This window comes from Mustelus asterias, chromosome 24, assembly GCF_964213995.1.
Source record: "Mustelus asterias chromosome 24, sMusAst1.hap1.1, whole genome shotgun sequence".
Lineage (NCBI taxonomy): Eukaryota > Metazoa > Chordata > Chondrichthyes > Carcharhiniformes > Triakidae > Mustelus > Mustelus asterias.
The window spans coordinates 47,673,684-47,745,099 of NC_135824.1; the positions used below are offsets into that span (position 1 = coordinate 47,673,684).

The 71,416-nt window shown below is 49.6% G+C and overlaps 1 protein-coding gene and 1 long non-coding RNA gene across 2 annotated transcripts; one reads left to right on the forward strand and one right to left on the reverse strand.

Annotated features, from left to right (window-relative positions):
- Window positions 1-6,395: 6,395 nt before the first annotated feature.
- LOC144511074 (uncharacterized) lies at window positions 6,396-9,374 on the forward strand. Its single transcript, XR_013500748.1, has 2 exons — window positions 6,396-6,464; window positions 8,995-9,374. It is a non-coding gene; the product is annotated as an uncharacterized LOC144511074 (long non-coding RNA).
- An 8,625-nt stretch (window positions 9,375-17,999) lies between these two features.
- On the reverse strand, window positions 18,000-28,299 carry LOC144511075 (basic phospholipase A2-like). The gene is made up of 4 exons (XM_078241049.1): window positions 28,101-28,299; window positions 23,994-24,162; window positions 22,201-22,307; window positions 18,000-18,353 (listed from the first exon to the last, which is right to left on the reverse strand). The coding sequence occupies exons 1-4, from the start codon at window positions 28,183-28,185 to the stop codon at window positions 18,220-18,222; spliced, it is 495 nt and encodes a 164-aa protein (XP_078097175.1). The 5' UTR covers window positions 28,186-28,299; the 3' UTR covers window positions 18,000-18,219.
- Window positions 28,300-71,416: the final 43,117 nt, after the last annotated feature.

Consider the following 71,416-nt stretch of genomic DNA (forward strand, 5'->3'; position numbering starts at 1 on the left):
GTATAGAACGTTGGTTCGGCCGCATTTGGAATACTGCGTCCAGTTCTGGTCGCCACACTACCAGAAGGACGTGGAGGCTTTGGAGAGAGTACAGAGGAGGTTTACCAGGATGTTGCCTGGTATGGAGGGGCTTGGTTATGAGGAGAGATTGGGGAAACTGGGGTTGTTCTCCTTGGAAAGACGGAGGATGAGGGGAGACTTAATAGAGGTGTATAAAATTATGAAAGGCATAGATAGGGTGAACGGTGGGAAGCTTTTCCCCGGGTCGGTGGTGACGTTCACGAGGGGTCATAGGTTCAAGGTGAAGGGGGGGAGGTTTAACACAGATATCAGAAGGACATATTTTACACAGAGGGTCGTGGGGGCCTGGAATGTGTTGCCGGGCAAGGTGGTGGAGGCGGACACACTGGGAACGTTTAAGACTTATCTAGACAGCTATATGAACGGAGTGGGAATGGAGGGATACAAAAGAGTGGTCTAGTTTGGACCAGGGAGTGGCGCGGGCTAATTGTTCCTTGTTTCTCGTTTCAAGGCTTCATTCTATGATCATCTTGCTGGTGCCAGTACAGAGCGAGACTGCGGATAGTTGGGAACCTGTCTCGGGGGCAGGGAATTCATATGGTGTTCGTGTTCGTGGAAGTGAAAATGAATAGGGTTGGGAAGCATTTTCCGATCAGGGCCAGTGTGATCTCCTGGACTCGTTTCGATCGCCTCAGGGGGTCGGAGAGGAATTTCCCAGATTTTTTTTCCCCATATTGGCCCTGGGGTTTTCACTCTGGGTTTTCGCCTCTCCCTGGAGATCACATGGTCTGGAATGGGGGGGTGGGGGTGAGTTAATAGGTTGTGATGAACAAAGCATCGTAGCTGTGAGGGACAGCTCGGTGGATAGGATATTGGTATGTAGATAGGCTGGAAAATTGGGCGGGGATCCTGGATTCAGGATTCAATCCTGGACCGGGGAGCGGCGCGGGCTTGGAGGGCCGAAGGGCCTGTTCCTGTGCTGTATTGTTCTTTGTTCTTTGTTCTTTGTTCTTTGAGTACAGACCCAGAGTCCTCACCCGTTCCTCATGCGACAAGCTCTTCATTCCAGGGATCATTCTTGTGAACTTCCTCTGGAGCCTTTCCAAGGCCAGCACATCCTTCCTTACGATTCATCGATTGCAATTTTCACTTGCCTAGCGTTTTGAGGGTTGTATTTACAATCTGATCAACTGCCTTCTATGTAATCCTTAACACACTGGTGCCAACCCTGCTGGGACAACACTATGTTCACTGTTCTCTTTAGCATAGAATATAATATTTTTAAGACATACGTATTTGGCAATGGAACTGGTGATAGGTAGGTTTAAATTCAATCCTGACCTTATTGTAAATTTTTAGAGGGAGAAAACCTTCTCCTGTGATAATTGTGAACTGTCTCTTCTGAACACTGATTTATATGAATGTTAAACTCATTTACTACTAGTTTGGCATCGCTGTGATCAAATCAGGGATCATCTAAGGTATGAATCTTTCAGGAGGAATCTTAAATTTATGCTTTTCATAGAATCATAGAAACCCTACAGTACAGAAAGAGGCCATTCGGCCCATCGAGTCTGCACCGACCACAATCCCACCCAGGCCCTACCCCCATATCCCTACATATTTTACCCGCTAATCCCTCTAATCTACGCATCCCAGGACACTAAGGGGAAATTTTAGCACGGCCAATCAACCTAACCCGCACATCTTTGGACTGTGGGAGGAAACCAGAGCACCCGGAGAAAACCCACGCAGACACGAGGAGAATGTGCAAACTCCACACAGACAGTGACCCAAGCCGGGAATCGAACCCAGGTTCCTGTGAAGCAGCAGTGCTAACCACTGTGCTACCGCGCCGCCCCTATCTGTATAAAATGTCAAGAAAGTAGTCCCTGCATCATAACAGGAGAAACGCGAGCAATAAAGTCGTTTGAGGCATCCTGAAGCTATAAAAGCTATAATATCAGCCCTTTCTTTTCACTCAATGTCCAAAACCGACGACACATGGCTGGTTGAAAACACAGCCAGAATGGGCAATAATAAGAGGGCGAGGCAAACAATCTTATCCAGTAATTTATTCATTTTGGTGGGAGGGGGTTGATCAGTAATTTGGCTATTCCGATCCCTATGGGAATCATAACTGTATTCCAATCTTAAATATCAAACATAAATACAAAAAATAAATGATCAGAGTAATAAATTAGTTTTGAAAGTATAAAATCAATTAAATGGAAGACACCAAAATTAAAAGAAAATTTGATGTGCATAAATAATAAATACAGTGAACTAACGCGAGGAACTCCATACAAATGTGATAACATGATAAGTACAAATATTTTGGACAGCCATTTTTTTTCCCCTTTTGATGCTCAATGTTGGAAGATTGGGAACAAATTGACTTTTGCCATTTGCTTAAAATGAGCGATTTTGGATTTACTGCTTATCTTACATCGCTCTCAGACAGTCAGGAGAGAGATGTAACTGGTGGTGAACTGTGATCACCCATTTTACACTGTTGCCATAAACTAATTTCATTGAATCTTGGGATTTATTCGGGTATTTTGCAACAGTCTTGTTGCTGTTGAAATTATAGATGGCGCCAAATTGTGTCACATAACAAGTAGATTGAGTTATATCTTTTTTAAGTGTTAAAATAAGCTACTGCAATTAGCATACTAAGGGTTGACCCTGATAGCCAAACCTTCTTGAGATCATCCAGGATCCACAGCAAAAGCTGCATGGTGTTAATTGGAACTAACTTCAGCTACCATAATGCTTATTAGGTTGTGTCAAAAGTTCAGAGTGGCTTCCTACTGCTACACAGATTCTATCAAATACAGATATAGGTATATGCATGTGAAGTGGGAAAAAATATACAGATGAGTACACTTAAAAAATAATAACTGCCTGGCACATAAGCAGTCACCTGGGAAAGAGACATTAAACAGGCACTGACTTTTAGTACAGACAGACACCTGAGATTAAAACATAAAGGACAGACAGCTATTCAAAGTTAAACATGCAGGAATCAAATCCTGCAGGAAGCCAGCCAGGGCTTGAGGCACTCTTTAGGATAAGGACAATAGGGTTGGGTAAAGAGATTAGCTACAGGTGGGATTGGGAATACATAACTGCAGGAAAACCAATTACTGTAAATTATTATATGAATAGACCGAAACTAAAACCATTGATGGTCACTGACGTAGGAAATGTATCCATTCATAGAACAATGCGATGTTAACATGCTTATGTCTGTATTTGTCTATAACGATGTGTTAACGATCGATCACCTACTTGATTACAACAATGTGATAATGGCTACATGTCCGGTCCATCTATTGTGTAAAGGGTATAAAGATGGACCGCTCCTATTGTTTCATTGAGAGAAGGTTTGCTGCTTGTTAGTGCCTTTTCTCCACAAGGCTTCGTTAAAATAAAACTGTATTCTTGAAACCTTCAAGCCTGACTCAGTGGTACATTTCCCACAACACATGGATTCCCAACTATGTTGGAATCAGCCATCCCCTCCAGGACCTTGCCCTCCCCTCGGCCCCTGACAATGTCCTCTGTGACTCAGAGGCCACTGTAGCCTCTGCTACTGTATTAGTGCTACTAGACTATGATAAGCCCTTTAACTTTTTATATCCATGAGTAAAGTGGGTTCTCCCAGGCCATACCCACCCAATCCCATAGGGTGAGATCCTACTATAGCACTCCTGCCCTGGCTTGCCCGCATGTTATATGAGTTTGCCCATGCGGACAAAAGGGGGTATGATCAGGATAGTGCAGCAGTCATGGTTCGCACCAGGATTTTCCACCATGGCAGGAAATGTTGCTGCTCGATGCTTATTCTGCCATTGCCAAAACCCTGGAAAGACATCGCCAGTGGCTGCAGCAGCAGCAAGCCCACAACCGTGGGGCCCTTTTGTGCAGCTACAAATGGACCTTATACAAATTCCCAAATGTATGGGGTTTTGCTCTGTGCTTGTTATTGTATGTTATTTTCGCGGTGGGTAGAAGCATGCCCAACTAGAAAGAATGACGCTGTTACTGTAGCTAAGTTGCAGTTACGTTAATATGTTCCTCGATTCGGGATTCCCGAGACATTATCTAGTGACAATAGCCCTTTATGGGGAAAGTGAAACAGGAATTATTGAAAGTGTTACAATGCCGACAACACCTTTCCTGCCCCTACAATCCCCAGTCTACTGGTGCAGTTGAGAGGCAAAACGGGATACTAAAGAATAAGCTGGTCAAATTGTGTGAGGAAATAGGCTTGAAATGGCCTGGAGCCCTACCCCTGGCCCTCATGGTCATGCGCTCCCATCCCAATCATAGCACCTCTTTGATAACTTATGCGATTGTAATGGGACGTCCCATGCGCTTACCCATCTCCCCACCCCTCACTATTAAACAGATGAATGTCCACTCCATGGATGAAGGAATGATGGACTATTGCATAGCTCTAACCATCTCTCTTAAAGTTTTGCATTCCCAGGTCGTTGAAGCTCAGAAGCAAGTCACCACTGTGGGCTGCCATATCTACCAACCAGGAGACTTAGTCTTCTTAAAGACCTTCCAAAGAAAGCCTGGAACCTCAGTGGGAGGGACCTTACCGTGTCCTGCTGACAACTCACACAACCGTGAAGGTGGAAGGGAAACCTTTGTGGATACACGCGACCCATGTCAAGTGGGCACCCTCAGAAGAAGAAACTTAAACAATGACTTGATACTGTTTGAAATGTGGATTTTTTTTATTGTCCTTGGTTGTACTGCCCTTTGCAGAGGCGTGGATTAGCAATTCCATGATTCGAAGGATGCAGGCCGTCGCTTCACAGGGCAACCAGACCCAACGTTGGATCCGTACTCACCTCCCTGCCACCCCCTGCCTCATTAGGAATGCATTTTTTTGTGCTCTCCCTTCAAACCTTGAGTGGTCTGCAGAAGCCATAGTGATCCTCATCCAATGGGCACCTACCTGGAGGCAACAGCCTACCCCTGTGGCCATTAAAGTGCCGGCATGGCTGTGTGTTAGGAGGAACTATACCCGTGGGGACATTTGGGTGGGTGGTCTTCCATTGAGCTCCTGTATTTACCTTGCTGATTATGACTACCGGGAAGCTCGGTGTCACTTCCACGATCTGTCTAGTCCCATGACATCCTTTTGGGATTGCATGACTAACAACCCCTCATGCATTGCTCTGGCTCCCACCTCCCAGGCCGAACTCCACTACTCCAAGGGTGAGTGTGATTGCCAGCGGTCATACAACCTCACCCTCAATGGTCTCATTACCGTCGAGCCTTCTGACGGCATCTATTCCAAGGGATCAGGGCCTTATAACCGTGGGGATCAATCCTTCAAAAGGAGTCAATCTCTGCTATTTTTTCATAGGCCTCATAGCATTTTCCTTTTTTGGCCTTCACCAGAGGGTGAGCAAGACCAGATCTTTTCCACAATAAATACCAAAGGCGAGATATGGGGATATGCTATGCAAATGAAGGATTAGCAGAAGTCATAGAAACATAGAAACCCTACAGTACAGAAAGAGGCCATTTGGCCCATCGAGTCTGCACCGACCACAATCCCACCCAGGCCCTACCCCCATATCTCTACATATTTACCCACTAATCCCTCTAACCTACTCAGGACACTAACAGGCAATTTTTAGCATGGCCAATCAACCTAACCTGCACATCTTTGCTCTGTGGGAGGAAACCGGAGCACCCAGAGGAAACCCATGCAGACACGAGGAGAACGTGCAAACTCCACACAGACAGTGACCCAAGCCGGGAATCGAACCCAGGTCCCTGGAGCTGTGAAGCAGCAGTGCTAACCACTGTGCTACCGTGCCGCCCCAATTTTCATCGAAAGGGCAAAAAGCTGGGATTTAATTGGCAAATATGTATGTCAATGAAAGATGTGAAAAATCTCTTGTTCCTGATTTGCTGTTATTGACTAACTGCTGAGCTGTTTCTCTGTAACCTCAGAACTGCTCTGGTCATCCTGTGTTGGGCGGAGGGGCGTTCTCCTTGTGCACAAGTAATTAAAGACCTTGCTCTGGATGCATAGTGTCCAGTGCTGTTTGTGTAAAGAGTTGACTGAGTGCCTTTAGATTGCTGTTGTCGAAAGAATTTAGACGTGGTATAAGGTGCAATTGTTGATGCAGACTGGATGGCCTCTTTCTGTACTGTCGGGATTCTATGATTCTATGAATTCTCCAGAGTTGCTAACCCTGCCTGAGGCTGGGCTGGAAACATTAAATACTGACTGAGTTTCAGCTTCTTTATGGACAATTTACATCTGAAATGGTATCTCCTGTTTGTGAACCCGCTCAGATTCTGCCAAGTTCACAACGACTGTTGTGGTGAAGTGGAGAAAGTGGGATGTTTCATTCAAGGGACATGGTACGATGTCAACTGTGAAAATGAGATCCCCAAGTGTGGTAAGTAAAACACCAAACAACACCTATTTTGACCTTAGGAAGTTCCACTGACTCTCAATCTGCTCCCTCCCCTGAACAGGCCAACATCAGCAATGTACAACAACAACTTATGTTTATCTGGTGCCTTTAGAGTAATGAAACATCCAAAGTGGGTTCAGGTGACCAAAAGCTTTGCTCAAAGATGTCTCAAGGAATATCTCAATCGAGGCATAAAGGTGGAGGGAGGGAATTCCAGAGTTTGGGGCCCAGATACCTCCAGACACAGGCACCAATGGTGGAGTGATTAGAATTGATGATGCTCAAGAAACCAGAATTAGAGACCCCTTTAACATAGGCTAACATTCCCTTTTCCGCAGAGTAAATCTTGTTCATTCATGTACAAGGACACTGAGATCCCTCTGGGTACTGCAGCATTGTACGGCCTACAGCGTCCTGCATTCTGTCTTGCTCCATGTTTAAATAGAGACATTACATCGTTCTGAGCCAAGATCATTTCTCACTGCTGTACTGATCTCGTCTGTTATTAACACACCCTTCCCAACAATCACTTCTCAGACTCAGTCACTTTGCAAACAGACCTCTGTAATCGTGAACATCTCATACCCATTTATTTCCATTTGCTCTGTCAATTCAGCCATGTTGTGATGAGGCTGCATGCATTCAGAGATTTGAATATTGTGTTTTTACCATTTGACAGTATTTGCTAGTGCACACTGATGTTTTTTCTATTCTTTCAATGGGATGTGGGTGTCACTGGCAATGCCAGCATTTCTTGCCCAGCCTGGAACTGATTGGCTTACGAGATCATTTCAGAACGGGAAGTGAGAGTCAAACACATTGCTGTACATTTAGATTCACATGTAGGTCAGACAGGGTAAAGAGGCAGATTTTCCTCCCTAACAGACATTACTGAACCAAATGGGGTTTTGCTGCCTGAAATATTGCTTTGTCCTTTCTGATTAACTCTTTAAATCTCCCCTCACATTGAACTTCTCACCCATTCTGTAATTTAACTTCTGCTCTACAGCCATGCGTATGTGAGTCACCAGGACACAGCTCCCAGCAGTGTTCAATGAAACCCATCCCAATGGTCCAGCTCTCTCTTTCCTCAGCACTGATAGCAGTGTTCCATGAATCAAGACCCTTTGCTCCCACAACAAACTTTGAGCCACACACTCAACTCCCTGATCTTATTACCTGATGTCAATTTGCCTGTGGCTCAGATGATCAACCAAAGATTGTTACCTTTGTGGTTCTGCTTTTTAATTGAGCCCCTAGCTTCTCATACCGTCTTCTCAGAACCTCTCAGTCCTTTCTGTATAGTTGGTAGCCACGAATATAACAACTTCTAGGGGAAAAATTCAATTCTTTTTAACCCTGGCCGCGTGCTGACACCACTGCTTTTGGCACTTACATTCTCCTCACTGCTGAGAACACTGTCTATCCCTCTAACAACACTGTCCCCTGCTACAATTACATTACTTTACATGCCATCCACTTGATTGCCCCCTGTACCCATTTGCAGTAGTCAGTTTGCTCATCCTCTCTGCAGTCCCTGCTCTCGTCCACACAGGGGCGCAAGAACCTCCAATCTCTCAGACAAGTGCAAAGGGTGAGCGTCTTCCTTTACTACCGTCTGGATCCTCCTATCTGCCTGATTGTAACATACCCTCTGTCCCTGATCAGCGTCCAAAAGAGGTACCTAATTAAGTACCTTGGCTAAGGGGTGTGACAAAGTGTCCAGGGAACATTATCCGTCCTTGATGCACTGCCCTGTCCACAACCCGGAGTGCAGCTCATTCACTCTGAGTTGTAGACACTTACTGTAGATGTGGTTGCTGTGAATCAGATATCACCTACCTTGCAGTGTCTTCTGTTTAACTAATTCGAGTTTCACGTTTAGAAACATCACTCAGTGATACTTCACAAATCCCCAGATTCCAGGTGGAGAACATTCGTGGTGATACCGAGGCTGAAGAGTGTCTCTCATTATGTTTCCCACAGAAATCACCATGTTCGGAACCCATCACAATGTTAGGGCCTCCGAACGCATTAAAGGAATGGACCCCACATCACTAGAGACTTGACAGCATTGGGGAATTTCACAATATTAGGGAACCCCCGACAATATTAAGGACAGAATACACAGCAGACAACTACGAACCACACCTTCCTCACCCACACAAGAAGACTCCCCATTGCTTCAGAGCACACATACCCCAACCCCCTCCGTCCCAAATATTAGATTAAAAATTAATGACCATCAGGAACTTGAGGACAGCCACTCACACAATATTAGGGATATTCTACGATGTTAGGCGTTCGGAAGCAGCAGGAATATGATTGAGCCCCCAGGCATTGGAAATCACCCGGAACATTAAGGAAATAAGACCAATAAAGATTCTAAAAATGCTGCGTTATCAAATTTTTATCCCCACCCAATACATTAATGTGAACATGGTTGTGTGTCTCTCTGAGTGTAAGTGGGTGTTTTACACTGTGAAGACATGTTTGATCTTTTATTTTTCAGTTCCTTCCATGTCCTTTGGGGATGATTGTGATGAGAAGTTGTGTAACTGTGATGTGGAAGCTGCCCTGTGCCTCAGGAAGCATTCCCACAATTACAACAAAGAGTTTCTGCAATATGACCAAACCCCTGTGTGATACTGTCACATAGATCCAGCTTGCAATGAAGCGGTGGTGATGTGACTGAGAGTCACACTGACAAACGTCTCTCCAATAGAATATTCCGGGTGTGATTGATGGGATTTCTCTCTCGCTGTCTCACTGATTTCTAATTCCACACCAAGTGTCTCTGATATCTAAGCTTGGTTGCTGATTTACCTTTAATTCCTGTAATATGTTCCATATAGTTCTGGTGAAATAAAAGGCACTGATTGAAGCATTCAATGCTGGGAGTGGGAGTGTTTATTCATTATTGATACAGGGGACATGTCCAATTAATTGCTGTGTACACATTGTGATCTTTCACAGCCAGTATGGGATCTTGCTGCTCTCTTTGTACTTTGTGGAGCCACACTGACACCTGCTGGTGTAACAGCAGCAGCAGCCGTCACATCTCTGCGCCCAGAACAAAAACAGGAAATGATGGAAAATCTCAGCAGGTCTGACAGCAGCTGTGGAGAGAGAATAGAGCCAACGTTTCCAGTCTGGATGACCCTTCGTCAGAGCGGACCCATTCCCCATTTCCCTTGTTTCTCCGAGAGCCCAAAAATCTGCCCCTCTCAGCTTCACCATCAATGGATACAGGAGCAATATCCAACAATGTCAGGGTGGTTACCTCCTCCCCTGTTGGGCACCCTGCTGAAGGGCAGCTTGTCAGTTTACCCCCTGTTGAGGGCCATTTCTGGGCCTTTTCCAAACTCTTGCAGAGACGGGGCTGTTTGCAGGTCAGGTGGCTGAGATTCGATTGGAGGACCAAGACATCTTCCACGTGATGTCATCCTCCCAACTCAGGCATGTCAACATGGCAGCCTGATCTGAGAGAGCTTGCTGTTTCCAGGAACTGTTTAGAAGTTGAAGTGTTTAGAAATTGCCCTTTGCTGTTTGTCCATGAGTTCATTGAAGATGAGGTTGCAGTGAAATAAAGCACAGTGAGGAAGCCTCTTTGCTGCTCTCACTGATGGGAGCATGCAATGCTGGCAGTGGGAATGTTTGTAAATTACTGAGCAAGACGTTTAACAACACCAGGTTAGAGTCCAACAGGTTTATTTGGTAGCAAAAGCCACACAAGCTTTCGGAGCCTTAAGCTCCTTCTTCAGGTGAGTGGGAATTCTGTTCACAAACAGGGCATATAAAGACACAAACTCAATTTACAGAATAATGGTTGGACTGCGAATACTTACAACTAATCAAGTCGTAAAGGTACAAACAATGTGAGTGGAGAGAGCATTAAGACAGGTTAAAGAGATGTGTATTGTCTCCAGACAGGACAGCTTCGATACAATACACATCTCTTTAACTTGTTTATATCTTGAAGACTTGATTAGCTGTAAGTATTCGCATTCCAACCATTATTCATGTAAATTGAGTTTGTGTCTTTATATGCCCTGTTTGTGAACAGAATTCCCACTCACCTGAAGAAGGAGCTTAAGGCTCCGAAAGCTTGTGTGGCTTTTGCTACCAAATAAACCTGTTGGACTTTAACCTGGTGTTGTTAAACTTCTTACTGTGATTACCCCAGTCCAACGCCAGCATCTCCACATCCTGAACTGGAACACAGGATAACAGTGACAAGCCGCACAAGTATTAAATCGACTGGGAAGCAGTTACTCCGCCTGGAGGCTGTGATAAGGATTACAGAGAATCAAGTTCTGTCTTTATAAAGAATGTCTTCTCTCTGCTTTGCCCCAGAACAAAACATTGCTGTTTCTCAAACAGAGCAAACATCCACATCTTGGCTTCACGGAGAGTGTTTCTTACACCAAAATGCACTCATTTTACCTGTCAAATTCACCCACTGGCTGGTTATCAGTCCTTCCGCACAAACAGGAACAGACAGAGCCATAGTAGACCAGGTTGGAGACAGTTGGATTGGCGCATTGAATAGCGCGATGGAACCTGTGCCTGGACCAACTGTCACGACTGACTCTCTGTGCAGGGATCCGCATTGCTACAAGGGGACAACGGAATAAATCATTGTATCAGACAGCCCGGAATCAGAGCGAGCAGGAAGACAATTTAACAAAACGCGGATTGGAAAACCTGCAGAATTATTGTGAATTCACTGGAAATTGCGTCCCAGAAACAGGCCATTCGGCCCTGCATTCCATGGCTGCGTCTGTCCCACACCAGGCTCCTCCCATCCCTCTTCATCTAACCCAATCACCAAAACTTTCCATTCCTTTCTCCCTCATGTACTTACCGAGTTTCCCCTTAAAGCCATCAGTAATATTCACACCAACCATTCCCTGCGCCAGACAGTTTCACAATCTCACCACCGCACCCGGGAAAGAGGTTTCTCCTCAAACTCCAATTAGATTTCAGTCACCTGACCATCAAATTGCCCCATCCTTTGGCATCAACAGACACTGGGTCCGAGGGTCAATGTGAACTGTCTATTGAATAGATTCAATGCCTCGGTTATGTGACTGAGTCTGAGGGACACATCAAGAGAAATGTGGAGTCTAAGCTGTGAGAGGCATTAAATCCATCCTATAAAACACTCCCAGGGCAGGTACAGCATGGGGTTAGATACAGAGTAAAGCTCCCTCTATACTGTCCCCATCAAACACTCCCAGGACAGGTACAGCACGGTGTTAGATACAGAGTAAAGCTCCCTCTACACTGTTCCCATCAAACACTCCCAGGACAGGTACAGCACGGGGTTAGATACAGAGTAAAGCTCCCTCTACACTGACCCCATCAAACACTCCCAGGACAGGGACAGCACAGGGTGAGATACAGAGTAAAGCTCCCTCTACACTGACCCCATCAAACACTCCCAGGACAGGTACAGCATGGGGTTAGATACAGAGTCAAGCTCCCTCTACACTGATCCCCATCAAATACTCCCAGGACAGGTACAGCCTGGGGTTAGATACAGAGTCAAGCTCCCTCTACACTGATCCCCATCAAATACTCCCAGGACAGGTACAGCACGGGGTTAGATACAGAGTAAAGCTCCCTCTACACTGTCCCCATCAAACACTCCCAGGACAGGTACAGCACGGGGTTAGATACAGAGTCAAGCTCCCTCTACACTGTCCCCCATCAAACACTCCCAGGACAGGTACAGCCTGGGGTTAGATACAGAGTCAAGCTCCCTCTACACTGATCCCCATCAAATACTCCCAGGACAGGTACAGCACAGGGTTAGATACAGAGTAAAGCTCCCTCTACACCGTCCCAACAAACACTCCCAGGACAGGTACAGCACGGGGTTAGATACAAAGTAAATCTCCCGCTACACTGTCCCCATCAAACACTTCCAGGTCAGGGACAGCACGGGGTTAGATACAGAGTAAAGCTCCCTCTACACTGTCTCCATCAAACACTCCCAGGAAAAGTACAGCACAGGCTTAGGTACAGTGTAAATCTCCCTCTATGCTGTTCCCATCAAACACTCCCAGGTCAGGTACAGCACAGGGTTAGATAAAGGGTAAAGCTCCCTCTACACTGTCCCAATCAAACACTCCCAGAACAGGTACAACACAGGGTTAGATAGAGTTGAAACCTCCCTCTACACTGTCTCCATCAAACTCCCCTTGGACAGGGACAGCACGGGGTTAGATACAGAGTAAAGCTCCCTCTACACTGTCCCCATCAAACACTCCCAGGACAGGTACAGCACGGGGTTAGATACAGAGTAAAGCTCCCTCTACACTGTCCCCATCAAACGCTCACAGGACAGGTACTGCATGGGGCTTGACATTGGGTAAAGCTCTCTCTACATTGTCCCTATAAAACACTCCCAGGACAGATACTGCACAGGGTTAGATACAGCATAAACCTCCCTCTACAATTTCCCCATCAAACATTCCCAAGGACAGGTACAGCACGGGGTTAGATACAGAGTAAGGTTCCCTCCACACTGCCACCATCAAACACTCCCAAGAAAGTTACAGCACGGGGTTAGATACAGAGTAAAGCTCTCTCTACACTGTCCCCATCAAACACTCCCAGGACAGGTACAGCACGGGGTTAGATACAGAGTAAAGCTCCCTCTACACTGGCCGCATTAAACGTTCCCAGGCAGGTACAGCATGGGGTTAGATACAGAGTAAATCTCCCTCTACACTGTCTCCATCAAACACTCCCAGGACAGGGACAGCACGGGGTTAGATACAGAGTAAAGCTCCCTCTACACTGTCCCCATCAAACACTCCCAGGCCAAGTATTCACATTTCCCTCTAACTACTATGTCATTGGCAACTAACCTGCTCTGAATTGTGCCCAGTTTGTGGGTGTTGCTTCGTTTGCTATTACCCCCACTCCACCAGCACATCCCTGAAGTCTCCAGTTGATCACTTACCTCCGAGCAAGATGAGGATCACACTCAGTTGCTGGAAATACATGACTTCTTGTTTCGTTCGAGCGATCGATGTTTGTCTCATCATGGCTCTGTCTCTTTTATTCTGCTCCCAGTGTGATTACAGTGCATATTCGCTCAGAAAATGCAAATAGTCCGAAGAACCATAGCGCAATGATTCAAATATCTTGCTGTTGCCCAACTGTGAGATAGTTGAAGAGCCAGTTGATCTGGTGTGGGGTTCGTAGGCTTGGATTCTCCGACCACAATACTGAGAGGTGAGGACATCTGGAAAGTGTCGCTGTACAGACTGCACCGGAGCCAGAGGCACTCAGCTGTCAGTCCACCATGATTCCCAGCCCAATTTATTTAATCTGTCATAGGAACAGAGGGACTAGGATCAGGAATAGGCAAATTCAGCCCTTTGAGTCTGCTCTGCGGTTCAATCAGATCACGGCTGATCTCTCCCTGGTCTCAAATCCACCTCCCCACCTGTTCCCCATATCCCCTTATCCCTTTTTAAAATCAGAAATATGTCCATCTCCTTCTTGAAACCATTCAATGATGCAGATTTCACGGCACTATGGGGCAGCGAGTTCCACAAATTCACCACCCTCTGCGAGAAGTAGTTCCTCCTCATCTCAGTTTTAAATCTAGTGCCTCTGAATTTATACCTGTGACCTCTTGTTCCAGATTGCCCCACAAGAGGAAACGTTTGGTCTACATTTACTTCATCAATTCCTTTTAAAGTTTCATATCCCTCGATCAGATCCACTCTCATCCTTCTAAACCCCAGCGAGTACAAGTCCAAACTGTTCAATCTCTCCTCAAACGCCAACCCTTTCATCCCCGGAATCAATCTGGTGAACTTCATGAGAACTGCCTCCAATGCCCCCACATCCTTCCTCAAATAAGGAGATGATACTGTGTCATTAAGAAATGCATTTTTATCATGTTTCTTGTAAAGAGCATGTTTAAAATTCAGCTTTGATTTACATGGCGCTGATTTGTCGGCACCAGGCGGTTCACATGCAGAGAATGAACATAGAACATAGAACAGTACAGCACAGAACAGGCCCTTCGGACCACGATGTTGTGCCGAGCTTTATCTAAGATCAAGCTATCCCACTCCCTATCATCCTGGTGTGCTCTATGTGCCTATCCAATAACCGCTTAAATATTCCTAAAGTGTCTGTCTCCACTATCACTGCAGGCAGTCCATTCCACACCCCAACCACTCTCTGAGTAAAGAACCTACCTCGTACATCTTTCCTATATCTCCCACCATGAACCCTATAGTTATGCCCCCTTGTAATAGCTCCATCCTCCCGAGGAAATGGTCTTTGAACGTTCACTCTATCTATCCCCTTCATCATTTTATAAACCTCCATTAAGTCTCCCCTCAACCTCCTCCACTCCAGAGAGAACAGCCCTAGCTCCCTCAACCTTTCCTCATAAGACCTACCCTCCAAACCAGGCAGCATCCTGGTAAATCTCCTTTGCACTCTTTCCAGTGCTTCCACATCCTTCTTATACTGAGGTGACCAGAACTGCACACAATATTCCAAATGTGGTCTCACCAAGGCCCTGTACAGTTGCAGCATAACCCTACAGCTCTTAAACTCCAACCCCCTGTTAATAAAAGCTAACACACTACAGGCCTTCTTCACAGCTCTATCCACTTGAGTGGCAACCTTCAGAGATCTGCGGATATGGACCCCAAGATCTCTCTGTTCCTCCACAGTCTTCAGAACCCTACCTTTGACCCTGTAATCCACGTTTAAATTTGTCCTACCAAAATGAATCACCTCACATTTATCAGGGTTAAACTCCATCTGCCATTTTTCAGCCCAGCTTTGCATCCTATCTGTGTCTCTTTGCAGGCTAATGCTTGATTTTCAACAGGGATGTGTTTGTTTTAATCAGAGTCTGTGCATTTTTGTTCATTTTGGCTTTTGCCCTGTGGTTTCAGAGTAGGGTTTTGATGAGGCTGATTGACAGAGACAATCATGTGTTAACGAGTGGAGCTGAGCTTCCAGGGAAAATCAGTCAGTTTCTGCACGGTCCTGAAAGGAGCAAGAGGTGACTTTCTGTCCCTCTCTCTCTCTCCCTGGAACCCGCTGTTTCAGGTTGTCAGAACACAGCTGTCTCTCTCTGTCTCTCTCTGTCTCTCTCTCCAGAGGTCTTGAAAAGCTCTAGGACTGTTGAAGTCTACAAGCACGTAATACTGGGCATTTGCTAACTGATTTTCAAGAGGTGTCTGGTCGGGTTTAACATAATTTGGGGTTTCTGCTCTCGTACCCTAACTCATCCCAACTCGCAGATTAATGGTGTCCCTCATCTATAAGTGTGTAAATTTTCTGAACGAGTTTATGGCTCTGCATCCCTGTAAATGTGTATCTGGAAAACATCCTATTTTACTGTGATAGGATCTGGTTAACAAGGATAGGTAGTGATGCACATGGTTAAATATTCTGCTAAAATTGCAGTGCAGGATCACACTTAAACAACAGGGATTCAGATGAGTGCACCAGGGATTGCCCACACTTTAAGGAACTGAACCCCAGTGAGAGTCAGCACCTTCAGGAACTGTACCCCAGTGAGAGTCAGCACCTTCAGGAACTGTACCCCAGTGAGAGTCAGCACCTTCAGGAACTGTATCCCAGTGAGAGTCAGCACCTTCAGGAACTGTATCCCAGTGAGAGTCAGCACCGTCAGGAACTTTATCCCAGTGAGAGTCAGTACCTTCAGGAACATCCCCCAGTGAGAGTCAACACCTTCAGGAACTGTATCCCAGTGAGAGTCAGCACCTTCAGGAACTGTATCCCAGTGAGAGTCAGCACCTTCAGGAACTGTATCCCAGTGAGAATCAGCCCGTTGACGATGCGGATTTGAGACAATATCGCCATCTGTAGGAACACAGGTTCATGGACAACCTGAAGCTGTAGCGCACGGGAACAAGATGCGCTGATATTGGGAATGTTGTGATGTGTGGAGCTGAACTGAGAAACTGTCAGCAGTTTGAGGAGATGCTGATTCTCACTGGCCCACAGATACAGATGTCTGTTTGGGTGCGCATCTGAGTGCCTGTCTGTGTCCCTGTGTGTGTGCACTGAATGTAAGTGTGCGAGTGTGTTTGCCTACGTGTGTGCACTGCCTGTCAGCACTGTGTGTAAGTGGGTGTGTGTGTGTGCGTGTATGTCTCTTTGTGTGTGTATGTCTGGTTGGGTGTGTGTCTGTGTGTGTGTGTGTGTGTATGTCTGGTTGGGTGTGTGTCTGTGTGTGTGTGTGTGTATGTCTGGTTGGGTGTGTGTATGTCTGTGTGTGTGTGTATGTCTGGTTGGGTGTGTGTGTCTGTGTGTGTATGTCTGGTTGGGTGTGTGTATGTCTGTGTGTGTGTGTGTGTGTGTGTATGTCTGGTTGGGTGTGTGTGTCTGTGTGTGTATGTCTGGTTGGGTGTGTGTGTCTGTGTGTGTATGTCTGGTTGGGTGTGTGTGTCTGGACATGGGTGCCTGCGAGAATTGAAGGTATGTGCTGTGGAATTAGCCATGTCATTTCAGGGTAACAAATTGAGATTGAAGACTTCACCGGCTCTGCCTGTTCCCAGTTTGTGTCAATAATGATTTTAAACGGTGTAAATAACAACCGCTTTGTTTTTTACTTGTTTAGTGAATCGAAATGGCCACAGTGTTGTTCACCTCCCCCGGGCTCCTGATAATCGGAGCCCAGGCCGATTTATCAGTAATTCACAAACATTCCCACTGCCAGCATTGCATGTTCCCATCCGTGAGAGCAGCAAAGAGGCTTCCTCACTGTGCTTTATTTCACTGCAACCTCATCTTCAATGAACTCATGGACAAACAGCAAAGGGCAATTTCTAAACACTTCAACTTCTAAACAGTTCCTGGAAACAGCAAGCTCTCTCAGATCAGGCTGCCATGTTGACATGCCTGAGTTGGGAGGATGACATCACGTGGAAGATGTCTTGGTCCTCCAATCGAATCTCAGCCACCTGACCCGCAAACAGTCCTGTCTCTGCAAGAGTTTGGAAAGGGCCCAGAAATGGCCCTCAACAGGGGGTAAACCGACACGCTGCCCTTCAGCAGGGTGCCCAACAGGGGAGGAGGTAACCACCCTGACATTGTTGGATATCACTCCTGTAGCCATTGATGGTGAGGCTGAGATGGTCAAATTTTTGGTCTCTCGGGGAAACAAAGGGAAATGGGGAATGGGTCCGCTCTGACGAAGGGTCACCAAGACTGGAAACGTTGGCTCTATTCTCTCTCCACAGCTGCTGTCAGACCTGCTGAGATTTTCCAGTATTTCCTGTTTTTGGTCTGGGCGCAGAGATGTGACGGCTGCTGCTGCTGTTACACCAGCAGGTGTCAGTGTGGCTCCACAAAGTACAAAGAGAGCAGCAAGATCCCATACTGGCTGTGAAAGATCACAATGTGTACACAGCAATTAATTGGACATGTCCCCTGTATCAATAATGAATAAACACTCCCACTCCCAGCATTGAATGCTTCAATCAGTGTCTTTTATTTCACCAGAACTATATGGAACATATTACAGGAATTAAAGGTAAATCAGCAACCAAGCTTAGATATCAGAGACACTTGGTGTGGAATTAGAAATCAGTGAGACAGCGAGAGAGAAATCCCATCAATCACACCCGGAATATTCTATTGGAGAGACGTTTGTCAGTGTGACTCTCAGTCACATCACCACCGCTTCATTGCAAGCTGGATCTATGTGACAGTATCACACAGGGGTTTGGTCATATTGCAGAAACTCTTTGTTGTAATTGTGGGAATGCTTCCTGAGGCACAGGGCAGCTTCCACATCACAGTTACACAACTTCTCATCACAATCATCCCCAAAGGACATGGAAGGAACTGAAAAATAAAAGATCAAACATGTCTTCACAGTGTAAAACACCCACTTACACTCAGAGAGACACACAACCATGTTCACATTAATGTATTGGGTGGGGATAAAAATTTGATAACGCAGCGTTTTATAAATCTGTATTGGTCTTATTTCCTTAATGTTCCGGGTGATTCACAATGCCTGGGGGCTCAATAATATTCTTGCTGCTTCCGAATAAACGGGGCACCTAACATTGTAGAATGTCCTTACTATTGTGTGAGTGGCTGTCCTCAAGTTCCTGATGGCCATTAATTTTTAATCTAATATTTGGGACGGAGGGGGTTGGGGTATGTGTGCTCTGAAGCAATGGGGAGTCTTCTTGTGTGGGTGAGGAAGGTGTGGTTCGTAGTTGTCTGCTGTGTATTCTGTCCTTAATATTGTCAGGGGCTCCCTAATATTGTGAAATTCCCCAATGCTGTCAAGTCTCTAGTGATGTGGGGTCCATTCCTTTAATGCGTTCGGAGGCCCTAACATTGTGATGGGTTCCGAACATGGTGATTTCTGTGGGAAACATAATGAGAGACACTCTTCAGCCTCGGTATCACCACGAATGTTCTCCACCTGGAATCTGGGGATTTGTGAAGTATCACTGAGTGATGTTTCTAAACGTGAAACTCGAATTAGTTAAACAGAAGACACTGCAAGGCAGGTGATGTCTGATCCACAGCAACCACGTCGACAGTAAGTGTCTACAGCTCAGAGTGAATGAGCTGCACTCCGGGTTGTGGACAGGGCAGTGCATCAAGGACGGATAATGTTCCCTGGACACTTTGTCACACCCCTTAGCCAAGGTACTTAATTAGGTACCTCTTTTGGACGCTGATCAGGGACAGAGGGTATGTGACAATGAGGCAGATAGGAGGATCCAGATGATAGTAATGGAAGGCTCTCATCACCTTGCACTTGTCTGAGAGATTGGAGGTTCTTGTGCCCCTGTGTGGACGAGAGGAGGGGTTGCAGAGAAAATGAGCAAACTGACCACTGCACTTGAGTGCAGGGGGAATTCAAGTGGATGGCATGTAAAGTAATGGAATTGTAGCAGGGGACAGTGTTGTTAGAGGGATAGATAGTGTTCTCAGCAGTCAGGAGAATGTAAGTGCCAAAAGCAGTGGTGTCAGCACGCAGCCAGGGTTAAAAAGAATTGAATTTTCCCCTAGAAGTTGTTATAAACGTGGCTACCACGAAAGGACTAAGAGGTTCCGAGAAGACGGTATGAGAAGCTAGGGGCTCAATTAAAAAGCAGAACCACAAAGGTAACAATCTTTGGTTGACCATCTGAGCCACAGGCAAATTGACATCAGGTAATAAGATCAGGGAGTTGAGTGCGTGGCTCAAAGTTTGTTGTGGGAGCAAAGGGTCTTGATTCATGGAACACTGCTATCAGTGCTGAGGAAAGAGAGAGCTGGACCATTGGGATGGGTTTCATTGAACACTGCTGGGAGCTGTGTCCTGGTGACTCACATACGCATGGCTGTAGAGCAGACGTTAAATTACAGAGTGGGTGAGAAGTTCAATGTGAGGGGAGATTTAAAGAGTTAATCAGAAAGGACAAAGCAATATTTCAGGCAGCAAAATCCCATTAGGTTCAGTAATGTCTGTTAGGGAGGGAAATCTGCCTCTTTACCCTGTCTGACCTACACGTTAATCCTAACCTGCAGCAATGTGTTTGACTCTCACTTCCCGTTCTGAAATGATCTCATAAGCCACTCAGTTCCAGGCTGGGCAAGAAATGCTGGCATTGCCAGTGACACCCACATAGAATCATAGAAGAAGAATCATAGAAGCCCTACAGTGCAGAAGGAGGCCATTCGGCCCATCGAGTCTGCACCGACCACAATCCCACCCAGGCCCTACCCCCACCCCCACATATTTATCCGCTAATCCCACTAACCTACACATCCCAGGACTCTCAGGGGCAATTTTTTTAACCTGGCCAATCAACCTAACCCGCACATCTTTGGACTGTGGGAGGAAACCGGAGCACCCGGAGGAAACCCACGCAGACACGAGGAGAATGTGCAAACTCCACACAGACAGTGACCCGAGCCGGGAATCGAACCCGGGACCCTGGAGCTGTGAAGCAGCAGTACTAACCACTGTGCTACCGTGCCGCCCTTTGAAATAATAGAAAAAGAATTAGTATGCACTAGCAAATACTGTCAAATGGTAAAAACACAATATTCAAATCTCTGAATGCATGCAGCCTCATCACAACATGGCTGAATTGACAGAGCAAATGGAATTAAATGGGTATGAGATGTTCACTATTACAGAGGTCTGTTTGCAAAGTGACTGAGTCTGGGAACTGATTGTTCAAAGGCATTTGACATTCCAGAAGCGTAGGGATGAAGTATTGGATACAAAATTGTCTTGATGCTAGAAGATGATAGAAGGTGGTTGTAGAGGGCTGTTTTTCATACTGGAGGCCTGTGACCAGTGGTGTGCCTCAGGAATCGGTGCTGCGTCCCCTGTCATTTGTTATTTATAGTAATGATTTGGATGAGAATTTATGGGGCATGGTTAGTAAGTTTGCAGATGACACCAAGACTGGTGGCATAGTGGACAGTGAGGAAGATTATCTCGGATTTCAATGAGATCTTGATCAATTGGGCCAGTGGGCTGACGAATGGCAGATGGAGTTTAATTTAGATAAATATGTGCTGCTGCATTTTGGAAGATCGAATCGGGGCAGGACTGACTCAGTTAATGTTAGGGCGTTGGGAGAGTTATGGAGCAAAGAGATCTAGGAACACAAGTTCATAGTTCCTTAAAAGTGGAGTACAGATTGACAGAGTGGTGAAGACGCCTTTCGGCATGCTTGGTTTCATTGATCCAAACATTGAATAGAGAAGTTGGGACGTCTTGTTGAAGTTGTACAAGATATTGGTTCGGCCACACTTGGAATACTGTGTACAGTTCTGCTCACCCTATTATAGACAGGATATTATTAAACTAGAAAAAGTGCAGAGAAGTTTTATTAGGATGCAACAGGGACTTGATGGTTTGTGTTATATGCAGAGGTGGATAGACTTTTTCCCTGGAGTGTAGGAGAGTGTAGGGGTGATCTTATAGAGAGCTCTATTAAATAATGAGGAGCGTAGATGAGGTAGAGAGTAAAGATCTTTTTCAAATTTAGGGGAATCTAAAACTAGAGGGCATAGGATTAAGGTGAAAGGGTAGAGATACAAAAGGGTCCAGAGGGGCAATTCGTTTCACTCAGATGGTGGAGAGTGTCTGGAAAGAGCTGCCAGAGGTCGTAGTTGAGGCAGGTACAATTTTGTCCTTTAAAAAGCATTTTGACAGTTACACGGGTAAGATGAGTATAGAGGGATATGGGCCAAATAAGGGCAATTGGGACGAGCTTAGTGGTAAAAACTAGGCAGCATGGACAAATTGGGCCGCAGTTTCTGTTTCCATGCTGTAAACCGCTCTTACTTCTAAGTGGGGTGGATCTATTCATAACAGACGAGATCAGTACAGCAGTGAGAAATGATCTTGGCTCAGAATGATGTATTGCCTCCATTTAAACATGGGGAAGACAGAATGCTGGACGCTGTAGGCTGTACAATGCTGCATTACAGAGGGATCTGGGTGTCTTTGTATATGAATGAACATGATTTAGCCTGTGGAAAAGGGAATCTTAGCCTATGTTAATTCTGGTCTCTCAAGCATTCACAATTTCAACCGGTTCACCATTGGTGGCCGTGTCTTCAGATGTCTGGGCTGATGTTGGCCTGTTCAGGGAAGGGAGTGGGCAGAGAGTCAGTGGAACTTCCTAAGGTCAAAATAGATTTTGTTTGGTATTTTGCTTACCACACTTGGGGATTTCATTTTCACACTGTATATAGTACTGTATCATTGGACTGTAACATCCCATTTTCTTCACTTCTCCGTAACAGTCAGTGCGCACTTGGCAGCACCTGAGTGGGTTCACAAACAGGAGATACCATTTCAGATGTAAATTTTTCATGAGGAGGTTGAAACTCAGTCAGGGCTTTAATGATTCCAACTCAGCCTCAGACAGGGTTGGAAACTCTGAAGAATTGTCCTGGAGCTTTCAGGAATGAAAGATTAATCCCCAGGGAACACATTCCAAGTAAATGAGGGAATAAGATCATTGCTGTGGTTTAAGAATATGTGACAGAATTTTACTTTAAAGGATCATATCTTTCACGGAATGGCGATCACCAAGCACCAGATCGCCGCTCCCCTCATATTTACTGACCTTGAAGCGGAGGTCAATATTTCTCACCGGGAATTGCCAACAGGGTTCCGGGGAAACCCGGAATCAAACTGCTCCTGGAGTCAGTACCTCATGATGGAGCAGCTTCGGAGAAAAATAGCCCGAGTAACCCGCTATAAATTGCCCTCAGTAACTCCTATAAATTATCCCCAGTAACCCACATAAGTTGCAACAAAAACCCCTATAAATTAGTCACAGTAATTCCTGTAATCTACTCTCGGTAACGCATATAAGTTATAACCAGTAACCCCTATACTTTACCCCGGTAACCCCTATAAATGCCCCGAGTAACTCCTATATATTACACCCAATAACTCCTATAACTCCTATAACACCCAATAACTCCTGCACGGTAGCACAGTGGTTAGCACTGCTGCTTCACAGCTCCAGGGTCCCGGGTTCGATTCCCGGCTCGGGTCACTGTCTGTGTGGAGTTTGCACATTCTCCTCGTGTTTGCGTGGGTTTCCTCCGGGTGCTCCGGTTTCCTCCCACAGTCCAAAGATGTGCGGGTTAGGTTGATTGGCCAGGTTAAAATTGCCCCTGAGATGCGTAGGTTAGAGGGATTAGCGGGTAAATATGTGGGGGTAGGGCCTGGGTGGGATTGTGGTCGGTGCAGACTCGATGGGCCGAATGGCCTCCTTCTGCACTGTAGGGTTTCTATGATTTCTATAAATTACCCCCAGGAACTCTAATAAATGACTGAACAGTTGACGGCCCATTTATACAAAATGACTGATGCACCATCAATCGAGCAAACACTAGTTTGTATGCAAGAACAAATAGGCTTTTATTCGCAAAAGACTTGGAGCACACCCATGCCGATGAACTGGTCCAGACTGAGGAAGGGGGGTGGGGAGCAGTTGCCTTTATACCTGGACCAGTGGGGTCGGGGGGGGGGGGAGGAGTCTCCGGCAGGGACGTGTCCAGACATGTCACATGTACAGGTAATAAGCTAACAGTGTTTTATCACAATGACTGAGGGATTTTGCTTCTGGCCTTGAACTGGAACACAGGATAACAGTGACAAGCCGCACAAGTTATATTTATCCCTCCATCCACACCACTAAAGCAGATAAAACTGGTCACAATATTACAGCTGTTGTGGGATCTTGCTGTGTACAAATTGACTTTATTCGACCTTACCACAGTGATCACACTTTAAAAGTATTAAATCGACTGGGAAGCAGTTACTCCGCCTGGAGGCTGTGATAAGGATTACAGAGAAGCAAGTTCTGTCTTTATAAAGAATGTCTTCTCTCTGCTTTGCCGCAGAGCAAAACATTGCTGTTTCTCAATCAGCGCAAACATCCACATCTTGGCTTCACGGGGAGTGTTTTTTACACCGAAATGCACTCATTTTACCTGTCAAATTCACCCACTGGCTGGTTATCAGTCCTTCCGCAAACACAGGAACAGCCAGAGCCATAGTAGACCAGGTTGGAGACAGTTGGATTGGCGCATTGAACAACGCGATGGAACCTGTGCTTGGACCACCTGCCACGACTGATACTCTGTGCAGGGATCCGCATTGCTACAAGAGGACAACAGAATAAATCATTGTATCAGACAGCCCGGAATCAGAGCGAGCAGGAAGACAATTTAACAAAACGCGGATTGGAAAACCTGCAGAATTATTGTGAATTCACTGGAAATTGCGTCCCAGAAACAGGCCATTCGGCCCTGCATTCCATGGCTGTCTCTGTCCCACCACCAGGCTCCTCCCATCCCTCTTCATCTAACCCAATCACCAAAGCTTTCCATTCCTTTCTCCCTCATGTACTTACCGAGTTTCCCCTTAAAGCCATCAATACTGTTCACACCAACCATTCCCTGCGCCAGACAGTTTCACAATCTCACCACCGCACCCGGGAAAGAGGTTTCTCCTCAAACTCCAATTAGATTTCAGTCACCTGACCATCAAATTGCCCCATCCTTTGACATCAACAGACACTGTGTCCGAGAGTCAATGTGAACTGTCTATTGAATAGATTCAATGCCTCGGTGATGTGACTGAGTCTGAGGGACACATCAAGAGAAATGTGGAGTCTAAGCTGTGAGAGGCATTAAATCCATCCTATAAAACACACCAGGGGCAGGTAGAGCACGGGGTTAGATACAGAGTAAAGCTCCCTCTACACTGTCCCCCATCAAACACTCCCAGGACAGGTACAGCACGGGGTTAGATACAGAGTAAAGCTCCCTCTACACTGTCCCCATCAAACACTCCCAGGACAGGTACAGCACGGGGTTAGATACAGAGTAAAACTCCCTCTACACTGTCCCCCATCAAACACTCCCAGGACAGGTACAGCACGGGGTTAGATAGACTTTAAACCTCCCTCTCCACTGTCCCCATCAAACACTCCCAGGACAGGTGCAGCACGGGGTTAGAGACAGAGTAAAGCTCTCTCTACACTGTCCCCATCAAACACTCCGAGGACACGTACAGCACGGGGTTAGATACAGAGTAAACCTCCCTCTACACTGTCTCCATCAAACTCCCCTTGGACAGGTGCAGCATGGGGTTAGATACAGAGTAAGACTCCCTCTACACTGTCCCATCAAACACTCCCAGGAAAGGTACTGCATGGGGTTAGATACAGAGTAAAGCTCCCTCTACACTGTCTCCATCAAGTACTCCCAGGACAGGTACAGCACAGGGTTGGATACAGACTAAAGCTCTCTCTACACTGCCCCCCCATCAAACAATTCCAGGACAAGTACAGCACGGGGTTAGATACAGGGTAAAGGTCCCTCTACACTGTCCCCATCAAACACTCCCAGGACAGGTACAGCACGGGGTTAGATACAGAGTAAAGCTCCCTCTACACTGTCCCCAACAAACACTCCCAGGACAGGTACAGCACGGGGTTAGATCCAGAGTAAAGCTCCCTCTACACTGTCTCCATCAAACACTCCCAGGACAGGTACAGCACGGGGTTAGATACAGAGTAAAGCTCCCTCTACACTGTCTCCATCAAACACTCCCAGGACAGGTACAGCACGGGGTTAGATACAGAGTAAAGCTCTCTCAACACTGTCCCCATCAAACACTCCCAGGGCAGGTACTGCACGGGGTTAGATACAGAGTAAAGCTCCCTCTACGCTGTCTCCATCAAACACTCCCAGGACAGGTACAGCACGGGGTTAGATACAGAGTAAAGCTCCCTCTACACTGTCTCCATCAAACACTCCCAGGACAGGTACAGCACGGGGTTAGATACAGAGTAAAGCTCTCTCAACACTGTCCCCATGAAACACTCCCAGGGCAGGTACAGCACGGGGTTAGATACAGAGTAAAGCTCCCTCTACGCTGTCTCCATCAAACACTCCCAGGACAGGTACAGCACGGGGTTAGATACAGAGTAAAGCTCCCTCTACACTGTCCCCATCAAACACTCCCAGGACAGGTACAGCACGGGGTTAGATACAGAGTAAAGCTCTCTCTACACTGTCCCCATCAAACACTCCCAGGGCAGGTACAGCACGGGGTTAGATACAGAGTAAAGCTCTCTCTACACTGTCCCCATCAAACACTCCCAGGACAGGTACAGCACGGGGTTAGATACAGAGTAAAGCTCTCTCTACACTGTCTCCATCAAACACTCCCAGGACAGGTACAGCACGGGGTTAGATACAGAGTAAAGCTCCCTCTACACTGTCCCCATCAAACACTCGCAGGACAGGTACAGCACGGGGTTAGATACAGAGTAAAGCTCCCTCTACACTGTCCCCATCAAACACTCCCAGGACAGGTACAGCACGGCGTTAGATGCTCTCTCCACTCCCATTGTTTTGTTTCTTAAAGACTGGATTAGTTGTAAGTATTCGCATTCCAACCATTATTCATGTAAATTGAGTCTGTGTCTTTATAAATTCTGTTTGTGAACAGAATTCCCACTCACCTGAAGAAGGGGCTTAGAGCCTCGAAAGCTTGTGTGGCTTTTGCTACCAAATAAACCTGTTGGACTTTAACCTGGTGTTGTTAAACTTCTTACTCCATCAAACACTCCCAGGACAGGTACAGCACGGGGTTAGATACAGAGTAAAGCTCCCTCTACACTGTCCCCATCAAACACTCCCAGGACAGGTACAGCACGGGGTTAGATACAGGGTAAAGCTCCCTCTACACTGTCCCCATCAAACACTCCCAGGACAGGTACAGCACGGGGTTAGATACAGAGTAAAGCTCCCTCTACACTGTCCCCATCAAACACTCCCAGGACAGGTACAGCACGGGGTTAGATACAGAGTAAAGCTCCCTCTACACTGTCTCCATCAAACACTCCCAGGACAGGTACAGCACGGGGTTAGATACAGAGTAAAGCTCCCTCTACACTGTCCCCATCAAACACTCCCAGGACAGGTACAGCACGGGGTTAGATACAGGGTAAAGCTCCCTCTACACTGTCCCCATCAAACACTCCCAGGACAGGTACAGCACGGGGTTAGATACAGAGTAAAGCTCCCTCTACACTGTCCCATCAAACACTCCCAGGACAGGTACAGCACGGGGTTAGATACAGAGTAAAGCTTCCTCTACACTGTCCCCATCAAACACTCCCAGGACAGGTACAGCACGGGGTTAGATACAGGGTAAAGCTCCCTCTACACTGTCCCCATCAAACACTCCCAGGACAGGTACAGCACGGGGTTAGATACAGAATAAAGCTCCCTCTACACTGTCCCCATCAAACACTCCCAGGACAGGTACAGCACGGGGTTAGATAGAGAGTAAAGCTCCCTCTACACTGTCCCCATCAAACACTCCCAGGACAGGTACAGCACGGGGTTAGATACAGAGTAAAGCTCCCTCTACACTGTCTCCATCAAACACTCCCAGGACAGGTACAGCACGGGGTTAGATACAGAGTAAAGCTCTCTCTACACAGTTCCCATCAAACTCTCCCAGGACAGGTACAGCACGGGGTTAGATACAGAGTAAAGCTCCCTCTACACTGTCCCCATCAAACACTCCCAGGACAGGTACAGCACGGGGTTAGATACAGAGTAAAGCTCCCTCTACACTGTCTCCATCAAACACTCCCAGGACAGGTACAGCACGGGGTTAGATACAGAGTAAAGCTCTCTCTACACAGTTCCCATCAAACTCTCCCAGGACAGGTATAGCACGGGGTTAGATAGAGAGTAAAGCTCCCTCTACACTGTCTCCATCAAACACTCCCAGGACAGGTACAGCACGGGGTTAGATACAGAGTAAAGCTCTCTCTACACAGTTCCCATCAAACTCTCCCAGGACAGGTATAGCACGGGGTTAGAAACAGAGTAAAGCTCCTTCTACACTGTCCCCATCAAACACTCCCAGGCCAAGTATTCACATTTCCCTCTAACTACTATGTCATTGGCAACTAATCTGCTCTGAATTGTGCCCAGTTTGTGGGTGTTGCTTGGTTTGCTATTACCCCCACTCCACCAGCACATCCCTGAAGTCTCCAGTTGATCACTTACCTCCGAGCAAGACGAGGATCACACTCAGTTGCTGGAAATACATGACTTCTTGTTTCGTTCGAGCGATCGATGTTTGTCTCATCATGGCTCTGTCTCTTTTATTCTGCTCCCAGTGTGATTACAGTGCATATTCGCTCAGAAAATGCAAATAGTCCGAAGAACCATAGCGTAATGATTCAAATATTTTGCTGTTGCCCAACTGTGAGATAGTTGAAGAGCCAGTTGATCTGGTGTGGGGTTCGTAGGCTTGGATTCTCCGACCACAATACTGAGAGGTGAGGACATCTGGAAAGTGTCGCTGTACAGACTGCACCGGAGCCAGAGGCACTCAGCTGTCAGTCCACCATGATTCCCAGCCCAATTTATTTAATCTGTCATAGGAACAGAGGGACTAGGATCAGGAATAGGCAAATTCAGCCCTTTGAGTCTGCTCTGCGGTTCAATCAGATCACGACTGATCTCTCCCTGGTCTCAAATCCACTTCCCCACCTGTTCCCCATATCCCCTTATCCCTTTTTTTAATCAGAAATATATCCATCTCCTTCTTGAAACCATTCAATGATGCAGATTTCACGGCTCTATGAGGCAGCGAGTTCCACAAATTCACCACCCTCTGCGAGAAGTAGTTCCTCCTCATCTCAGTTTTAAATCTACTGCCTCTGAATTTATACCTGTGACCTCTTGTTCCAGATTGCCCCACAAGAGGAAACGTTTGGTCTACATTTACTTCATCAATTCCTTTTAAAGTTTCATATCCCTCGATCAGATCCCCTCTCATCCTTCTAAACCCCAGCGAGTACAAGTCCAAACTGTTCAATCTCTCCTCAAACGCCAACCCTTTCATCCCCGGAATCAATCTGGTGAACATCATGAGAACTGCCTCCAATGCCCCCACATCCTTCCTCAAATAAGGAGATGATACTGTGTCATTAAGAAATGCATTTTTATCATGTTTCTTGTAAAGAGCATGTTTAAAATTCAGCTTTGATTTACATGGCGCTGATTTGTCGGCACCAGGCGGTTCACATGCAGAGAATGAACATAGAACATAGAACAGTACAGCACAGAACAGGCCCTTCGGACCACGATGTTGTGCCGAGCTTTATCTAAGATCAAGCTATCCCACTCCCTATCATCCTGGTGTGCTCCATGTGCCTATCCAATAACCGCTTAAATATTCCTAAAGTGTCTGACTCCACAATCACTGCAGGCAGTCCATTCCACACCCCAACCACTCTCTGAGTAAAGAACCTACCTCGGACATCTTTCCTATATCTCCCACCATGAACCCTATAGTTATGCCCCCTTGTAATAGCTCCATCCACCCGAGGAAATGGTCTTTGAACGTTCACTCTATCTATCCCCTTCATCATTTTATAAACCTCCATTAAGTCTCCCCGCAACCTCCTCCGCTCCAGAGAGAACAGCCCGAGCTCCCTCAACCTTTCCTCATTAGACCTACCCTCCCAACCAGGCAGCATCCTGGTAAATCTCCTTTGCACTCTTTCCAGTGCTTCCACATCCTTCTTATACTGAGGTGACCAGAACTGCACACAATATTCCAAATGTGGTCTCACCAAGGTCCTGTTGCAGCATAACCCTACAGCTCTTAAACTCCAACCCCCTGTTAATAAAAGCTAACACACTACAGGCCTTCTTCACAGCTCTATCCACTTGAGTGGCAACCTTTAGAGATCTGTGGATATGGACCCCAAGATCTCTCTGTTCCTCCACAGTCTTCAGAACCCTACCTTTGACCCTGTAATCCACATTTAAATTTGTCCTGCCAAAATGAATCACCTCATATTTATCAGGGTTAAACTCCATCTGCCATTTTTCAGCCCAGCTTTGCATCCTATCTGTGTCTCTTTGCAGGCTAATGCTTGATTTTCAACAGGGATGTGTTTGTTTTAATCAGAGTCTATGTGTTTTTGTTCATTTTGGCTTTTGCCCTGTGGTTTCAGAGTAGGGTTTTGATGAGGCTGATTGACAGAGACAGTTGTGTGTTAATGAGTGGAGCTGAGCTTCCAGGGAAGGTCAGTCAGTTTCTGCATGGTCCTGAAAGGAGCAAGAGGTGACTTTCTGTCCTTCTCTCTCTCTCCCTGGAGCCCGCTGTTTCAGGTTGTCAGAGAACAGTTGTCTCTCTGTCTCTCTCTCCAGAGGTCTTGAAAAGCTCTAGGACTGTTGAAGTCTACAAGCACGTAATACTGGGCATTTGCTAACTGATTTTCAAGAGGTGTCTGGTCGGGGTTAACATAATTTGGGGTTTCTGCTCTCGTACTCTAACTCATCCCAACTCTCAGATTAATCGTGTCCCTCATCTATAAGTGTGTAAATTTTCTGAACGAGTTTATGGCTCTGCATCCCTGTAAATGTGTATCTGGAAAACATCCTATTTTACTGTGATAGGATCTGGTTAACAAGGATAGGCAGTGATGCACATGGTTAAATATTCTGCTAAAATTGCAGTGCAGGATCAGACTTAAACAACAGGGACTCGGATCAGTGCACCAGGGATTGCCCACACTTTAAGGAACTGAACCCCAGTGAGAGTCAGCACCGTCAGGAACTGGACCCCAGTGAGAGTCAGCATCTTCAGGAAGTGCACCCCAGTGAGCGTCAGCACCTTCAGGAACTGAATCTCAGTGAGAGTCAGCACCTTCAGGAACTGTATCCCAGTGAAGGTCAGCATCTTCAGGAACTGTACCCCAGTGAGAGTCAGCACCTTCAGGAACTGTACCCCAGTGAGAGTCAGCACCTTCATGAATTGTATCCCAGTGAGAGTCACCACCTTCAGGATCTGTATCCCAGTGAGAGTCAGCACCTTCAGGAACTGTACCCCAGTGAGAGTCAGCACCTTTAGGAACTGTCCCCCAGTGAGAGTCAGCACCTTCAGGAACTGTATCCCAGTGAGAGTCAGCACCTTCAGGAACTGTACCCCAGTGAGAGTCAGCACCTTCAGGAACTGTACCCCAGTGAGAGTCAGCACCTTCTGGAACTGTATCCCAGTGAGAGTCAGCACCTTCAGGAACAGTATCCAGTGAGAGTCAGCACCTTCAGGATCTGTATCCCAGTGAGAGTCAGCACCTTCAGGAACTGTACCCCAGTGAGAGTCAGCACCTTCAGGAACTGTACCCCAGTGAGAGTCAGCACCTTCAGGATCTGTATCCCACTGAGAGTCAGCACCTTCAGGAACTGTACCCCAGTGAGAGTCAGCACCTTTAGGAACTGTCCCCCAGTGAGAGTCAGCACCTTGAGGAACTGTCCCCCAGTGAGAGTCAGCACCTTCAGGAACTGTATCCCAGTGAGAGTGAGCACCTTCAGGAACTGTATCCCAGTGAGAGTCAGCGCCTTCAGGAACTGTATCCCAGCAGAGTCAGCACCTTCAGGAACTGTATCCCAGTGAGAGTCAGCACCTTTAGGAACTGTCCCCCAGTGAGAGTCAGCACCTACAGGAACTGTATCCCAGTGAGAGTGAGCACCTTCAGGAACTGTCTCCCAGTGAGAGTCAGCGCCTTCAGGAACTGTATCCCAGCAGAGTCAGCACTTTCAGGAACTGTATCCCAGTGAGAGTCAGCGCCTTCAGGAGCTGAATCGCAGCAGAGTCAGCACCTTCAGGAACTGTATCCCAGTGAGAGTCAGCACCTTCCGGAACTCAATCCCAGTGAGAATCAGCACCTTCAGGAACTGTATCCCAGTGAGAGTCAGCACCTTCAGGAACTGTATCCCAGTGAGAGTGAGCACCTTCAGGAACTGTATCCCAGTGAGAGTCAGCACCTTCAGGAACTGTATCCCAGTGAGAGTCAGCACCTTCAGGAACTGTATCCCAGTGAGAGTCAGCATCGTCCGGAACTGTATCCCAGTGAGAATCAGCACCTTCAGGAATTGTATCCCAGTGAGAGTCAGCACCTTCAGGAACTGTATCCCAGTGAGAATCAGCACCTTCAGGAACTGTATCCCAGTGAGAGTCAGCACCTTCAGGAACCGTATCCCAGTGAGAGTCAGCGCCTTCAGGAACTGTATCCCAGTGAGAGTCAGCGCATTCAGGAACTGTATCCCAGTGAGAATCAGCACCTTCAGGAACTGCATCCCAGTGAGAGTCAGCACCTTCAGGAACTGTATCGCAGTGAGAGTCAGCACCTTCAGGAACTGTACCCCAGTGTGAGTCAGCACCTTCAGGAACTGTACCCCAGTGAGAGTCAGCACCTTCAGGATCTGTATCCCAGTGAGTGTCAGCACCTTCAGGAACTGTATCCCAGTGAGAGTCAGCACCTTCAGGAACTGTACCCCAGTGAGAGTCAGCACCTTCAGGATCTGTATCCCACTGAGAGTCAGCACCTTCAGGAACTGTACCCCAGTGAGAGTCAGCACCTTTAGGAACTGTCCCCCAGTGAGAGTCAGCACCTTGAGGAACTGTCCCCCAGTGAGAGTCAGCACCTTCAGGAACTGTATCCCAGTGAGAGTGAGCACCTTCAGGAACTGTATCCCAGTGAGAGTCAGCGCCTTCAGGAACTGTATCCCAGCAGAGTCAGCACCTTCAGGAACTGTATCCCAGTGAGAGTCAGCACCTTTAGGAACTGTCCCCCAGTGAGAGTCAGCACCTACAGGAACTGTATCCCAGTGAGAGTGAGCACCTTCAGGAACTGTCTCCCAGTGAGAGTCATCGCCTTCAGGAACTGTATCCCAGCAGAGTCAGCACTTTCAGGAACTGTATCCCAGTGAGAGTCAGCGCCTTCAGGAGCTGTATCCCAGCAGTGTCAGCACCTTCAGGAACTGTATCCCAGTGAGAGTCAGCACCTTCCGGAACTGTATCCCAGTGAGAATCAGCACCTTCAGGAACTGTATCCCAGTGAGAGTCAGCACCTTCAGGAACTGTATCCCAGTGAGAGTGAGCACCTTCAGGAACTGTATCCCAGTGAGAGTCAGCGCCTTCAGGAACTGTATCCCAGTGAGAGTCAGCACCGTCAGGAACTGTATCCCAGTGAGAGTCAGCATCGTCCGGAACTGTATCCCAGTGAGAATCAGCACCTTCAGGAATTGTATCCCAGTGAGAGTCAGCACCTTCAGGAACTGGATCCCAGTGAGAATCAGCACCTTCAGGAACTGTATCCCAGTGAGAGTCAGCACCTTCAGGAACCGTATCCCAGTGAGAGTCAGCGCCTTCAGGAACTGTATCCCAGTGAGAGTCAGCGCATTCAGGAACTGTATCCCAGTGAGAGTCAGCACCTTCCGGAACTGTATCCCAGTGAGAATCAGCACCTTCAGGAACTGTATCCCAGTGAGAGTCAGCACCTTCAGGAACTGTATCGCAGTGAGAGTCAGCACCTTCAGGAACTGTACCCCTGTGTGAGTCAGCACCTTCAGGAACTGTACCCCAGTGAGAGTCAGCACCTTCAGGATCTGTATCCCAGTGAGTGTCAGCACCTTCAGGAACTGTATCCCAGTGAGAGTCAGCACCTTCAGGATCTGTATCCCAGTGAGAGTCAGCACCTTCAGGAACTGTACCCCAGTGAGAGTCAGCACCTTCAGGAACTGTACCCCAGTGAGAGTGAGCACCTTCAGGATCTGTATCCCACTGAGAGTCAGCACCTTCAGGAACTGTACCCCAGTGAGAGTCAGCACCTTTAGGAACTGTCCCCCAGTGAGAGTCAGCACATTCAGGAACTGTCCCCCAGTGAGAGTCAGCACCTTCAGGAACTGTATCCCAGTGAGAGTGAGCACCTTCAGGAACTGTATCCCAGTGAGAGTCAGCGCCTTCAGGAACTGTATCCCAGCAGAGTCAGCACCTTCAGGAACTGTACCCCAGTGAGAGTCAGCACCTTCAGGATCTGTATCCGACTGAGAGTCAGCACCTTCAGGAACTGTACCCCAGTGAGTGTCAGCACCTTTAGGAACTGTCCCCCAGTGAGAGTCAGCACCTTCAGGAACTGTCCCCCAGTGAGAGTCAGCACCTTCAGGAACTGTATCTCAGTGAGAGTGAGCACCTTCAGGAACTGTATCCCAGTGTGAGTCAGCGCCTTCAGGAACTGTATCCCAGCAGAGTCAGCACCTTCAGGAACTGTATCCCAGTGAGAGTCAGCACCTTCCGGAACTGTCCCCCAGTGAGAGTCAGCACCTTCAGGAACTGTATCCCAGTGAGAGTGAGCACCTTCAGGAACTGTATCCCAGCAGAGTCAGCACTTTCAGGAACTGTATCCCAGTGAGTGTTAGCGCCTTCAGGAGCTGTATCCCAGCAGAGTCAGCACCTTCAGGAACAGTATCCCAGTGAGAGTCAGCACCTTCCGGAACTGTATGCCAGTGAGAATCAGCACCATCAGGAACTGTATCCCAGTGAGAGTCAGCACCTTCAGGAGCTGTATCCCAGTGAGAGTCAGCACCTTCAGGAGCTGTATCCCAGTGAGAGTCAGCGCCTTCACGAACTGTATCCCAGTGAGAGTCAGCACTTTCAGGAACTGTATCCCAGTGAGAGTCAGCACCTTCAGGAACTGTATCCCAGTGAGAATCAGCAAATTCAGGAACTGTATCCCAGTGAGAGTCAGCACCTTCAGGAACTGTATCGCAGTGAGAGTCAGCACCTTCAGGAACTGTATCCCAGTGAGAGTCAGCACCTTCAGGAACTGTATACCAGTGAGAATCAGCACATTCAGGAACTGTATCCCAGTGAGAGTCAGCACCTTCAGTAACTGTATCCCAGTGAGAGTCAGCACCTTCAGGATCTGTATCCCAGTGAGAGTCAGCGCCTTCCGGAGCTGTATCCCAGCAGAGTCAGCACCTTCAGGAACTGTATCCCAGTGAGGGTCAGCACCTTCCGGAACTGTATGCCAGTGAGAATCAGCACCTTCAGGAACTGTATCCCAGTGAGAGTCAGCACCTTCAGGAGCTGTATCCCAGTGAGAGTCAGCACCTTCAGGAACTGTATCCCAGTGAGAGTCAGCGCCTTCACGAACTGTATCCCAGTGAGAGTCAGCACCTTCAGGAACAGTATCCCAGTGAGAGTGAGCACCTTCCGGAACTGTATCCCAGTGAGAATCAGCACCTTCAGGAATTGTATCCCAGTGAGAGTCAGCACCTTCAGGAACTGTATCCCAGTGAGAATCAGCACCTTCAGGAACTGTATCCCAGTGAGAGTGAGCACCTTCAGGAACTGTATCCCAGTGAGAGTCAGCGCCTTCAGGAACTGTATCCCAGTGAGAGTCAGCGCCTTCAGGAAATATATCCCAGTGAGAGTCAGCACCTTCAGGAACTGTATCCCAGTGAGAATCAGCACCTTCAGGAACTGTATCCCAGTGAGAGTCAGCACCTTCAGGAACTGTACCGCAGTGAGAGTCAGCACCTTCAGGAACTGTATCCCAGTGAGAGTCAGCACCTTCAGGAACTGTATACGAGTGAGAATCAGCACATTCAGGAACTGTATCCCAGTGAGAGTCAGCACCTTCAGGAACTGTATCCCAGTGAGAGCACCTTCAGGAACTGTATCCCAGTGAGAGTCAGCACCTTCAGGATCTGTATCCCAGTGAGAGTCAGCACCTTCAGGAACTGTACCCCAGTGAGAGTCAGCACCTTCAGGAACTGTACCCCAGTGAGAGTCCGCACCTTCAGGATCTGTATCCCACTGAGAGTCAGCACCTTCAAGATCTGAATCCCACTGAGAGTCAGCACCTTCAGGAACTGTACCCCAGTGAGCGTCAGCACCTTCAGGAACTGTATCCCAGTGAGAGTGTGCACCTTCAGGAACTGTATCCCAGTGAGAGTCAGCGCCTTCAGGAACTGTATCCCAGCAGAGTCAGCACCTTCAGGAACTGTATCCCAGTGAGAGTCAGCACCTTTAGGAACTGTCCCCCAGTGAGAGTTAGCACCTTCAGGAACTGTATCCCAGTGAGAGTGAGCACCTTCAGGAACTGTATCCCAGCAGAGTCAGCACTTTCAGGAACTGTTTCCCAGTATGTGTCAGCGCCTTCAGGAGCTGTATCCCAGCAGAGTCAGCACCTTCAGGAACTGTATCCCAGTGAGAGTCAGCACCTTCCGGAACTGTATGCCAGTGAGAATCAGCACCTTCAGGAACTGTATCCCAGTGAGAGTCAGCACCTTCAGGAACTGTATCCCAGTGAGAGTCAGCACCTTCAGGAACTGTATCCCAGTGAGAGTCAGCGCCTTCAGGAACTGTATCCCAGTGAGAGTCAGCATCTTCAGGAACTGTATCCCAGTGAGAGTCAGCACCTTCCGGAACTGTATCCCAGTGAGAATCAGCAAATTCAGGAATTGTATCCCAGTGAGAGTCAGCACCTTCAGGAACTGTATCCCAGTGAGAATCTGCACCTTCAGGAACTGTATCCCAGTGAGAGTCAGCACCTTCAGGAACTGTATCCCAGTGAGAGTCAGCGCCTTCAGGAAGTGTATCCCAGTGAGAGTCAGCGCCTTCAGGAACTGTATCCCAGTGAGAGTCAGCACCTTCAGGAACTGTATCCCAGTGAGAATCAGCAAATTCAGGAACTGTATCCCAGTGAGAGTCAGCACCTTCAGGAACTGTATCGCAGTGAGAGTCAGCACCTTCAGGAACTGTATCCCAGTCAGAGTCAGCACCTTCAGGAACTGGATACCAGTGAGAATCAGCACATTCAGGAACTGTATCCCAGTGAGAGTCAGCAAATTCAGTAACTGTATCCCAGTGAGAGTCAGCACCTTCAGGATCTGTATCCCAGTGAGAGTCAGCACCTTCAGAAACTGTACCCCAGTGAGAGTCAGCACCTTCAGGAAATATATCCCAGTGAGAGTGAGCACCTTCAGGATCTGTATCCCAGTGAGAGTCAGCACCTTCAGGAACTGAACCCCAGTGAGAGTCAGCACCTTCAGGAACTGTACCCCAGTGAGAGTCAGCACCTTCAGGATCTGTATCCCACTGAGAGTCAGCACCTTCAGGAACTGTATCCCAGTGAGAGTGAGCACCTTCAGGAACTGTATCCCAGTGAGAGTCAGCGCCTTCAGGAGCTGTATCCCAGCAGAGTCAGCACCTTCAGGAACTGTATCCCAGTGAGAGTCAGCACCTTCCGGAACTGTATGCCAGTGAGAATCAGCACCATCAGGAACTGTATCCCAGTGAGAGCCAGCACCTTCAGGAACTGTATCCCAGTGAGAGTGAGCACCTTCAGGAACTGTATCCCAGTGAGAGTCAGCGCCTTCAGGAACTGTATCCCAGTGAGAGTCAGCACCTTCAGGAACTGTATCCCAGTGAGAGTCAGCAACTTCCGGAACTGTATCCCAGTGAGAATCAGAACTTTCAGGAATTGTATCCCAGTGAGAGTCAGCACCTTCAGGAACTGTATCCCAGTGAGAATCAGCACCTTCAGGAACTGTATCCCAGCAGAGTCAGCACTTTCAGGAACTGTTTCCCAGTGAGTGTCAGCGCCTTCAGCAGCTGTATCCCAGCAGAGTCAGCACCTTCAGGAACTGTATCCCAGTGAGAGTCAGCACCTTCAGGAACTGTATCCCAGTGAGAGTCAGCACCTTCAGGAACTGTATCCCAGTGAGAGTCAGCGCCATCAGGAACTGCATCCCAGTGAGAGTCAGCATCTTCAGGAACTGTATCCCAGTGAGAGTCAGCACCTTCCCGAACTGTATCCCAGTGAGAATCAGCAAATTCAGGAATTGTATCCCAGTGAGAGTCAGCACCTTCTGGAACTGTATCCCAGTGAGAATCAGCACCGTCAGGAACTGTATCCCAGTGAGAGTCAGCACCATCAGGAACTGTATCCCAGTGAGAGTCAGCGCCTTCAGGAACTGTATCCCAGTGAGAGTCAGCGCCTTCAGGAACTGTATCCCAGTGAGAGTCAGCACCTTCAGGAACTGTATCCCAGTGAGAGTCAGCACCTTCAGGAACCGTATCCCAGTGAGAGTCAGCGCCTTCAGGAACTGTATCCCAGTGAGAGTCAGCGCATTCAGGAACTGTATCCCAGTGAGAGTCAGCACCTTCAGGAACTGTATCCCAGTGAGAATCAGCACCTTCAGGAACTGCATCCCAGTGAGAGTCAGCACCTTCAGGAACTGTATCGCAGTGAGAGTCAGCACCTTCAGGAACTGTACCCCAGTGTGAGTCAGCACCTTCAGGAACTGTACCCCAGTGAGAGTCAGCACCTTCAGGATCTGTATCCCAGTGAGTGTCAGCACCTTCAGGAACTGTATCCCAGTGAGAGTCAGCACCTTCAGGAACTGTACCCCAGTGAGAGTCAGCACCTTCAGGATCTGTATCCCACTGAGAGTCAGCACCTTCAGGAACTGTACCCCAGTGAGAGTCAGCACCTTTAGGAACTGTCCCCCAGTGAGAGTCAGCACCTTGAGGAACTTTCCCCCAGTGAGAGTCAGCACCTTCAGGAACTGTATCCCAGTGAGAGTGAGCACCTTCAGGAACTGTATCCCAGTGAGAGTCAGCGCCTTCAGGAACTGTATCCCAGCAGAGTCAGCACCTTCAGGAACTGTATCCCAGTGAGAGTCAGCACCTTGAGGAACTGTCCCCCAGTGAGAGTCAGCACCTACAGGAACTGTATCCCAGTGAGAGTGAGCACCTTCAGGAACTGTCTCCCAGTGAGAGTCATCGCCTTCAGGAACTGTATCCCAGCAGAGTCAGCACTTTCAGGAACTGTATCCCAGTGAGAGTCAGCGCCTTCAGGAGCTGTATCCCAGCAGAGTCAGCACCTTCAGGAACTGTATCCCAGTGAGAGTCAGCACCTTCCGGAACTGTATCCCAGTGAGAATCAGCACCTTCAGGAACTGTATCCCAGTGAGAGTCAGCACCTTCAGGAACTGTATCCCAGTGAGAGTGAGCACCTTCAGGAACTGTATCCCAGTGAGAGTCAGCGCCTTCAGGAACTGTATCCCAGTGAGAGTCAGCACCGTCAGGAACTGTATCCCAGTGAGAGTCAGCATCGTCCGGAACTGTATCCCAGTGAGAATCAGCACCTTCAGGAATTGTATCCCAGTGAGAGTCAGCACCTTCAGGAACTGGATCCCAGTGAGAATCAGCACCTTCAGGAACTGTATCCCAGTGAGAGTCAGCACCTTCAGGAACCGTATCCCAGTGAGAGTCAGCGCCTTCAGGAACTGTATCCCAGTGAGAGTCAGCGCATTCAGGAACTGTATCCCAGTGAGAGTCAGCACCTTCAGGAACTGTATCCCAGTGAGAATCAGCAACTTCAGGAACTGTATCCCAGTGAGAGTCAGCACCTTCAGGAACTGTATCGCAGTGAGAGTCAGCACCTTCAGGAACTGTACCCCAGTGTGAGTCAGCACCTTCAGGAACTGTACCCCAGTGAGAGTCAGCACCTTCAGGATCTGTATCCCAGTGAGTGTCAGCACCTTCAGGAACTGTATCCCAGTGAGAGTCAGCACCTTCAGGATCTGTATCCCAGTGAGAGTGAGCACCTTCAGGATCTGTATCCGACTGAGAGTCAGCACCTTCAGGAACTGTACCCCAGTGAGTGTCAGCACCTTTAGGAACTGTCCCCCAGTGAGAGTCAGCACCTTCAGGAACTGTCCCCCAGTGAGAGTCAGCACCTTCAGGAACTGTATCTCAGTGAGAGTGAGCACCTTCAGGAACTGTATCCCAGTGTGAGTCAGCGCCTTCAGGAACTGTATCCCAGCAGAGTCAGCACCTTCAGGAACTGTATCCCAGTGAGAGTCAGCACCTTCCGGAACTGTCCCCCAGTGAGAGTCAGCACCTTCAGGAACTGTATCCCAGTGAGAGTGAGCACCTTCAGGAACTGTATCCCAGCAGAGTCAGCACTTTCAGGAACTGTATCCCAGTGAGTGTTAGCGCCTTCAGGAGCTGTATCCCAGCAGAGTCAGCACCTTCAGGAACAGTATCCCAGTGAGAGTCAGCACCTTCCGGAACTGTATGCCAGTGAGAATCAGCACCATCAGGAACTGTATCCCAGTGAGAGTCAGCACCTTCAGGAGCTGTATCCCAGTGAGAGTCAGCCCCTTCAGGAGCTGTATCCCAGTGAGAGTCAGCGCCTTCACGAACTGTATCCCAGTGAGAGTCAGCACCTTCAGGAACTGTATCCCAGTGAGAGTCAGCACCTTCAGGAACTGTATCCCAGTGAGAATCAGCAAATTCAGGAACTGTATCCCAGTGAGAGTCAGCACCTTCAGGAACTGTATCGCAGTGAGAGTCAGCACCTTCAGGAACTGTATCCCAGTGAGAGTCAGCACCTTCAGGAACTGTATACCAGTGAGAATCAGCACATTCAGGAACTGTATCCCAGTGAGAGTCAGCACCTTCAGTAACTGTATCCCAGTGAGAGTCAGCACCTTCAGGATCTGTATCCCAGTGAGAGTCAGCGCCTTCAGGAGCTGTATCCCAGCAGAGTCAGCACCTTCAGGAACTGTATCCCAGTGAGGGTCAGCACCTTCCGGAACTGTATGCCAGTGAGAATCAGCACCTTCAGGAACTGTATCCCAGTGAGAGTCAGCACCTTCAGGAGCTGTATCCCAGTGAGAGTCAGCACCTTCAGGAACTGTATCCCAGTGAGAGTCAGCGCCTTCACGAACTGTATCCCAGTGAGAGTCAGCACCTTCAGGAACAGTATCCCAGTGAGAGTGAGCACCTTCCGGAACTGTATCCCAGTGAGAATCAGCACCTTCAGGAATTGTATCCCAGTGAGAGTCAGCACCTTCAGGAACTGTATCCCAGTGAGAATCAGCACCTTCAGGAACTGTATCCCAGTGAGAGTGAGCACCTTCAGGAACTGTATCCCAGTGAGAGTCAGCGCCTTCAGGAACTGTATCCCAGTGAGAGTCAGCGCCTTCAGGAAATATATCCCAGTGAGAGTCAGCACCTTCAGGAACTGTATCCCAGTGAGAATCAGCACCTTCAGGAACTGTATCCCAGTGAGAGTCAGCACCTTCAGGAACTGTACCGCAGTGAGAGTCAGCACCTTCAGGAACTGTATCCCAGTGAGAGTCAGCACCTTCAGGAACTGTATACGAGTGAGAATCAGCACATTCAGGAACTGTATCCCAGTGAGAGTCAGCACCTTCAGTAACTGTATCCCAGTGAGAGTCAGCACCTTCAGGATCTGTATCCCAGTGAGAGTCAGCACCTTCAGGAACTGTACCCCAGTGAGAGTCAGCACCTTCAGGAACTGTACCCCAGTGAGAGTCAGCACCTTCGGGATCTGTATCCCACTGAGAGTCAGCACCTTCAGGAACTGTACCCCAGTGAGAGTCAGCACCTTTAGGAACTGTCCCCCAGTGAGAGTCAGCACCTTGAGGAACTGTCCCCCAGTGAGAGTCAGCACCTTCAGGAACTGTATCCCAGTGAGAGTGAGCACCTTCAGGAACTGTATCCCAGTGAGAGTCAGCGCCTTCAGGAACTGTATCCCAGCAGAGTCAGCACCTTCAGGAACTGTATCCCAGTGAGAGTCAGCACCTTGAGGAACTGTCCCCCAGTGAGAGTCAGCACCTACAGGAACTGTATCCCAGTGAGAGTGAGCACCTTCAGGAAATGTCTCCCAGTGAGAGTCATCGCCTTCAGGAACTGTATCCCAGCAGAGTCAGCACTTTCAGGAACTGTATCCCAGTGAGAGTCAGCGCCTTCAGGAGCTGTATCCCAGCAGAGTCAGCACCTTCAGGAACTGTATCCCAGTGAGAGTCAGCACCTTCCGGAACTGTATCCCAGTGAGAATCAGCACCTTCAGGAACTGTATCCCAGTGAGAGTCAGCACCTTCAGGAACTGTATCCCAGTGAGAGTGAGCACCTTCAGGAACTGTATCCCAGTGAGAGTCAGCGCCTTCAGGAACAGTATCCCAGTGAGAGTCAGCACCGTCAGGAACTGTATCCCAGTGAGAGTCAGCATCGTCCGGAACTGTATCCCAGTGAGAATCAGCACCTTCAGGAATTGTATCCCAGTGAGAGTCAGCACCTTCAGGAACTGGATCCCAGTGAGAATCAGCACCTTCAGGAACTGTATCCCAGTGAGAGTCAGCACCTTCAGGAACCGTATCCCAGTGAGAGTCAGCGCCTTCAGGAACTGTATCCCAGTGAGAGTCAGCGCATTCAGGAACTGTATCCCAGTGAGAGTCAGCACCTTCAGGAACTGTATCCCAGTGAGAATCAGCAACTTCAGGAACTGTATCCCAGTGAGAGTCAGCACCTTCAGGAGCTGTATCCCAGTGAGAGTCAGCACCTTCAGGAACTGTACCCCAGTGTGAGTCAGCACCTTCAGGAACTGTACCCCAGTGAGAGTCAGCACCTTCAGGATCTGTATCCCAGTGAGTGTCAGCACCTTCAGGAACTGTATCCCAGTGAGAGTCAGCACCTTCAGGATCTGTATCCCAGTGAGAGTGAGCACCTTCAGGATCTGTATCCGACTGAGAGTCAGCACCTTCAGGAACTGTACCCCAGTGAGTGTCAGCACCTTTAGGAACTGTCCCCCAGTGAGAGTCAGCACCTTCAGGAACTGTCCCCCAGTGAGAGTCAGCACCTTCAGGAACTGTATCTCAGTGAGAGTGAGCACCTTCAGGAACTGTATCCCAGTGTGAGTCAGCGCCTTCAGGAACTGTATCCCAGCAGAGTCAGCACCTTCAGGAACTGTATCCCAGTGAGAGTCAGCACCTTCCGGAACTGTCCCCCAGTGAGAGTCAGCACCTTCAGGAACTGTATCCCAGTGAGAGTGAGCACCTTCAGGAACTGTATCCCAGCAGAGTCAGCACTTTCAGGAACTGTATCCCAGTGAGTGTTAGCGCCTTCAGGAGCTGTATCCCAGCAGAGTCAGCACCTTCAGGAACAGTATCCCAGTGAGAGTCAGCACCTTCCGGAACTGTATGCCAGTGAGAATCAGCACCATCAGGAACTGTATCCCAGTGAGAGTCAGCACCTTCAGGAGCTGTATCCCAGTGAGAGTCAGCACCTTCAGGAGCTGTATCCCAGTGAGAGTCAGCGCCTTCACGAACTGTATCCCAGTGAGAGTCAGCACCTTCAGGAACTGTATCCCAGTGAGAGTCAGCACCTTCAGGAACTGTATCCCAGTGAGAATCAGCAAATTCAGGAACTGTATCCCAGTGAGAGTCAGCACCTTCAGGAACTGTATCGCAGTGAGAGTCAGCACCTTCAGGAACTGTATCCCAGTGAGAGTCAGCACCTTCAGGAACTGTATACCAGTGAGAATCAGCACATTCAGGAACTGTATCCCAGTGAGAGTCAGCACCTTCAGTAACTGTATCCCAGTGAGAGTCAGCACCTTCAGGATCTGTATCCCAGTGAGAGTCAGCGCCTTCAGGAGCTGTATCCCAGCAGAGTCAGCACCTTCAGGAACTGTATCCCAGTGAGGGTCAGCACCTTCCGGAACAGTATGCCAGTGAGAATCAGCACCTTCAGGAACTGTATCCCAGTGAGAGTCAGCACCTTCAGGAGCTGTATCCCAGTGAGAGTCAGCACCTTCAGGAACTGTATCCCAGTGAGAGTCAGCGCCTTCACGAACTGTATCCCAGTGAGAGTCAGCACCTTCAGGAACAGTATCCCAGTGAGAGTGAGCACCTTCCGGAACTGTATCCCAGTGAGAATCAGCACCTTCAGGAATTGTATCCCAGTGAGAGTCAGCACCTTCAGGAACTGTATCCCAGTGAGAATCAGCACCTTCAGGAACTGTATCCCAGTGAGAGTGAGCACCTTCAGGAACTGTATCCCAGTGAGAGTCAGCGCCTTCAGGAACTGTATCCCAGTGAGAGTCAGCGCCTTCAGGAAATATATCCCAGTGAGAGTCAGCACCTTCAGGAACTGTATCCCAGTGAGAATCAGCACCTTCAGGAACTGTATCCCAGTGAGAGTCAGCACCTTCAGGAACTGTACCGCAGTGAGAGTCAGCACCTTCAGGAACTGTATCCCAGTGAGAGTCAGCACCTTCAGGAACTGTATACGAGTGAGAATCAGCACATTCAGGAACTGTATCCCAGTGAGAGTCAGCACCTTCAGTAACTGTATCCCAGTGAGAGTCAGCACCTTCAGGATCTGTATCCCAGTGAGAGTCAGCACCTTCAGGAACTGTACCCCAGTGAGAGTCAGCACCTTTAGGAACTGTCCCCCAGTGAGAGTCAGCACCTTCAGGAACTGTATCCCAGTGAGAGCACCTTCAGGAACTGTATCCCAGTGAGAGTCAGCACCTTCAGGATCTGTATCCCAGTGAGAGTCAGCACCTTCAGGAACTGTACCCCAGTGAGAGTCAGCACCTTCAGGAACTGTACCCCAGTGAGAGTCCGCACCTTCAGGATCTGTATCCCACTGAGAGTCAGCACCTTCAAGATCTGAATCCCACTGAGAGTCAGCACCTTCAGGAACTGTACCCCAGTGAGCGTCAGCACCTTCAGGAACTGTATCCCAGTGAGAGTGTGCACCTTCAGGAACTGTATCCCAGTGAGAGTCAGCGCCTTCAGGAACTGTATCCCAGCAGAGTCAGCACCTTCAGGAACTGTATCCCAGTGAGAGTCAGCACCTTTAGGAACTGTCCCCCAGTGAGAGTTAGCACCTTCAGGAACTGTATCCCAGTGAGAGTCAGCACCTTCAGGAACTGTATCCCAGCAGAGTCAGCACTTTCAGGAACTGTTTCCCAGTATGTGTCAGCGCCTTCAGGAGCTGTATCCCAGCAGAGTCAGCACCTTCAGGAACTGTATCCCAGTGAGAGTCAGCACCTTCCGGAACTGTATGCCAGTGAGAATCAGCACCTTCAGGAACTGTATCCCAGTGAGAGTCAGCACCTTCAGGAACTGTATCCCAGTGAGAGTCAGCACCTTCAGGAACTGTATCCCAGTGAGAGTCAGCGCCTTCAGGAACTGTATCCCAGTGAGAGTCAGCATCTTCAGGAATTGTATCCCAGTGAGAGTCAGCACCTTCCGGAACTGTATCCCAGTGAGAATCAGCAAATTCAGGAATTGTATCCCAGTGAGAGTCAGCACCTTCAGGAACTGTATCCCAGTGAGAATCTGCACCTTCAGGAACTGTATCCCAGTGAGAGTCAGCACCTTCAGGAACTGTATCCCAGTGAGAGTCAGCGCCTTCAGGAACTGTATCCCAGTGAGAGTCAGCGCCTTCAGGAACTGTATCCCAGTGAGAGTCAGCACCTTCAGGAACTGTATCCCAGTGAGAATCAGCAAATTCAGGAACTGTATCCCAGTGAGAGTCAGCACCTTCAGGAACTGTATCGCAGTGAGAGTCAGCACCTTCAGGAACTGTATCCCAGTGAGAGTCAGCACCTTCAGGAACTGGATACCAGTGAGAATCAGCACATTCAGGAACTGTATCCCAGTGAGAGTCAGCAAATTCAGTAACTGTATCCCAGTGAGAGTCAGCACCTTCAGGATCTGTATCCCAGTGAGAGTCAGCACCTTCAGAAACTGTACCCCAGTGAGAGTCAGCACCTTCAGGAAATATATCCCAGTGAGAGTGAGCACCTTCAGGATCTGTATCCCAGTGAGAGTCAGCACCATCAGGAACTGAACCCCAGTGAGAGTCAGCACCTTCAGGAACTGTACCCCAGTGAGAGTCAGCACCTTCAGGATCTGTATCCCACTGAGAGTCAGCACCTTCAGGAACTGTATCCCAGTGAGAGTGAGCACCTTCAGGAACTGTATCCCAGTGAGAGTCAGCGCCTTCAGGAACTGTATCCCAGCAGAGTCAGCACTTTCAGGAACTGTATCCCAGTGAGAGTCAGCGCCTTCAGGAGCTGTATCCCAGCAGAGTCAGCACCTTCAGGAACTGTATCCCAGTGAGAGTCAGCACCTTCCGGAACTGTATGCCAGTGAGAATCAGCACCATCAGGAACTGTATCCCAGTGAGAGCCAGCACCTTCAGGAACTGTATCCCAGTGAGAGTGAGCACCTTCAGGAACTGTATCCCAGTGAGAGTCAGCGCCTTCAGGAACTGTATCCCAGTGAGAGTCAGCACCTTCAGGAACTGTATCCCAGTGAGAGTCAGCAACTTCCGGAACTGTATCCCAGTGAGAATCAGAACTTTCAGGAATTGTATCCCAGTGAGAGTCAGCACCTTCAGGAACTGTATCCCAGTGAGAATCAGCACCTTCAGGAACTGTATCCCAGCAGAGTCAGCACTTTCAGGAACTGTTTCCCAGTGAGTGTCAGCGCCTTCAGCAGCTGTATCCCAGCAGAGTCAGCACCTTCAGGAACTGTATCCCAGTGAGAGTCAGCACCTTCCGGAACTGTATGCCAGTGAGAATCAGCACATTCAGGAACTGTATACCAGTGAGAGTCAGCACCTTCAGGAACTGTATCCCAGTGAGAGTCAGCACCTTCAGGAACTGTATCCCAGTGAGAGTCAGCGCCATCAGGAACTGTATCCCAGTGAGAGTCAGCATCTTCAGGAACTGTATCCCAGTGAGAGTCAGCACCTTCCGGAACTGTATCCCAGTGAGAATCAGCAAATTCAGGAATTGTATCCCTGTGAGAGTCAGCACCTTCTGGAACTGTATCCCAGTGAGAATCTGCACCGTCAGGAACTGTATCCCAGTGAGAGTCAGCACCATCAGGAACTGTATCCCAGTGAGAGTCAGCGCCTTCAGGAACTGTATCCCAGTGAGAGTCAGCGCCTTCAGGAACTGTATCCCAGTGAGAGTCAGCACCTTCAGGAACAGTATCCCAGTGAGAATCAGCAAATTCAGGAACTGTATCCCAGTGAGAGTCAGCACCTTCAGGAACTGTATCGCAGTGAGAGTCAGCACCTTCAGGAACTGTATCCCAGTGAGAGTCAGCACCTTCAGGAACTGTATACCAGTGAGAATCAGCACATTCAGGAACTGTATCCCAGTGAGAGTCAGCACCTTCAGTAACTGTATCCCAGTGAGAGTCAGCACCTTCAGGATCTGTATCCCAGTGAGAGTCAGCACCTTCAGAAACTGTACCCCAGTGAGAGTCAGCACCTTCAGGAACTGTATCCCAGTGAGAGTCAGCACCTTCAGGATCTGTATCCCAGTGAGAGTCAGCACCTTCAGGAACTGAACCCCAGTGAGAGTCAGCACCTTCAGGAACTGTACCCCAGTGAGAGTCAGCACCTTCAGGATCTGTATCCCACTGAGAGTCAGCACCTTCAGGAACTGTATCCCAGTGAGAGTGAGCACCTTCAGGAACTGTATCCCAGTGAGAGTCAGCGCCTTCAGGAACTGTATCCCAGCAGAGTCAGCACTTTCAGGAACTGTATCCCAGTGAGAGTCAGCGCCTTCAGGAGCTGTATCCCAGCAGAGTCAGCACCTTCAGGAACTGTATCCCAGTGAGAGTCAGCACCTTCCGGAACTGTATGCCAGTGAGAATCAGCACCTTCAGGAACTGTATCCCAGTGAGAGCCAGCACCTTCAGGAACTGAATCCCAGTGAGAGTCAGCACCTTCAGGAACTGTACCCCAGTGAGAGTCAGCGCCTTCAGGAACTGTATCCCAGTGAGAGTCAGCAACTTCAGGAACTGTATCCCAGTGAGAGTCAGCACCTTCCGGAACTGTCTCCCAGTGAGAATCAGCAAATTCAGGAATTGTATCCCAGTGAGAGTCAGCACCTTCAGGAACTGTATCCCAGTGAGAATCAGCACCTTCAGGAACTGTATCCCAGTGAGAGTCAGCACCTTCAGGAACTGTATCCCAGTGAGAGTCAGCGCCTTCAGGAACTGTATCCCAGTGAGAGTCAGCGCCTTCAGGAACTGTATCCCAGTGAGAGTCAGCACCTTCAGGAACTGTATCCCAGTGAGAATCAGCAAATTCAGGAACTGTATCCCAGTGAGAGTCAGCACCTTCAGGAACTGTATCGCAGTGAGAGTCAGCACCTAAAGGAACTGTATCCCAGTGAGAGTCAGCACCTTCAGGAACTGTATCCCAGCAGAGTCAGCACCTTCAGGAACTGTATCCCAGTGAGAGTCAGCACCTTTAGGAACCGTCCCCCAGTGAGAGTGAGCACCTTCAGGAACTGTATCCCAGTGAGAGTCAGCGCCTTCAGGAACTGTATCCCTGCAGAGTCAGCACTTTCAGGAACTGTATCCCAGGGAGAGTCAGCGCCTTCAGGAGCTGTATCCCAGCAGAGTCAGCACCTTCAGGAACTGTATCCCAGTGAGAGTCAGCCCCTTCCGGAACTGTATCCCAGTGAGAATCAGCACCTTCAGGAACTGTATCCCAGTGAGAGTCTGCACCTTCAGGAACTGTATCCCAGTGAGAGTGAACACCTTCAGGAACTGTATCCCAGTGAGAGTCAGCGCCTTCAGGAACTGTATCCCAGTGAGAGTCAGCACCTTCAGGAACTGTATCCCAGTGAGAGTCAGCACCTTCCGGAACTGTATCCCAGTGAGAATCAGCACCTTCAGGAATTGTATCCCAGTGAGAGTCAGCACCTTCAGGAACTGTATCCCAGTGAGAATCAGCACCTTCAGGAACTGTATCCCAGTGAGAGTCAGCATCTTCAGGAACTGTATCCCAGTGAGAGTCAGCGTCTTCAGGAACTGTATCCCAGTGAGAGTCATCACCTTCAGGAACTGTACCCCAGTGAGAGTCAGCACCTTCAGGAACTGTACCCCAGTGAGAGTCAGCACCTTCAGGAACTGTATCCCAGTGAGAGTCAGCACCTTCAGGAACTGTATCCCAGTGAGAATCAGCACCTTCAGGATCTGTATCCCAGTGAGAGTCTGCACCTTCAGGAACTGTACCCCAGTGAGAGTCAGCACCTTCAGGAACTGTACCCCAGTGAGAGTCAGCGCCTTCAGGAACTGTATCCCAGCAGAGTCAGCACCTTCAGGAACTGTATCCCAGTGGGAGTCAGCACCTTTAGGAACTGTCCCCCAGTGAGAGTCAGCACCTTCAGGAACTGTATCCCAGTGAGAGTGAGCACCTTCAGGAACTGTCTCCCATTGAGAGTCAGCACCTTCAGGAACTGTATCCCAGTGAGAGTCAGCGCCTTCAGGAACTGTATCCCAGCAGAGTCAGCACCTTCAGGAACTGTATCCCAGTGAGAGTCAGCACCTTTAGGAATTGTCCCCCAGTGAGAGTCAGCACCTTCAGGAACTGAATCCCAGTGAGAGTGAGCACCTTCAGGATCTGTATCCCAGTGAGAGTCAGCGCCTTCAGGAACTGTATCCCAGCAGAGTCAGCACTTTCAGGAACTGTATCCCAGTGAGAGTCAGCGCCTTCAGGAGCTGTATCCCAGTGAGAATCAGCACCTTCAGGAATTGTATCCCAGTGAGAGTCAGCACCTTCAGGAACTGTATCCCAGTGAGAATCAGCACCTTCAGGAACTGTATCCCAGTGAGAGTCAGCACCTTCAGGAACTGTATCCCAGTGAGAGTCAGCGCCTTCAGGAACTGTATCCCAGTGAGAGTCAGCACCTTCAGGAACTGTATCCCAGTGAGAGTCAGCACCTTCAGGAACTGTATCCCAGTGAGATTCAGCGCCTTCAGGAACTGTATCCCAGTGAGAGTCAGCACCTTCAGGAACTGTATCCCAGTGAGAATCAGCACCTTCAGGAACTGTACCCGAGTGAGAGTCTGCACCTTTAGGAACTGTCCCCCAGTGAGAGTCAGCACCTTCAGGAACTGTACCCCAGTGAGAGTCAGCACCTTTCGGAACTGTCCCCCAGTGAGAGTCAGCACCTTCAGGAACTGTCCCCCAGTGAGAGTCAACACCTTCAGGAACTGTATCCCAGTGAGAGTCAGCACCTTCAGGAACTGTATCCCAGTGAGAGTCAGCGCCTTCAGGAACTGTATCCCAGCAGAGTCAGCACCTTCAGGAACTGTATCCCAGTGAGAGTCAGCACCTTTAGGAACTGTCCCCCAGTGAGAGTCAGCACCTTCAGGAACTGAATCCCAGTGAGAGTGAGCACCTTCAGGAACTGTATCCCAGTGAGTGTCAGCGCCTTCAGGAACTGTATCCCAGCAGAGTCAGCACTTTCAGGAACTGTATCCCAGTGAGAGTCAGCGCCTTCAGGAGCTGGATCCCAGCAGAGTCAGCACCTTCAGGAACTGTATCCCAGTGAGAGTGAGCACCTTCAGGGACTGTATCCCAGTGAGAGTCAGCGCCTTCAGGAACTGTATCGCAGTGAGAGTCAGCACCTTCAGGAACTGTATCCCAGTGAGAGTCAGCACCTTCAGGAACTGTATCCAAGTGAGAATCAGCACCTTCAGGAATTGTATCACAGTGAGAGTCAGCACCTTCAGGAACTGTATCCCAGTGAGAATCAGCACCTTCAGGAACTGTATCCCAGTGAGAATCAGCACCTTCAGGAACTGTATCCCAGTGAGATTCAGCGCCTTCAGGAACTGTATCCCAGTGAGAGTCAGCACCTTCAGGAACTGTATCCCAGTGAGAGTCAGCAACTTCTGGAACTGTATCCCAGTGAGAGTCAGCGCCTTCAGGAACTGTATCCCAGTGAGAGTCAGCGCCTTCAGGAACTGTATCCCAGTGAGAGTCAGCACCTTCAGGAACTGTATCCCAGTGAGAATCAGCACCTTCAGGAACTGTATCCCAGTGAGAGTCAGCACCTTCAGGAACTGTATCGCAGTGAGAGTCAGCACCTTCAGGAACTGTATCCCAGTGAGAGACCGCACCTTCAGGAACTGTACACCAGTGAGAATCAGCACATTCAGGAACTGTATCCCAGTGAGAGTCAGCACCTTCAGTAACTGTATCCCAGTGAGAGTCAGCACCTTCAGGATCTGTATCCCAGTGAGAGTCAGCACCTTCAGGAACTGTATCCCAGTGAGAGTCAGCGCCTTCAGGAACTGTATCCCAGTGAGATTCAGCGCCTTCTGGAACTGTATCCCAGTGAGAGTCAGCACCTTCAGGAACTGTATCCCAGTGAGAATCAGCACCTTCAGGAACTGTATCCCAGTGAGAGTCAGCACCTTCAGGAACTGTATCGCAGTGAGAGTCAGCACCTTCAGGAACTGTATCCCAGTGAGAGTCAGCACCTTCAGGAACTGTATACCAGTGAGAATCAGCACATTCAGGAACTGTATCCCATTGAGAGTCAGCACCTTCAGTAACTGTATCCCAGTGAGAGTCAGCACCTTCAGGAACTGTGTCCCAGTGAGAGTCAGCACCTTCAGGACCTGTATCCCAGTGAGAGTCAGCACCTTCAGGAACTGTATCCCAGTGAGAGTCTGCACCTTCAGGAACTGTATCCCAGTGAGAGTCAGCACCTTCAGGAACTGTATCCCAGTGAGAGTCAGCACCTTCAGGAACTGTATCCCAGTGAGAGTCAGCACCTTCAGGAACTGTATCCCAGTGAGAGTCAGCGCCTTCAGGAACTGTTTCCCAGTGAGAGTCAGCGCCTTCAGGAACTGTATCCCAGTGAGAGTCAGCACCTTCAGGAACTGTATCCCAGTGACAGTCAGCACCTTCAGGAACTGTATCCCAGTGAGAGTCAGCGCCTTCAGGAACTGTATCCCAGTGAGAGTCAGCACCTTCAGGATCTGTATCCCAGTGAGAGTCAGCACCTTCAGGAACTGTACCCCAGTGAGAGTCAGCACCTTTAGGAACTGTCCCCCAGTGAGAGTCAGCACCTTCAGGAACTGTATCCCAGTGAGAGTCAGCACCTTCAGGAACTGTACCCCAGTGTGAGTCAGCACCTTCAGGAACTGTACCCCAGTGAGAGTCAGCACCTTCAGGATCTGTATCCCAGTGAGAGTCAGCACCTTCAGGAACTGTATCCCAGTGAGAGTCAGCACCTTCAGGATCTGTATCCCACTGAGAGTCAGCACCTTCAGGAACTGTACCCCAGTGAGAGTCAGCACCTTTCGGAACTGTCCCCCAGTGAGAGTCAGCACCTTCAGGAACTGTCCCCCAGTGAGAGTCAGCACCATCAGGAACTGTCTCCCATTGAGAGTCAGCACCTTCAGGAACTGTATCCCAGTGAGAGTCAGCGCCTTCAGGAACTGTATCCCAGCAGAGTCAGCACCTTCAGGAACTGTATCCCAGTGAGAGTCAGCACCTTTAGGAACTGTCCCCCAGTGAGAGTCAGCACCTTCAGGAACTGAATCCCAGTGAGAGTGAGCACCTTCAGGATCTGTATCCCAGTGAGAGTCAGCGCCTTCAGGAACTGTATCCCAGCAGAGTCAGCACTTTCAGGAACTGTATCCCAGTGAGAGTCAGCGCCTTCAGGAGCTGTATCCCAGTGAGAATCAGCACCTTCAGGAATTGTATCCCAGTGAGAGTCAGCACCTTCAGGAACTGTATCCCAGTGAGAATCAGCACCTTCAGGAACTGTATCCCAGTGAGAGTCAGCACCTTCAGGAACTGTATCCCAGTGAGAGTCAGCGCCTTCAGGAACTGTATCCCAGTGAGAGTCAGCACCTTCAGGAACTGTATCCCAGTGAGAGTCAGCACCTTCAGGAACTGTATCCCAGTGAGAGTCAGCGTCTTCAGGAACTGTATCCCAGTGAGAGTCAGCACCTTCAGGAACTGTATCCCAGTGAGAATCAGCACCTTCAGGAACTGTACCCCAGTGAGAGTCTGCACCTTTAGGAACTGTCCCCCAGTGAGAGTCAGCACCTTCAGGATCTGTACCCCAGTGAGAGTCAGCACCTTTCGGAACTGTCCCCCAGTGAGAGTCAGCACCTTCAGGAACTGCCCCCCAGTGAGAGTCAACACCTTCAGGAACTGTATCCCAGTGAGAGTCAGCACCTTCAGGAACTGTATCCCAGTGAGAGTCAGCGCCTTCAGGAACTGTATCCCAGCAGAGTCAGCACCTTCAGGAACTGTATCCCAGTGAGAGTCAGCACCTTTAGGAACTGTCCCCCAGTGAGAGTCAGCACCTTCAGGAACTGAATCCCAGTGAGAGTGAGCACCTTCAGGAACTGTATCCCAGTGAGTGTCAGCGCCTTCAGGAACTGTATCCCAGCAGAGTCAGCACTTTCAGGAACTGTATCCCAGTGAGAGTCAGCGCCTTCAGGAACTGTATCGCAGTGAGAGTCAGCACCTTCAGGAACTGTATCCCAGTGAGAGTCAGCACCTTCAGGAACTGTATCCAAGTGAGAATCAGCACCTTCAGGAATTGTATCACAGTGAGAGTCAGCACCTTCAGGAACTGTATCCCAGTGAGAATCAGCACCTTCAGGAACTGTATCCCAGTGAGAATCAGCACCTTCAGGAACTGCATCCCAGTGAGAGTCAGCAACTTCTGGAACTGTATCCCAGTGAGAGTCAGCGCCTTCAGGAACTGTATCCCAGTGAGAGTCAGCGCCTTCAGGAACTGTATCCCAGTGAGAGTCAGCACCTTCAGGAACTGTATCCCAGTGAGAATCAGCACCTTCAGGAACTGTATCCCAGTGAGAGTCAGCACCTTCAGGAACTGTATCGCAGTGAGAGTCAGCACCTTCAGGAACTGTATCCCAGTGAGAGACCGCACCTTCAGGAACTGTACACCAGTGAGAATCAGCACATTCAGGAACTGTATCCCAGTGAGAGTCAGCACCTTCAGTAACTGTATCCCAGTGAGAGTCAGCACCTTCAGGATCTGTATCCCAGTGAGAGTCAGCACCTTCAGGAACTGTATCCCAGTGAGAGTCAGCGCCTTCAGGAACTGTATCCCAGTGAGAGTCAGCGCCTTCTGGAACTGTATCCCAGTGAGAGTCAGCACCTTCAGGAACTGTATCCCAGTGAGAATCAGCACCTTCAGGAACTGTATCCCAGTGAGAGTCAGCACCTTCAGGAACTGTATCGCAGTGAGAGTCAGCACCTTCAGGAACTGTATCCCAGTGAGAGTCAGCACCTTCAGGAACTGTATACCAGTGAGATTCAGCACATTCAGGAACTGTATCCCATTGAGAGTCAGCACCTTCAGTAACTGTATCCCAGTGAGAGTCAGCACCTTCAGGAACTGTGTCCCAGTGAGAGTCAGCACCTTCAGGACCTGTATCCCAGTGAGAGTCAGCACCTTCAGGAACTGTATCCCAGTGAGAGTCAGCACCTTCAGGAACTGTATCCCAGTGAGAGTCAGCACCTTCAGGAACTGTATCCCAGTGAGAGTCAGCACCTTCAGGAACTGTATCCCAGTGAGAGTCAGCACCTTCAGGAACTGTATCCCAGTGAGAGTCAGCGCCTTCAGGAACTGTTTCCCAGTGAGAGTCAGCGCCTTCAGGAACTGTATCCCAGTGAGAGTCAGCACCTTCAGGAACTGTATCCCAGTGACAGTCAGCACCTTCAGGAACTGTATCCCAGTGAGAGTCAGCGCCTTCAGGAACTGTATCCCAGTGAGAGTCAGCACCTTCAGGATCTGTATCCCAGTGAGAGTCAGCACCTTCAGGAACTGTACCCCAGTGAGAGTCAGCACCTTTAGGAACTGTCCCCCAGTGAGAGTCAGCATCTTCAGGAACTGTATCCCAGTGAGAGTCAGCACCTTCAGGAACTGTACCCCAGTGTGAGTCAGCACCTTCAGGAACTGTACCCCAGTGAGAGTCAGCACCTTCAGGATCTGTATCCCAGTGAGAGTCAGCACCTTCAGGAACTGTATCCCAGTGAGAGTCAGCACCTTCAGGATCTGTATCCCACTGAGAGTCAGCACCTTCAGGAACTGTACCCCAGTGAGAGTCAGCACCTTTCGGAACTGTCCCCCAGTGAGAGTCAGCACCTTCAGGAACTGTCCCCCAGTGAGAGTCAGCACCATCAGGAACTGTCTCCCATTGAGAGTCAGCACCTTCAGGAACTGTATCCCAGTGAGAGTCAGCGCCTTCAGGAACTGTATCCCAGCAGAGTCAGCACCTTCAGGAACTGTATCCCAGTGAGAGTCAGCACCTTTAGGAACTGTCCCCCAGTGAGAGTCAGCACCTTCAGGAACTGAATCCCAGTGAGAGTGAGCACCTTCAGGATCTGTATCCCAGTGAGAGTCAGCGCCTTCAGGAACTGTATCCCAGCAGAGTCAGCACTTTCAGGAACTGTATCCCAGTGAGAGTCAGCGCCTTCAGGAGCTGTATCCCAGCAGAGTCAGCACCTTCAGGAACTGTATCCCAGTGAGAGTCAGCACCTTCCGGAACTGTATCCCAGTGAGAATCAGCACCTTCAGGAACTGTATCCCATTGAGAGTCAGCACCTTCAGGAACTGTATCCCAGTGAGAGTGAGCACCGTCAGGAACTGTATCCCAGTGAGAGTCAGCGCCTTCAGGAACTGTATCCCAGTGAGAGTCAGCACCTTCAGGAACTGTATCCCAGTGAGAGTCAGCACCTTCCGGAACTGTATCCAAGTGAGAATCAGCACCTACAGGAACTATCCCCCAGTGAGAGTCAGCACCTTCAGGAACTGTATCCCAGTGAGAGTGAGCACCTTCAGGAACTGTATCCCAGTGGGAGTCAGCGCCTTCAGGAACTGTATCCCAGTGAGAGTCAGCACCTTTAGGAACTGTCCCCTAGTGAGAGTCAGCAACTTCAGGAACTGTATCCCAGTGAGAGTGAGCACCTTCAGGAACTGTCTCCCAGTGAGAGTCAGCGCCTTCAGGTACTGTATCCCAGCAGAGTCAGCACTTTCAGGAACTGTATCCCAGTGAGAGTCAGCGCCTTCAGGAGCTGTATCCCAGCAGAGTCAGCACCTTCAGGAACTGTATCCCAGTGAGAGTCAGCACCTTCAGGAACTGTATCCCAGTGAGAGTCAGCACCTTCAGGATCTGTATCCCAGTGAGAGTCAGCACCTTCAGGAACTGTATCCCAGTGAGAGTCAGCGCCTTCAGGAACTGTATCCCAGTGAGAGTCAGCGCCTTCAGGAACTGTATCCCAGTGAGAGTCAGCACCTTCAGGAACTGTATCCCAGTGAGAATCAGCACCTTCAGGAACTGTATCCCAGTGAGAGTCAGCACCTTCAGGAACTGTATCGCAGTGAGAGTCAGCACCTTCAGGAACTGTATCCCAGTGAGAGACAGCACCTTCAGGAACTGTATACCAGTGAGAATCAGCACATTCAGGAACTGTATCCCAGTGAGAGTCAGCACTTTCAGTAACTGTATCCCAGTGAGAGTCAGCACCTTCAGGAACTGTGTCCCAGTGAGAGTCAGCACCTTCCGGAACTGTATCCCAGTGAGAGTCAGCACCTTCAGGAACTGTATCCCAGTGAGAGTCAGCACCTTCAGGAACTGTATCCCAGTGAGAGTCAGCACCTTCAGGAACTGTCCCCCAGTGAGAGTCAGCACCTTCAGGAACTGTATCCCAGTGAGAGCCAGCACCTTCAGGAACTGTACCCCAGTGTGAGTCAGCACCTTCAGGAACTGTACCCCAGTGAGAGTCAGCACCTTCAGGATCTGTATCCCAGTGAGAGTCAGCACCTTCAGGAACTGTACCCCAGTGAGAGTCAGCACCTTCAGGATCTGTATCCCACTGAGAGTCAGCACCTTCAGGAACTGTACCCCAGTGAGAGTCAGCACCTTTAGGAACTGTCCCCCAGTGAGAGTCAGCACATTCAGGAACTGTCCCCCAGTGAGAGTCAGCACCTTCAGGAACTGTACCCCAGTGAGAGTGAGCACCTTCAGGAACTGTATCCCAGTGAGAGTCCGCGCCTTCAGAAACTGTATCCCAGCAGAGTCAGCACCTTCAGGAACTGTACCCCAGTGAGAGTCAGCACCTTCAGGATCTGTATCCCACTGAGAGTCAGCACCTTCAGGAACTGTACCCCAGTGAGTGTCAGCACATTTAGGAACTGTCCCCCAGTGAGAGTCAGCACCTTCAGGAACTGTCCCCCAGTGAGAGTCAGCACCTTCAGGAACTGTATCCCAGTGAGAGTGAGCACCTTCAGGAACTTTATCCCAGTGAGAGTCAGCGCCTTCAGGAACTGTATCCCAGCAGAGTCAGCACGTTCAGGAACTGTATCCCAGTGAGAGTCAGCACCTTCCGGAACTGTCCCCCAGTGAGAGTCAGCACCTTCAGGAACTGTATCCCAGTGAGAGTGAGCACCTTCAGGAACTGTATCCCAGCAGAGTCAGCACTTTCAGGAACTGTATCCCAGTGAGTGTCAGCGCCTTCAGGAGCTGTATCCCAGCAGAGTCAGCACCTTCAGGAACTGTATCCCAGTGAGAGTCAGCACCTTCCGGAACTGTATCCCAGTGAGAATCAGCACCTTCAGGAACTGTATCCCAGTGAGAGTCAGCACCTTCAGGAACTGTATCCCAGTGAGAGTCAGCACCTTCAGGAACTGTATCCCAGTGAGAGTCAGCACCTTCAGGAGCTGTATCCCAGTGAGAGTCAGCACCTTCAGGAACTGTACCCAGTGAGAGTCAGCGCCTTCAGGAACTGTATCCCAGTGAGAATCAGCAAATTCAGGAACTGTATCCCAGTGAGAGGCAGCGCCTTCACGAACTGTATCCCAGTGAGAATCAGCAAATTCAGGAACTGTATCCCAGTGAGAGTCAGCACCTTCAGGAACTGTATCGCAGTGAGAGTCAGCACCTTCAGGAACTGTATCCCAGTGAGAGACAGCACCTTCAGGATCTGTATACCAGTGAGAATCAGCAAATTCAGGAACTGTATCCCAGTGAGAGTCAGCACCTTCAGGAACTGTATACCAGTGAGAATCAGCACATTCAGGAACGGTATCCCAGTGAGAGTCAGCACCTTCAGTAACTGTATCCCAGTGAGAGTCAGCACCTTCAGGAACTGTATCCCAGTGAGAGTCAGCACCTTCAGGAACTGTATCCCAGTGAGAGTCAGCACCTTCAGGAACTGTACCCCAGTGAGAGTCAGCACCTTCAGGAACTGTACCCCAGTGAGAGTCAGCACCTTCAGGATCTGTATCCCACTGAGAGTCAGCACCTTCAGGAACTGTACCCCAGTGAGAGTCAGTACCTTTAGGAACTGTCCCCTAGTGAGAGTCAGCACCTTCAGGAACAATCCCCCAGTGAGAGTCAGCACCTTCAGGAACTGTATCCCAGTGAGAGTGAGCACCTTCAGGAACTGTATCCCAGTGAGAGTCAGCGCCTTCAGGAACTGTATCCCAGTGAGAGTCAGCACCTTTAGGAACTGTCCCCCAGTGCGAGTCAGCAACTTCAGGAACTGTATCCCAGTGAGAGTGAGCACCTTCAGGAACTGTTTCCCAGTGAGAGTCAGCGCCTTCAGGTACTGTATCCCAGCAGAGTCAGCACTTTCAGGAACTGTATCCCAGTTAGAATCAGCGCCTTCAGGAGCTGTATCCCAGCAGAGTCAGCACCTTCAGGAACTGTATCCCAGTGAGAGTCAGCACCTTCCGGAACTGTATCCCAGTGAGAATCAGCACCTTCAGGAACTGTATCCCAGTGAAAGTCAGCACCTTCAGGAACTGTATCCCAGTGAGAGTGAGCACCTTCAGGAACTGTATCCCAGTGAGAGTCAGCGCCTTCAGGAACTGTATCCCAGTGAGAGTCAGCACCTTCAGGAACTGTATCCCAGTGAGAGTCAGCAACTTCCGGAACTGTATCCCAGTGAGAATCAGCACCTTCAGGAATTGTATCCCAGTGACAGTCAGCACCTTCAGGAACTGTATCCCAGTGAGAATCAGCACCTTCAGGAACTGTATCCCAGTGAGAGTCAGCACCTTCAGGAACTGTCCCCCAGTGACAGTCAGCACCTTCAGGAACTGTATCCCAGTGAGAGTGAGCACCTTCAGGAACTGTATCCCAGTGAGAGTCAGCGCCTTCAGGAACTGTATCCCAGCAGAGTCAGCACCTTCAGGAACTGTATCCCAGTGAGAGTCAGCACCTTTAGGAACTGTCCCCCAGTGAGAGTCAGCACCTTCAGGAACTGTATCCCAGTGAGAGTGAGCACCTTCAGGAACTGTATCTCAGCAGAGTCAGCACTTCCAGGAACTGTATCCCAGTGAGTGTCAGCGCCTTCAGGAGCTGTATCCCAGCAGAGTCAGCACCTTCAGGAACTGTATCCCAGTGAGGGTCAGCACCTTCCGGAACTGTGTGCCAGTGAGAATCAGCACCTTCAGGAACTGTATCCCAGTGAGAGTCAGCACCTTCAGGAGCTGTATCCCAGTGAGAGTCAGCACCTTCAGGAACTGTATCTCAGCAGAGTCAGCACTTTCAGGAACTGTATCCCAGTGAGTGTCAGCGCCTTCAGGAGCTGTATCCCAGCAGAGTCAGCACCTTCAGGAACTGTATCCCAGTGAGGGTCAGCACCTTCCGGAACTGTGTGCCAGTGAGAATCAGCACCTTCAGGAACTGTATCCCAGTGAGAGTCAGCGCCTTCACGAACTGTATCCCAGTGAGAGTCAGCACCTTCAGGAACTGTATCCCAGTGAGAGTGAGCACCTTCAGGAACTGTATCCCAGTGAGAGTGAGCACCTTCCGGAACTGTATCCCAGTGAGAGTCAGCACCTTCAGGAACTGGCCCCCAGTGAGAGTCAGCACCTTCAGGAACTGTATCCCAGTGAGAGTGAGCACCTTCAGGAACTGTATCCCAGTGAGAGTCAGCGCCTTCAGGAACTGTAACCCAGCAGAGTCAGCACCTTCAGGAACTGTATCCCAGTGAGAGTCAGCACCTTTAGGAACTGTCCCCCTGTGAGAGTCAGCACCTTCAGGAACTGTATCCCAGTGAGAGTGAGCACCTTCAGGAACTGTATCTCAGCAGAGTCAGGACTTTCAGGAACTGTATCCCAGTGAGTGTCAGCGCCTTCAGGAGCTGTATCCCAGCAGAGTCAGCACCTTCAGGAACTGTATCCCAGTGAGGGTCAGCACCTTCCGGAACTGTATGCCAGTGAGAATCAGCACCTTCAGGAACTGTATCCCAGTGAGAGTCAGCACCTTCAGGAGCTGTTTCCCAGTGAGAGTCAGCACCTTCAGGAACTGTATCCCAGTGAGAGTCAGCGCCTTCACGAACTGTATCCCAGTGAGAGTCAGCACCTTCAGGAACTGTATCCCAGTGAGAGTCAGCACCTTCAGGAACTGTATCCCAGTGATAGTGAGCACCTTCCGGAACTGTATCCCAGTGAGAATCAGCACCTTCAGGAATTGTATCCCAGTGAGAGTCAGCACCTTCAGGAACTGTATCCCAGTGAGAATCAGCACCTTCAGGAACTGTATCCCAGTGAGAGTGAGCACCTTCAGGAACTGTATCCCAGTGAGAGTCAGCGCCTTCAGGAACTGTATCCCAGTGAGAGTCAGCGCCTTCAGGAAATGTATCCCAGTGAGAGTCAGCACCTTCAGGAACTGTATCCCAGTGAGAATCAGCACCTTCAGGAACTGTATCCCAGTGAGAGTCAGCACCTTCAGGAACTGTACCGCAGTGAGAGTCAGCACCTTCAGGAACTGTACCGCAGTGAGAGTCAGCACCTTCAGGAACTGTATCCCAGTGAGAGTCAGCACCTTCAGGAACTGGAAACGAGTGAGAATCAGCACATTCAGGAACTGTATCCCAGTGAGAGTCAGCACCTTCAGTAACTGTATCCCAGTGAGAATCAGCACCTTCAGGAACTGTATCCCAGTGAGAGTCAGCACCTTCAGGAACTGTACCGCAGTGAGAGTCAGCACCTTCAGGAACTGTATCCCAGTGAGAGTCAGCACCTTCAGGAACTGGAAACGAGTGAGAATCAGCACATTCAGGAACTGTATCCCAGTGAGAGTCAGCACCTTCAGTAACTGTATCCCAGTGAGAGTCAGCACCTTCAGGATCTGTATCCCAGTGAGAGTCAGCACCTTCAGGAACTGTACCCCAGTGAGAGTCAGCACCTTTAGGAACTGTCCCCTAGTGAGAGTCAGCACCTTCAGGAACTGTATCCCAGTGAGAGCACCTTCAGGAACTGTATCCCAGTGAGAGTCAGCACCTTCAGGATCTGTATCCCAGTGAGAGTCAGCACCTTCAGGAACTGTACCCCAGTGAGAGTCAGCACCTTCAGGAACTGTACCCCAGTGAGAGTCAGCACCTTCAGGAACTGTACCCCAGTGAGAGTCAGCACCTTCAGGATCTGTATCCCACTGAGAGTCAGCACCTTCAAGACCTGAATCCCACTGAGAGTCAGCACCTTCAGGAACTGTACCCCAGTGAGCGTCAGCACCTTTAGGAACTGTATCCCAGTGAGAGTGAGCACCTTCAGGAACTGTATCCCAGTGAGAGTCAGCGCCGTCAGGAACTGTATCCCAGCAGAGTCAGCACCTTCAGGAACTGTATCCCAGTGAGAGTCAGCGCCTTCAGGAACTGTATCTCAGTGAGAGTCAGCACCTTCAGGAACTGTATCCCAGTGAGAATCAGCACCTTCAGGAACTGTATCCCAGTGAGAGTCAGCACCTTCAGGAACTGTATCGCAGTGAGAGTCAGCACCTTCAGGAACTGTATCCCAGTGAGAGACCGCACCTTCAGGATCTGTATCCCAGTGAGAATCAGCACATTCAGGAACTGTATCCCAGTGAGAGTCAGCACCTTCAGTAACTGTATCCCAGTGAGAGTCAGCACCTTCAGGATCTGTATCCCAGTGAGAGTCAGCACCTTCAGGAACTGTATCCCAGTGAGAGTCAGCGCCTTCAGGAACTGTATCCCAGTGAGAGTCAGCGCCTTCAGGAACTGTATCCCAGTGAGAGTCAGCACCTTCAGGAACTGTATCCCACTGAGAATCAGCACCTTCAGGAACTGTATCCCAGTGAGAGTCAGCACCTTCAGGAACTGTATCGCAGTTAGAGTCAGCACCTTCAGGAACTGTGTCCCAGTGAGAGACAGCACCTTCAGGAACTGTATACCAGTGAGAATCAGCACATTCAGGAACTGTATCCCAGTGAGAGTCAGCACCTTCAGTAACTGTATCCCAGTGAGAGTCAGCACCTTCAGGAACAGTGTCCCAGTGAGAGTCAGCACCTTCAGGACCTGTATCCCAGTGAGAGTCAGCACCTTCAGGAACTGTATCCCAGTGAGAGTCAGCACCTTCAGGAACTGTATCCCAGTGAGAGTCAGCACCTTCAGGAACTGTATCCCAGTGAGAGTCAGCACCTTCAGGAACTGTATCCCAGTGAGAGTCAGCACCTTCAGGAACTGTATCCCAGTGAGAGTCAGCGCCTTCAGGAACTGTTTCCCAGTGTGAGTCAGCGCCTTCAGGAACTGTATCCCAGTGAGAGTCAGCACCTTCAGGAACTGTATCCCAGTGAGAGTCAGCACCTTCAGGAACTGTATCCCAGTGAGAGTCAGCGCCTTCAGGAACTGTATCCCAGTGAGAGTCAGCACCTTCAGGATCTGTATCCCAGTGAGAGTCAGCACCTTCAGGAACTGTACCCCAGTGAGAGTCAGCACCTTGAGGAACTGTATCCCAGTGAGAGTGAGCACCATCAGGAACTGTATCTCAGCAGAGTCAGGACTTTCAGGAACTGTATCCCAGTGAGTGTCAGCGCCTTCAGGAGCTGTATCCCAGCAGAGACAGCACCTTCAGGAACTGTATCCCTGTGAGGGTCAGCACCTTCCGGAACTGTATGCCAGTGACAATCAGCACCTTCAGGAACTGTATCCCAGTGAGAGTCAGCACCTTCAGGAGCTGTATCCCAGTGAGAGTCAGCACCTTCAGGAACTGTATCCCAGTGAGAGTCAGCGCCTTCACGAACTGTATCCCAGTGAGAGTCAGCACCTTCAGGAACTGTATCCCAGTGAGAGTCAGCACCTTCAGGAACTGTATCCCAGTGATAGTGAGCACCTTCCGGAACTGTATCCCAGTGAGAATCAGCACCTTCAGGAATTGTATCCCAGTGAGAGTCAGCACCTTCAGGAACTGTATCCCAGTGAGAATCAGCACCTTCAGGAACTGTATCCCAGTGAGAGTGAGCACCTTCAGGAACTGTATCCCAGTGAGAGTCAGCGCCTTCAGGAACTGTATCCCAGTGAGAGTCAGCGCCTTCAGGAAATGTATCCCAGTGAGAGTCAGCACCTTCAGGAACTGTATCCCAGTGAGAATCAGCACCTTCAGGAACTGTATCCCAGTGAGAGTCAGCACCTTCAGGAACTGTACCGCAGTGAGAGTCAGCACCTTCAGGAACTGTATCCCAGTGAGAGTCAGCACCTTCAGGAACTGGAAACGAGTGAGAATCAGCACATTCAGGAACTGTATCCCAGTGAGAGTCAGCACCTTCAGTAACTGTATCCCAGTGAGAGTCAGCACCTTCAGGATCTGTATCCCAGTGAGAGTCAGCACCTTCAGGAACTGTACCCCAGTGAGAGTCAGCACCTTTAGGAACTGTCCCCTAGTGAGAGTCAGCACCTTCAGGAACTGTATCCCAGTGAGAGCACCTTCAGGAACTGTATCCCAGTGAGAGTCAGCACCTTCAGGATCTGTATCCCAGTGAGAGTCAGCACCTTCAGGAACTGTACCCCAGTGAGAGTCAGCACCTTCAGGAACTGTACCCCAGTGAGAGTCAGCACCTTCAGGAACTGTACCCCAGTGAGAGTCAGCACCTTCAGGATCTGTATCCCACTGAGAGTCAGCACCTTCAAGACCTGAATCCCACTGAGAGTCAGCACCTTCAGGAACTGTACCCCAGTGAGCGTCAGCACCTTTAGGAACTGTATCCCAGTGAGAGTGAGCACCTTCAGGAACTGTATCCCAGTGAGAGTCAGCGCCGTCAGGAACTGTATCCCAGCAGAGTCAGCACCTTCAGGAACTGTATCCCAGTGAGAGTCAGCGCCTTCAGGAACTGTATCCCAGTGAGAGTCAGCACCTTCAGGAACTGTATCCCAGTGAGAATCAGCACCTTCAGGAACTGTATCCCAGTGAGAGTCAGCACCTTCAGGAACTGTATCGCAGTGAGAGTCAGCACCTTCAGGAACTGTATCCCAGTGAGAGACCGCACCTTCAGGAACTGGATCCCAGTGAGAATCAGCACATTCAGGAACTGTATCCCAGTGAGAGTCAGCACCTTCAGTAACTGTATCCCAGTGAGAGTCAGCACCTTCAGGATCTGTATCCCAGTGAGAGTCAGCACCTTCAGGAACTGTATCCCAGTGAGAGTCAGCGCCTTCAGGAACTGTATCCCAGTGAGAGTCAGCGCCTTCAGGAACTGTATCCCAGTGAGAGTCAGCACCTTCAGGAACTGTATCCCAGTGAGAATCAGCACCTTCAGGAACTGTATCCCAGTGAGAGTCAGCACCTTCAGGAACTGTATCCCAGTGAGAGACAGCACCTTCAGGAACTGTATACCAGTGAGAATCAGCACATTCAGGAACTGTATCCCAGTGAGAGTCAGCACCTTCAGTAACTGTATCCCAGTGAGAGTCAGCACCTTCAGGAACAGTGTCCCAGTGAGAGTCAGCACCTTCAGGACCTGTATCCCAGTGAGAGTCAGCACCTTCAGGAACTGTATCCCAGTGAGAGTCAGCACCTTCAGGAACTGTATCCCAGTGAGAGTCAGCACCTTCAGGAACTGTATCCCAGTGAGAGTCAGCACCTTCAGGAACTGTATCCCAGTGAGAGTCAGCACCTTCAGGAACTGTATCCCAGTGAGAGTCAGCGCCTTCAGGAACTGTTTCCCAGTGTGAGTCAGCGCCTTCAGGAACTGTATCCCAGTGAGAGTCAGCACCTTCAGGAACTGTATCCCAGTGAGAGTCAGCACCTTCAGGAACTGTATCCCAGTGAGAGTCAGCGCCTTCAGGAACTGTATCCCAGCAGAGTCAGCACCTTCAGGAACTGTATCCCAGTGAGAGTCAGCACCTTTAGGAACTGTCCCCCAGTGAGAGTCAGCACCTTCAGGAACTGTATCCCAGTGAGAGTGAGCACCTTCAGGAACTGTATCTCAGCAGAGTCAGCACTTCCAGGAACTGTATCCCAGTGAGTGTCAGCGCCTTCAGGAGCTGTATCCCAGCAGAGTCAGCACCTTCAGGAACTGTATCCCAGTGAGGGTCAGCACCTTCCGGAACTGTGTGCCAGTGAGAATCAGCACCTTCAGGAACTGTATCCCAGTGAGAGTCAGCACCTTCAGGAGCTGTATCCCAGTGAGAGTCAGCACCTTCAGGAACTGTATCTCAGCAGAGTCAGCACTTTCAGGAACTGTATCCCAGTGAGTGTCAGCGCCTTCAGGAGCTGTATCCCAGCAGAGTCAGCACCTTCAGGAACTGTATCCCAGTGAGGGTCAGCACCTTCCGGAACTGTGTGCCAGTGAGAATCAGCACCTTCAGGAACTGTATCCCAGTGAGAGTCAGCGCCTTCACGAACTGTATCCCAGTGAGAGTCAGCACCTTCAGGAACTGTATCCCAGTGAGAGTGAGCACCTTCAGGAACTGTATCCCAGTGAGAGTGAGCACCTTCCGGAACTGTATCCCAGTGAGAGTCAGCACCTTCAGGAACTGGCCCCCAGTGAGAGTCAGCACCTTCAGGAACTGTATCCCAGTGAGAGTGAGCACCTTCAGGAACTGTATCCCAGTGAGAGTCAGCGCCTTCAGGAACTGTAACCCAGCAGAGTCAGCACCTTCAGGAACTGTATCCCAGTGAGAGTCAGCACCTTTAGGAACTGTCCCCCAGTGAGAGTCAGCACCTTCAGGAACTGTATCCCAGTGAGAGTGAGCACCTTCAGGAACTGTATCTCAGCAGAGTCAGGACTTTCAGGAACTGTATCCCAGTGAGTGTCAGCGCCTTCAGGAGCTGTATCCCAGCAGAGTCAGCACCTTCAGGAACTGTATCCCAGTGAGGGTCAGCACCTTCCGGAACTGTATGCCAGTGAGAATCAGCACCTTCAGGAACTGTATCCCAGTGAGAGTCAGCACCTTCAGGAGCTGTTTCCCAGTGAGAGTCAGCACCTTCAGGAACTGTATCCCAGTGAGAGTCAGCGCCTTCACGAACTGTATCCCAGTGAGAGTCAGCACCTTCAGGAACTGTATCCCAGTGAGAGTCAGCACCTTCAGGAACTGTATCCCAGTGATAGTGAGCACCTTCCGGAACTGTATCCCAGTGAGAATCAGCACCTTCAGGAATTGTATCCCAGTGAGAGTCAGCACCTTCAGGAACTGTATCCCAGTGAGAATCAGCACCTTCAGGAACTGTATCCCAGTGAGAGTGAGCACCTTCAGGAACTGTATCCCAGTGAGAGTCAGCGCCTTCAGGAACTGTATCCCAGTGAGAGTCAGCGCCTTCAGGAAATGTATCCCAGTGAGAGTCAGCACCTTCAGGAACTGTATCCCAGTGAGAATCAGCACCTTCAGGAACTGTATCCCAGTGAGAGTCAGCACCTTCAGGAACTGTACCGCAGTGAGAGTCAGCACCTTCAGGAACTGTACCGCAGTGAGAGTCAGCACCTTCAGGAACTGTATCCCAGTGAGAGTCAGCACCTTCAGGAACTGGAAACGAGTGAGAATCAGCACATTCAGGAACTGTATCCCAGTGAGAGTCAGCACCTTCAGTAACTGTATCCCAGTGAGAATCAGCACCTTCAGGAACTGTATCCCAGTGAGAGTCAGCACCTTCAGGAACTGTACCGCAGTGAGAGTCAGCACCTTCAGGAACTGTATCCCAGTGAGAGTCAGCACCTTCAGGAACTGGAAACGAGTGAGAATCAGCACATTCAGGAACTGTATCCCAGTGAGAGTCAGCACCTTCAGTAACTGTATCCCAGTGAGAGTCAGCACCTTCAGGATCTGTATCCCAGTGAGAGTCAGCACCTTCAGGAACTGTACCCCAGTGAGAGTCAGCACCTTTAGGAACTGTCCCCTAGTGAGAGTCAGCACCTTCAGGAACTGTATCCCAGTGAGAGCACCTTCAGGAACTGTATCCCAGTGAGAGTCAGCACCTTCAGGATCTGTATCCCAGTGAGAGTCAGCACCTTCAGGAACTGTACCCCAGTGAGAGTCAGCACCTTCAGGAACTGTACCCCAGTGAGAGTCAGCACCTTCAGGAACTGTACCCCAGTGAGAGTCAGCACCTTCAGGATCTGTATCCCACTGAGAGTCAGCACCTTCAAGACCTGAATCCCACTGAGAGTCAGCACCTTCAGGAACTGTACCCCAGTGAGCGTCAGCACCTTTAGGAACTGTATCCCAGTGAGAGTGAGCACCTTCAGGAACTGTATCCCAGTGAGAGTCAGCGCCGTCAGGAACTGTATCCCAGCAGAGTCAGCACCTTCAGGAACTGTATCCCAGTGAGAGTCAGCGCCTTCAGGAACTGTATCCCAGTGAGAGTCAGCACCTTCAGGAACTGTATCCCAGTGAGAATCAGCACCTTCAGGAACTGTATCCCACTGAGAGTCAGCACCTTCAGGAACTGTATCGCAGTGAGAGTCAGCACCTTCAGGAACTGTATCCCAGTGAGAGACCGCACCTTCAGGAACTGTATCCCAGTGAGAATCAGCACATTCAGGAACTGTATCCCAGTGAGAGTCAGCACCTTCAGTAACTGTATCCCAGTGAGAGTCAGCACCTTCAGGATCTGTATCCCAGTGAGAGTCAGCACCTTCAGGAACTGTATCCCAGTGAGAGTCAGCGCCTTCAGGAACTGTATCCCAGTGAGAGTCAGCGCCTTCAGGAACTGTATCCCAGTGAGAGTCAGCACCTTCAGGAACTGTATCCCACTGAGAATCAGCACCTTCAGGAACTGTATCCCAGTGAGAGTCAGCACCTTCAGGAACTGTATCGCAGTTAGAGTCAGCACCTTCAGGAACTGTGTCCCAGTGAGAGACAGCACCTTCAGGAACTGTATACCAGTGAGAATCAGCACATTCAGGAACTGTATCCCAGTGAGAGTCAGCACCTTCAGTAACTGTATCCCAGTGAGAGTCAGCACCTTCAGGAACAGTGTCCCAGTGAGAGTCAGCACCTTCAGGACCTGTATCCCAGTGAGAGTCAGCACCTTCAGGAACTGTATCCCAGTGAGAGTCAGCACCTTCAGGAACTGTATCCCAGTGAGAGTCAGCACCTTCAGGAACTGTATCCCAGTGAGAGTCAGCACCTTCAGGAACTGTATCCCAGTGAGAGTCAGCACCTTCAGGAACTGTATCCCAGTGAGAGTCAGCGCCTTCAGGAACTGTTTCCCAGTGTGAGTCAGCGCCTTCAGGAACTGTATCCCAGTGAGAGTCAGCACCTTCAGGAACTGTATCCCAGTGAGAGTCAGCACCTTCAGGAACTGTATCCCAGTGAGAGTCAGCGCCTTCAGGAACTGTATCCCAGTGAGAGTCAGCACCTTCAGGATCTGTATCCCAGTGAGAGTCAGCACCTTCAGGAACTGTACCCCAGTGAGAGTCAGCACCTTGAGGAACTGTATCCCAGTGAGAGTGAGCACCATCAGGAACTGTATCTCAGCAGAGTCAGGACTTTCAGGAACTGTATCCCAGTGAGTGTCAGCGCCTTCAGGAGCTGTATCCCAGCAGAGACAGCACCTTCAGGAACTGTATCCCTGTGAGGGTCAGCACCTTCCGGAACTGTATGCCAGTGACAATCAGCACCTTCAGGAACTGTATCCCAGTGAGAGTCAGCACCTTCAGGAGCTGTATCCCAGTGAGAGTCAGCACCTTCAGGAACTGTATCCCAGTGAGAGTCAGCGCCTTCACGAACTGTATCCCAGTGAGAGTCAGCACCTTCAGGAACTGTATCCCAGTGAGAGTCAGCACCTTCAGGAACTGTATCCCAGTGATAGTGAGCACCTTCCGGAACTGTATCCCAGTGAGAATCAGCACCTTCAGGAATTGTATCCCAGTGAGAGTCAGCACCTTCAGGAACTGTATCCCAGTGAGAATCAGCACCTTCAGGAACTGTATCCCAGTGAGAGTGAGCACCTTCAGGAACTGTATCCCAGTGAGAGTCAGCGCCTTCAGGAACTGTATCCCAGTGAGAGTCAGCGCCTTCAGGAAATGTATCCCAGTGAGAGTCAGCACCTTCAGGAACTGTATCCCAGTGAGAATCAGCACCTTCAGGAACTGTATCCCAGTGAGAGTCAGCACCTTCAGGAACTGTACCGCAGTGAGAGTCAGCACCTTCAGGAACTGTATCCCAGTGAGAGTCAGCACCTTCAGGAACTGGAAACGAGTGAGAATCAGCACATTCAGGAACTGTATCCCAGTGAGAGTCAGCACCTTCAGTAACTGTATCCCAGTGAGAGTCAGCACCTTCAGGATCTGTATCCCAGTGAGAGTCAGCACCTTCAGGATCTGTACCCCAGTGAGAGTCAGCACCTTTAGGAACTGTCCCCTAGTGAGAGTCAGCACCTTCAGGAACTGTATCCCAGTGAGAGCACCTTCAGGAACTGTATCCCAGTGAGAGTCAGCACCTTCAGGATCTGTATCCCAGTGAGAGTCAGCACCTTCAGGAACTGTACCCCAGTGAGAGTCAGCACCTTCAGGAACTGTACCCCAGTGAGAGTCAGCACCTTCAGGAACTGTACCCCAGTGAGAGTGAGCACCTTCAGGATCTGTATCCCACTGAGAGTCAGCACCTTCAAGACCTGAATCCCACTGAGAGTCAGCACCTTCAGGAACTGTACCCCAGTGAGCGTCAGCACCTTTAGGAACTGTATCCCAGTGAGAGTGAGCACCTTCAGGAACTGTATCCCAGTGAGAGTCAGCGCCGTCAGGAACTGTATCCCAGCAGAGTCAGCACCTTCAGGAACTGTATCCCAGTGAGAGTCAGCGCCTTCAGGAACTGTATCCCAGTGAGAGTCAGCACCTTCAGGAACTGTATCCCAGTGAGAATCAGCACCTTCAGGAACTGTATCCCAGTGAGAGTCAGCACCTTCAGGAACTGTATCGCAGTGAGAGTCAGCACCTTCAGGAACTGTATCCCAGTGAGAGACCGCACCTTCAGGAACTGGATCCCAGTGAGAATCAGCACATTCAGGAACTGTATCCCAGTGAGAGTCAGCACCTTCAGTAACTGTATCCCAGTGAGAGTCAGCACCTTCAGGATCTGTATCCCAGTGAGAGTCAGCACCTTCAGGAACTGTATCCCAGTGAGAGTCAGCGCCTTCAGGAACTGTATCCCAGTGAGAGTCAGCGCCTTCAGGAACTGTATCCCAGTGAGAGTCAGCACCTTCAGGAACTGTATCCCAGTGAGAATCAGCACCTTCAGGAACTGTATCCCAGTGAGAGTCAGCACCTTCAGGAACTGTATCCCAGTGAGAGACAGCACCTTCAGGAACTGTATACCAGTGAGAATCAGCACATTCAGGAACTGTATCCCAGTGAGAGACAGCACCTTCAGGAACTGTATACCAGTGAGAATCAGCACATTCAGGAACTGTATCCCAGTGAGAGTCAGCACCTTCAGTAACTGTATCCCAGTGAGAGTCAGCACCTTCAGGAACAGTGTCCCAGTGAGAGTCAGCACCTTCAGGACCTGTATCCCAGTGAGAGTCAGCACCTTCAGGAACTGTATCCCAGTGAGAGTCAGCACCTTCAGGAACTGTATCCCAGTGAGAGTCAGCACCTTCAGGAACTGTATCCCAGTGAGAGTCAGCACCTTCAGGAACTGTATCCCAGTGAGAGTCAGCACCTTCAGGAACTGTATCCCAGTGAGAGTCAGCGCCTTCAGGAACTGTTTCCCAGTGTGAGTCAGCGCCTTCAGGAACTGTATCCCAGTGAGAGTCAGCACCTTCAGGAACTGTATCCCAGTGAGAGTCAGCACCTTCAGGAACTGTATCCCAGTGAGAGTCAGCGCCTTCAGGAACTGTATCCCAGTGAGAGTCAGCACCTTCAGGATCTGTATCCCAGTGAGAGTCAGCACCTTCAGGAACTGTACCCCAGTGAGAGTCAGCACCTTGAGGAACTGTATCCCAGTGAGAGTGAGCACCTTCAGGAACTGTATCTCAGCAGAGTCAGGACTTTCAGGAACTGTATCCCAGTGAGTGTCAGCGCCTTCAGGAGCTGTATCCCAGCAGAGTCAGCACCTTCAGGAACTGTATCCCAGTTAGGGTCAGCACCTTCCGGAACTGTCTGCCAGTGACAATCAGCACCTTCAGGAACTGTATCCCAGTGAGAGTCAGCACCTTCAGGAGCTGTATCCCAGTGAGAGTCAGCACCTTCAGGAACTGTATCCCAGTGAGAGTCAGCGCCTTCACGAACTGTATCCCAGTGAGAGTCAGCACCTTCAGGAACTGTATCCCAGTGAGAGTCAGCACCTTCAGGAACTGTATCCCAGTGATAGTGAGCACCTTCCGGAACTGTATCCCAGTGAGAATCAGCACCTTCAGGAATTGTATCCCAGTGAGAGTCAGCACCTTCAGGAACTGTATCCCAGTGAGAATCAGCACCTTCAGGAACTGTATCCCAGTGAGAGTGAGCACCTTCAGGAACTGTATCCCAGTGAGAGTCAGCGCCTTCAGGAACTGTATCCCAGTGAGAGTCAGCGCCTTCAGGAAATGTATCCCAGTGAGAGTCAGCACCTTCAGGAACTGTATCCCAGTGAGAATCAGCACCTTCAGGAACTGTATCCCAGTGAGAGTCAGCACCTTCAGGAACTGTACCGC

Coding starts and splice junctions, on each gene's coding strand:
- LOC144511075 (XM_078241049.1), bottom strand. CDS start 28,185: ATGATGAGACAAACATCGATCGCTCGAACGAAACAAGAAGTCATGTAT. Junction 24,163..28,100: donor GATCCTCGTCTTGCTCGGAG/GTAAGTGATCAA, acceptor GTCCTCTTGTAG/CAATGCGGATCCCTGCACAG. Junction 22,308..23,993: donor CCAGTGGGTGAATTTGACAG/GTAAAATGAGTG, acceptor GAACCCACTCAG/GTGCTGCCAAGTGCGCACTG.